Source organism: Eucalyptus grandis, chromosome 5, assembly GCF_016545825.1.
Source record: "Eucalyptus grandis isolate ANBG69807.140 chromosome 5, ASM1654582v1, whole genome shotgun sequence".
Taxonomy (NCBI): Eukaryota; Viridiplantae; Streptophyta; class Magnoliopsida; order Myrtales; family Myrtaceae; genus Eucalyptus; species Eucalyptus grandis.
Window position 1 is genome coordinate 16626259 of NC_052616.1, and position 70944 is coordinate 16697202.

The 70944-nt window shown below is 39.4% G+C and overlaps 6 protein-coding genes and 1 pseudogene across 11 annotated transcripts; 3 read left to right on the forward strand and 4 right to left on the reverse strand.

Annotated features, from left to right (window-relative positions):
* Positions 1-828: 828 nt before the first annotated feature.
* On the forward strand, positions 829-4406 carry LOC104444401 (annotated as a pseudogene).
* A 4317-nt stretch (positions 4407-8723) lies between these two features.
* On the forward strand, positions 8724-44369 carry LOC104444399 (serine/threonine-protein kinase RIO1). 5 transcript variants are annotated; one of them, XM_039314058.1, is made up of 13 exons: positions 8724-8928; positions 36597-36929; positions 37784-37912; positions 38460-38552; positions 38727-38806; positions 40219-40332; positions 40640-40713; positions 41367-41443; positions 41801-41884; positions 41990-42082; positions 42177-42284; positions 42388-42462; positions 43572-44369. In XM_039314058.1, the coding sequence occupies exons 2-13, from the start codon at positions 36603-36605 to the stop codon at positions 43974-43976; spliced, it is 1659 nt and encodes a 552-aa protein (XP_039169992.1). In that variant the 5' UTR covers positions 8724-8928; positions 36597-36602; the 3' UTR covers positions 43977-44369. The 5 variants fall into 5 exon arrangements, with proteins under 5 accessions (XP_039169992.1, XP_010056355.2, XP_010056357.2 ...); XM_010058053.3 differs by lacking the exon at positions 8724-8928 and adding an exon at positions 16177-16464; XM_010058055.3 differs by lacking the exon at positions 8724-8928 and adding an exon at positions 16462-16569.
* LOC104444400 (CRM-domain containing factor CFM3, chloroplastic/mitochondrial-like) lies at positions 18305-20255 on the forward strand. Of its 2 annotated transcripts, XR_005551595.1 has the most exons (3): positions 18305-19375; positions 19640-20093; positions 20217-20255. XR_005551595.1 is itself a non-coding variant. In XM_010058056.3 (2 exons), the coding sequence occupies exons 1-2, from the start codon at positions 19118-19120 to the stop codon at positions 19922-19924; spliced, it is 543 nt and encodes a 180-aa protein (XP_010056358.1). In that variant the 5' UTR covers positions 18305-19117; the 3' UTR covers positions 19925-20094. The 2 variants fall into 2 exon arrangements, 1 of the variants encoding a protein (XP_010056358.1); XM_010058056.3 differs by lacking the exon at positions 20217-20255 and having other exon boundaries at positions 19640-20094.
* A 3360-nt stretch (positions 44370-47729) lies between the features above and the next one.
* LOC104444402 (21 kDa protein) lies at positions 47730-48686 on the reverse strand. Its single transcript, XM_010058058.3, is given in 2 exon segments — positions 47730-48151; positions 48154-48686. Coding segments are annotated over 2 exon segments (624 nt in total). The 5' UTR covers positions 48482-48686; the 3' UTR covers positions 47730-47855.
* Positions 48687-54378: 5692 nt separating this feature from the next.
* Positions 54379-55251, reverse strand: LOC104444403 (21 kDa protein). Its single transcript, XM_010058059.3, has one exon. The coding sequence runs from the start codon at positions 55188-55190 to the stop codon at positions 54594-54596; it is 597 nt and encodes a 198-aa protein (XP_010056361.2). The 5' UTR covers positions 55191-55251; the 3' UTR covers positions 54379-54593.
* Positions 55252-56275: 1024 nt separating this feature from the next.
* On the reverse strand, positions 56276-58597 carry LOC104444404 (pentatricopeptide repeat-containing protein At4g25270, chloroplastic). The gene is given in 3 exon segments (XM_010058060.3): positions 56276-58087; positions 58090-58167; positions 58170-58597. Coding segments are annotated over 3 exon segments (1614 nt in total). The 5' UTR covers positions 58528-58597; the 3' UTR covers positions 56276-56909.
* Positions 58598-68342: 9745 nt separating this feature from the next.
* LOC104444405 lies at positions 68343-70656 on the reverse strand. The gene is made up of 5 exons (XM_010058061.3): positions 70391-70656; positions 70085-70273; positions 69932-70006; positions 69416-69556; positions 68343-69057 (listed from the first exon to the last, which is right to left on the reverse strand). Exons 1-5 carry the CDS (start codon positions 70391-70393, stop codon positions 68722-68724), a joined length of 744 nt encoding a protein of 247 aa, XP_010056363.1. The 5' UTR covers positions 70394-70656; the 3' UTR covers positions 68343-68721.
* Positions 70657-70944: the final 288 nt, after the last annotated feature.

A 70944-nucleotide genomic window follows, 5' to 3' on the forward strand; every position in this document is an offset into this window, starting at 1 on the left:
CGAATGAAGTGTCACGACAAAAGCAACTTGAACAAGGTGAATATAAGATGGAATCTCTTGTTAAGTCAAAACTTTTCACGTTGCTTTCATACCGTAGTTGCTTCATTAATCATCACTATATTAAATGAAGAAGAAAATATAGATTCAGAAGAGAAAAGAAACTAAGTGCTTTATCCCGTTCTTAACAAGAGCATAACATACCTTCGTGGAGTCACTGTTTGATTCGGCATGGCTATGGAGAAGGGGAGCAAGTGTAGGAGACGAAGGAGGATTCGAAGAGCAGGAAAAGACTTTGCCGGTGCCCAGTCCCTCGCTTGAACAATTTCTGATCTCTCGAGTGTTTGCTCTACGTGATGTTCATGGAGTAAAGGGATGGGTCGTCGCCTATTTATAGCAATTTCTTGGTTCCTGCAAAAGCCCCTAATGTACAAAAAGCTCCTAACCATGTCCAACTCAACCACCTAATGTACAAAAAGCCCCTAACAATGTCCAACTCGGAGATCGTTAGAGGCTTACAATGTACAAAAATCTCCTAACCATGTCCAACTCGGACATCGTTAGGGGCTTTTGCAGGAACCAAGAAATTGCCGCCCCTCGTTTACCAGAGAAAATATTGGGTGGTGGGGGGAGCGTCCCCACCAATCATGGAGCGCCACGTGGACTGACAAGGCACTGTGAGGTCGGCTCGCCGAAATAGTAAATAATCTTCTCTCCCCTTTAGCGCCTGCACGCTAGCCCTGCGCCTCTGCAGAGTCTGCACATATTCTCTTTCCTCTTCCCTCCTTCTTTCCTCTTGAGAAGAAGAAAAGTCATTCCAATCAAGCGAAGCTTTCAATTTTGAATATCTGGTTTCGCTCTGGTTTGCTACTCCGCGCTCGTTGTTGCTGCTCCGGCATTGCGTTTGTCAAGCGGCCATTCCCCGCCATCGCCCGCCCGGCGCACCCTCGCTCGCTCGCTCGCTGGTCCTGTCGCTTCCTCCGTCTCTGCTCCGGCGCTCGCTCTTTGCTCCGTTGCTCGCTCCATCTCTGCTCCGGCGCCGCTTTCCTTCGCGCATTAATCTGCTTGGGCGGCCGAGATTTGGGGATCCCATTTCTGCAACCACCTGCAGAGCAGCGTCGACGCCCTCCAGACTCTAGGATATGCTCGTTCCGATGATCTCAGACTCTAAGATCTTCATGCTAAAGCCGTATATCTGTGGTTACTCATGTTCGCCGCAATGTTCTCCTGTATGTTTCCCTACCTATGACGGTTAGATGAATATACGCCATCATCAACATGAGAACGCAAAAGTAATGGATGATGGGAATGCTTCTGTGCACTGAAGGAGCTTCTTGCCTTGATCAATCGCAAGTTGTTCTGCTTGTTTTGTGGTCCTGTTTGAATTGCAAGTCCCCATCGCCTGTTGCAAATATGGCCGATGGATTGCAACATCCGTCAGCGATTCAGAAAATTACGGGCAGTCTCACTTTATATCTCTTTTTTCGCGTGCCATCTGCGCGAGAAATTACGGACCGCACGATTCCGCGAGCATTGTAGGCTTGTAGCCATCATGGAGTGTTGCAGGGTTATCTATCTCCAGCATTCCAGGGCAGTGTCTGGCTCTTCTGTCCTCTCTCCCATTTGGGTTCAAGCTCCTGAGAAAAAAGTGTCCACGTTCTTAGAGGAGTTCCTTATGGAAGCGGTTTCTGCAGCTGTTTCCAAGTCGAGAAAGCATGTGGACTTGGCGGAGAGAGTAATTCCGCAACATGAGCTCAGGAGGCTTAGGAAAATTGCTCTCAGGATGGTGGAGAGGATGAAAGTTGGGGATGCAGGGATTATGCAGGCTTTGGTGGATTCTATACATGAGAAGTGGAGAGAGGATGAAGTGGTGAAGTTGAAAGTTGAAGGTCCCCAGTCACTTAACATGAAAAGAACCCATGAAACTTTGGAGGTTAGTGCTGGTATCTTCTTTGCTTATGGATAAGTAAGTAAATGAAGGTTGAATCTTGATGAGCCTGGAACTTTCATGAGTTTGCTGATTGCTTGCGTGCATTTAAGTGCCGTTTTTGACATCTGGAATGGATATAAAATCATGACTTCAAAGATGTAATCACTTGAATAAATCTCGGTTGGCGTTGGAGACTTGAGAGTCTTTATTTTAATCATGAATCATTGATGCACTGAGATAATGAGCCTCTAATACATTTGCCTTGTCAGAGTAGGACTGGAGGCTTTGTTATATGGAGATCTGGAAGTTCAGTGGTGTTGTACCGAGGGATGGTCTATACGCTTCCTTGAGTCCAATCATACAATGAAAAAATACAGACCAGTGTAAATTCTCTGAAAAATGAGGACACAGCCAGCGATGTTTTTCATAGCAAAGGAGGCCGGATTTTATGTGGTTCTGCAGAATATATGAAGGATCCGTCTAAGGAAAAACGCATGGATATGAATGATCCTAACAGTTTATTAGATGAGTTGGGTCCACGGTTCAAGGATTGATCAGGCTGTGAGCCAGTTCCAGTTGATGCTGACTTGCTCCCCTCAGAGGTTCCTGGATAGAAACCTTCATTTAGGCTTCTTCCTTATGGGGTTAGACATTGTCTGAGAAACAAAGAGATGACCAGGTTTCGTAGACTTGCAAGAACGATGCCTCCACATTTTGCCCTGGGTATGTGTGCATCAATGGCAATAAAGTTTGTGCTTTTCTGCCATTGCTGGTTAATGGCTGACAAACTGGTTTGATTATACTATGTCTCAAAATTGTTCTAAACTAATCCTACTTTTTTGTAGGAAGAAACAGAAAGCTGCAAGGTCTTGCTGAGGCCATGGTAAAGTTGTGGGAGAGCAGTGCTAATGCAAAAATAGCAATTAAACACGGCGTGCTAAATACTTGCAATGATAGAATGGCTGAGGAACTGAAGGTTGGACAATCTACATATGTTGACTTTTTAGCATATATGTATGACCTAATTATTGTTGAAAATGGGTGTTCTGTTGCTTTCATCGAGCACAGAACCTTTCGGAGTCTGTACTTTATTTGATTTGCCAGACAGAAAGAATTACCAACTATTTGCCATAGAGTGGTGGTTTGACTAAATCATTATCCTTCAAGCCCACAGTACAATGCTGAATTTTCTATTTCATCTCTGACCATGGAATTTATAATTGTTATCATAATGGTAAAACTCAGCCAAGGTTAGTGTGTTGCCATTCTGGGACATACTTTTGTAGTGTTGTGAAGGATTGGTTATGCAAGTTCTTATCTCTCCGAGCATTTTGTTCCAATCTTAATGTTCTGGCATTATGATAATATCAACTTCTGTTTAGTGTTGCATATTCCGTCCTTTTTCTTTTAGGTAAGGAAAATTTGGTGCTCTGTTGTTATTGATTTGTGTCATTTTGAAAGCGGAATTTAACTGGGGGAACACTACTTTCTAGGAACAAAGATTATATTGTGTTTTACAGGGGCAATGACTTCTTGCCTCCTGTTGTTGTAGAAGCACTGAAAGAGAGAGAAAAACTAAAAGATGTGCAGGCAAATGAGGAAGACCAAGCACGTCAGAGGGCCTCAGCTGCAATTGAATCAAAATTAAAAGCTTCTAAAAGCCCACTTGTTGCTGGCACTCTTACTGAAACTCTGGCTGCCACCTCTCGGTGGGGGAATGAAATAAGTAGCAAAGATGTTGAGCAAATGCGTAGAGATGAATCACTCAATAAGCATGCTGCACTCTTGAAATATCTTGAGAAGAAACTTGCTCTTGTAAGTTACGAGATCGAACAAACTTATGCTATAAAATTCTGCTCCATTTCCTTAATTATTTATCACATTTTCCATTTATTTTTTCCTCTTCTTTCCAGGCTAAAGGGAAGGTCAAAAGGGCTGAGAAAGCTCTAGCAAAAGTGCAGGAGAATCTTAGACCAGCAGACCTTCCAGTTGATCTGGAAACCATAAGTGATGAGGAGAGATCTTTACTACGTAAGATTGGTCTGAGTATGAAGCCCTTCCTGCTTATCGGTAAGAATAGCTGTGCCTCTTGATTGAACAATGTAAAAAAGTCAGCTTTCATGACTAACTTTTCATCTTCTGTTTGGTTTAATCCAGGAAGGCGTAGCATTTTTTATGGTACCATAGAGAACATGCACTTGCTTTGGAAGTATCGCGAGTTGGTGAAACTAATAGTGAGGGGAAAAAGTTTTGCACAAGTGAAGCATCTTGTAGTTTCTTTAGAGGCTGAAAGTGGTTTGAATTGAATGTGATGAGCAGAGAGGTTAAAACATCACTTCATGCTTGAATAATTTCTAGGAGAGCAATGTGGCAACACTGTTAAGGCAAGATTAAACATAGGGTTAGCATCCTAAATATGCTTATATATAAAAATGAACACGGAGGAGTTTTTAGAAACATGCAAGGATTGGTTTCTCTTGATATTGGCTGTTCTTTGGAAAGGGCTGATTAATCTAGTGATTACTTTTGTACTGATATAGTGTGGCTAGAGCAATATGCTTCTTAGAATGGTTGCTTTCCTATATTGCAGTGTTGATGAATTGTCCCGGAAGCTAAAGCTTCTTATTGAAGTTCTTATATCCTGCCTTAAGCATGAGAAAGATTTTCTATAGGCTTCACTAGCATTTTCTAGAATCTATGTATTGAGTACTGATGCTTATTGAGTGGCACCACCTGAAATGTATACCTTGTCTGCACCCAGTCTCCTTGTGGTAACAATCGGATAAATGACACTACTGAATCTCCCTTCAACTGTGTCCCCTTTTCAGCTGTCTACTTTTTTGAGTTTCACCAACCTGATAGAACTTCGTAAGAACTTTAAATTGTCAAACTTTTCCTTTTTTCACCAAAAATAGGAATTTTGAATTCATTCTGTCATCAATTTGGTTGGCACATGAATATAACTCTAGATTTCGATAGTTTCTTTTTGGGGTCAGAACTTTCGACTTGAATAAGCATTTGTTGATATATTGCGTACTGGTACTATATCTACCACTTCCTTCTGCATCTAAACATGTTTTGGTGGACACTGATATGCTCTCTAGCTTCTTAATGTGTTGCTGAGTATTTGACTTGCTGAAAGAATGAATTGTATGAACGAAAACTGCGGGAGTGGGAGGGAAGGTTGAATGTTGGCATGTCCTGCACAATGAGAACTTCAATTCGAGAAAGTGTGCAGGACATGGTTATAGGCAGAATTAAAAGTAATGAGAAAGCTGACCATGCAACTGTCGAGCAGGTAAAGTACATTTTTGTCAAAAGATTAATAAGTTGTGTGCTAGGTGTTTCGGTAAAAAGTTTCCATTTAAATTCTCCATGCTGCAGTTGTAACAGCAGCCACGACGAGGTCTCCTTATACCAATTGTTAACTGCTGCTTGGATGATCTCAAGACGACAATATGTCCCCCGTAAATGTGTCCATTTTTAATGATCTATTAGAATTTTTGCCAATTTCTTCATTGGCCTCCCTCCTCTTGTTTTGCACCTCTATCCCAGGTTCAAATCTTCTGTACTCGGCATGAAGCATGAGTGGACTTAATTTTCAGAATTTGTTGTACTTCATGGATATAGGTAAATGAACTATAATTATTATTAGTCAATCATCAAAAGTTTTGAAGCTGAAATGAACCCTCTTGTAAGCTTAATCTGTCCCTTTGCTAAATCATTATTTCATTTTGACTTAATAATAGCTGAGTAAACTCTTTGATGGGTGCATGGCATTGGTCCATTTCCCCTCTCACAATAATTGTGCAGAAGTAAGACCACTTCTGAATGTTATCGTGGTTACAGTGCCACACTCCTACTTCTATTTCAACTGAATCTATGGAAAAATCTCTGACATGTTCTCGTGGAATTGGTTATGTGGTTGGCGCAGGCCATTGATCAGAGGACTGGGATGGTTCTCTTCAAGATGCTAAACCATCAAGTACTTAATCATATAAATGGTTACATTTCCATTGGTAAAGAAGTACGCTGTCATGTACAGTCAGCAGTACTCACTAATTTGTTTTTTCTGCCAATTGATTGCAGGTAGAACTTCTCCACATCATCGTTATAATATCACAATTTTACTTGTGATTCATCGTCTCGATAGATTGCGAATTAAAATGCGTGATAGCAAGCAATTTAAACAAGGTAAATACAATATAAAACCTCTTTGTTGAGCCAAAAAGTTCTTGCGGTTACTCGTCATCCCTATGATAAATCGGGAAGGTATTAATCGGAAGAAAAGATGGATTCAAAAGAGAAAATAAACCGGCTGCTCTTTAGATTTCTCTGCCCTTTCACGTGAATGAATCACGTACCTTTCCAAAGTCGGTGTTTGATTCGGCATGGCTGTGGAGAAGGGGAGCACGTACAGGGAATAGAGAGGATTCGAAGAGCAGGAAGAGACTTTGCAAGTGGCCCAGGAGCTCCTCCACTCCGCTTGAACGTTTTCTGATTTCTCGAGCTTTCTAATCTGTGTATGAGAGTGAAGCGAAGCGATGGGCTGGCTCGTGCATTACATAGGCAATCCCCAGCATGAGCTCTGAGAGAGGAGGCGGGGGAGGGGGGCGGCTCTAACCGTGTTAGCCATTTCTTATCTTTTGCAAATTATCTAATTAGTTCAGAATTTCTGTAGATTAATGAATTACTCAACCACTCCAAATCAACGGGTGAGAGGACATGATCGGTTTCAGAGACCGAATGCAAACAAATCTCTACCGTACAGCTCCAGGATGCACAACCGCAACCCCCATTATTAAATGGAGGATGCACTACCAATCATGTTCAACCGTTGATTTCATCAACGCTTGAGGACATGCATGGCTGCCCGGGAACGCGTATCCTCAGCCCGTCGATGTTTTCTGATTTGTGCATGGGGCACCTGCTTCCTTTTTTTTTTCTCTCTTTTTCCTTGACTAATTTCTGCCCCCTTTTTTGTGTTTAGTCATGCTTTGTACTCACTAATTAGCTATTTTACACCTCGGCTAAGTTGACTCTCAAAGCCATTTTTTTTACTTGTTATACAAGTGATCTATAACTGAGTATTTAGAAAAATCTGAGGCTCCTATAATGGAAACAAATATTGATGAAGGCTTGTCAAATCTTCTGTGATGCCTTTCAAATAACCCAATTTTTTAAAAGCTTTTGCTTTTTTTTTTCCTTTTCTTTTTTACGCCTAAAATGTATTTTTTTTTTATCATCTAATGGAAGATCTCAAGGCATAAAGAAGTATTGACTAAAGACCAAAGTACATATATATTGCATGCCCCCCAATTTTCTTCTCAAATCCTATTCTACTAGAACACACCACATACATTCTCAAATGATAAATTATCACCTCTAGATTTGAAAAGAGAGAGAGGTTTAAGTTGTCATGTTAGAGTATGAATTTCGATAAAAGTCCTAGTAAAGCGGCATAATTCACGTATGTAAAAGGGATTGAGGGAAGGTTTTTGGAAAAACAATATTTTACTACCGTCTATTTCAAAAAAATTCACGTTTTGGAAAATATTTTTAAAATTTGATGACTTTTATCGACTATAAAAATATCTAAATGAAAATATCTTCATTGTCCACAAAAAATTATAAATATAAATTATTATCAATGATGAAAAAATATTTTTGTTAGTTAATTATTCCAAGCGATATATCCAATTACTTTTAGGAAAATATTTTTCAAATTGTTCATTTCACTTGAAATTTGTTTTCCGACTTTCTAGTGATTAGATAGCATAAAACTAATCGATTTACAAAAAAATTCTCGTGAACCGAAAACAACAAACTTAAATCAAGGAAAAATGACTCCCCTTTTATCAACAAGAAAATCACTTTTCCTAAATTATCAAACTAATGAAAATTAACCATTTTTCAGCTGTGTTTAGATTCCGGCAATTTTAATTTCTCTGACGTGCCCTTGAGTTTCTTCTAGTCCACCTTCATTTCCAATTAATTCAAGCATCACAATTAAATTTCTTTTAATTTTCCAATCCCATTTTTTATTTCTTTTTTTGTCTTATATATATATATATATTTCATTTAGTTACCAGTTCTGCACTCTAATTCCCTTTAATAAATTCCAATAATCGCACTTATCTTGAATGGAGCACCCTATTTTCCTTTGCTCTCTGAAATTGGCACGCCTTGCATGCGCACATCACACTCGGGACCATCTTTTGAAAAACTTATTTTCTGTAAGTTTCAATGGAAACCATTTTTTTTTTTCTGAAATTTTTCGGATTTTTTAATTATTCATTAATATGGAAAAGGCACCGGGCCGGGTCAGGAGACTAGGCCCGATTACTGGTCTGACCCGGTCTATTCTCCTAATCCACGGCATTCAGCCCATTATTCTTTTCTTTAGTCTTGGCCCACTCTTTTCTCACACGCCCGACCCGGCCCCGACCACGCGGCCTACCATTATAAACTTTTTTTAAATCTCTCCTTTTCTTTTAAAAAAGTTTTCTATTTTCATTTTCTAATTTCTGTTTTTTTATTCCTTTTTCTTTTTCTTTTCTCTTTTTCTCCACCCCTTCTTCTTTCCGGAGCCGCCGCCCTGCGGCTCCTCCTCCCCGAACCAGCAACCTCAACCGAGCCAACGCCGTTTCGGGCGAGCTTCCACCAGAGTTCCGGTCGCCCAGCCGCCGCCGCCGCCGCTCTCCTCCGTTCAACCCATCTCCGCCCCGTCGGGTCGCGCAGCCGCCGAAGCTCCGTCGTGCTCAGCCGCTTCAGTCGACCTGTCGCCTCCACGGGAGATGATGATGATGATGTGACACGAGCGCCTTCTGCCTCTCGCTTTTCGTCGATTTGGAAAGAGAGTCGGGACGGTTAGCTTTGAGTCAACCCATCTTTCATCTCCTTCGCCGTGCCCCCTCTTTCGTAATAAACTCGAGCCCAACTGCGGAAATTCGCACCCTTTCTGTCTTCCTCGGTATTTCTGCTCGGCCTATCAAAGAAAGGTGCGATCTTGGTGCTGATTGATCGCTTTCGCTTCCGTTCTTCTCGCATTTTCGGCTTTGGGGTCGTGGAGCTTTTCTGTAGCTTGCTTGTTAGTTGTTACGTGGAATTTGCTTCTCAGTTACTTTGAATTAGTCCGCCTGTTCTGGGCCATCACTTATTCAAGTTTTGGAGCTAAAAGCTTAATACGGGGAAGTTCTGGTAACATTTTGATACGTTAACATAAATATAATCGGAGTCAATTCCATTTAGATCAAGTTTTAGTTGGTTTTGGTTTCTTATAACTCATTTTAATCAATTCATAGAATTAAAATAAATAATTTTAAATTCAACCCAACAAATATGAATTGAAACATGGGCTAGTGCACTCATTTTGTTACCTTTAGAAAAAAAAATAATAAGCCAAGAAAAAGATCAAATGATATTAAAGTAACCGTGTACATGACATAGCAATAATGTAAGGTTCACCATACTCAAACACGCAAATCGGAATCCTCTATTTTCCAATACAAATAATACTTATTACAAATGGCATATAACAAAATTCATAACAAATACAAGATAATCAAACTAAACTTAGGATTAGACCAAAAAAAAAAGCTAAACTTGGGAAGACAGCACATCCTCAAACAACGGAATAATCTCATGAATGTAATCAAAATTTTGTCCAAGCAGACCAAACCATGCCAAGGCAAATACTAGCAAACACATATTGATGATCAGCCACACAACTAGAGATAAGCTTATCCAAAGAAATAACTCGGAGCTGAGAGTTCCAAAAACAATGTACAAGAACATGTACATTAAGTTTGGGTGAATTGGTCCAGTCACTTTGATCAGCGCTATGAGATAAATAACTTCACAAATAATATAAAATTGTAAAATCGTTGGGTTCAACGCTTCGATATGCTGTGAATTGAAATATCCGATGACAAGCAGCTTGAACAAGGTGAATATAATGTGAAATCTCTTGGTTAAGTCAAAACTTTCCGGTTGTTGCTCATGCTGTGGTTGCTCGTCGTCACTATATTAAAAGAAGAAGAAAAGATAGATTTAGGAGAAAAACGAAACCAACTGCTTTATCCTATGAAGAGCATAACATACCTTAGTGGAGTCGCTGTTTGATTCGACGTGGCCGTGGAGAAGGGGAGTGACTGCAAGAGACGGAGGATTCGAAGAGCAAGAAAAGACATTGCCGGTGCCCAGCCCCTCGCTTGAACGATTTGTGATCTCTGGAGCGTTTGCTCTGCGTGTTGGGTGTGAAGCAAAAGGGGTGGGGTTAAACTATTTATAGTTGCTTCAAAAGATTCTCGGCTTGGAACGGCCAGAACATTCTTGCAGATGCCAAGAAATTGCTGCCCCGTCCCCGATAGATGGATTCCAAGGATCCCGCGTGAGCAAGGATCCCGCGTGAGCAGGGATCAATTACATTTTGGAGGGAGGCATTGTGGACCCCATCATCACAACCGTTCACAACCGTGGATCTGATCAACGGTTGTGATGACGGGTGTCATTTGATAAATGTCGCCCATCGTCTCAGCCGCTTTCGCGGCCCGTGTTCAGTTGAGCTCGTTGATTACGAAGCAATGCTCCGTCCCTCGAGGAGGAGGAGCAGTGGACAGAGCCTCCCCTCCCAATTCGAGACGTCCGAACGCTCATGGGAGGGCTTCACACGCGCGCCCGGTCGTCCACTCTTCAACCCCCGTCCGATCAGAGCCAGAAACTCTCCACTCATGTCCGGGCTTCCCCTTTGAAGGTCCTAACACTCCTTTCTCTTGTTGCTGGTCTATCCTTTTTATCTATTTCATGTAACTAATTGGCAATGCCTGTATGTAGTCTATAGTTCAGTGGCATGCTCGATTCTCATATGTTGCTGAGTCCATCGGAGCAATCTATAGGTTGCTTGAGAAGTGAAATTTGATGTCTTTTTTCTCCTGTTGGGGATTATAGATTTTCTTCAATGATTACAACATGTTTGGCTTGCTTGAAATGCCTATAGTCACTTTCTCTTTCTTTTCCAGTTTCAATTGAATGTGATGAGCATGGAGGTTAGAACATCACTTCATGCTTGAATAAATTGGAGGAGAGCAATGTGGCAACACTGTTATGGCAAGATTAAACTTTGGAGCATAGGGTTAGCATCCCAAATATGCTTATATATAAAAATGAACAAGGAGGAGTTTTTAGAAATATACAAGGATTGATTTCACTTTATATTGGCTGTTCTTTGGAAAGGGCTGGACAATCTAATGATTAATTTTGTACTGATATAGTGTGGCTAGAGCAATATGCTACTTAGAATGATTGCTTTCCTATATTGCAGTGTTGATGAATTGCCCCAGAAGCTAAGGCTTCTTATTGAAGTTCTTATATCCTGCCTTTAGCACGAGAAAGATTTTCTATAGGCTTCACTAGCATTTTCTAGAATCTATGTAATGAGTACCAATGCTTATCGTGTGGCACTGCCTGAAACGTATACCTTGTTTGCACCCAGTCTACTTGTGGTGACAATCGGATAAACGACACTACTAAATCTCCCTTTCACCGTGTCCCCTTTTCAGTTGTCTACTTTCTTTTTTTTTGGTAAGAAAATTGTCTACTTTTTTGAGTTTCACCAACTTGATAGAACTTCGTAAGAACTTTAAATTGTCAAAACTTTTCCACTTTTCACCGAAAATAAGAATTTTGAATTCATTCCGTCATCAATTTGGTTGGCACATGAATATAACTCTAGATTTCAATAGTTTCTTTTTTGGGGTCAAAACTTTTGACTTGAATAAGCATTTGTTGATATGTTGCGTACTGGTACTATATCTATCACTTCCTTTTGCGTCTAAACATGTTCTGGAGTTGATTGTCAAATTTGACAAACTAGGAGTTGATTAATCATTGTTTGGGGTCTCCGATAATAATCGCATTTGTTCGTTTTTGGCGTTACCCAACCCCGACGAATGTATAGGCAGGATCATTGGCTGCGAGTTCTGATTATAACCATCTAACGATTGGAACCTTCAAGGGACCGTCTAAAGACTTTTTGACTAAAATGTAATCATGGATCTATATAAATAGATCATCAAAATCACAAGATTTATTACAAACCACATGCAACAAAATCAATGCCCAAATACAACATATTGCCGGAATTTCAAATATCAATTGGCACATCATTGATCGCTTGAACAATCTCATGAACACTATCAGAGTCTCGTATGAGTAGACATGTCAAAGCAAGCACTAGCAAGCATATATTGATGACTAACCACATGACCAGAGACAAGCTTGTCCAATGAAGTAACTCGGAAGCGAGAGTCCCAAATATAATGTACAAGTATTGAAATATCATGTTCGAGCTGGAGGGTCCAGTCACTTTGATTAATGCTACGATATAGATGAATTCACAAATGATATAAAATAGTAGTACTGAGTGGCTCAATACCTCGGTACGTTGCAAATTGAAATGTGTGATGATAAGCAGTTTGAACGAGGTGAATATGATGTAAAATCTCTTGGTTAAGTTAAAACTTTCTTGTCGTTAATACTGTTGTGATTGTCCGTTCTCCCTGTACCAAATTAGGAGAAAGTTAATTGGAAGAACAGATTCAAAAGAAAAAGAGAATTGGCTACTAGGCCACACTCTAAGCAAAGGTTTTAGAACATATTCAAATGGATTCATAAGGTGGTACCTTTATGGTGTTATTGTATGATCGGCCATGCTTTTGAGATGGGGGATCCGAATGTAACTCTGGGATGGTTTTTGAGCTTTGTGAATAATTAAGCGGAAGAGGCCTTGACTTGTTGCAAAAGTGCATCCGAGCTGTCTGCCATAAGTTTCCAGGGTCAGGACAGGACCGTCAGATCCCCTCGAGGGTTACATCAACGGCTGGAAAAAAATAACGAAACGCTAAATTCCTCTCTTGCCCATCGTCGGCCAACAATAATTACGGTCCGTTTGCCATCCTCAAATTCCTCTTTTGCCCATCGTCGGCCAATGATAATTGCGATAACGATAATGACGATCCCTTTGCCATCCCCAAATTCCTCTTTTGCCCATCGTCGGCCAATGACAATTCCGATCATTTTGCCATCCCCAGATTTCTTTTGGCCGACATTATTCTTTGCCCATAGTCGGGCAATGATATTACGGTCGGCCTGCCATCCCCAATTTCCTTTTTAACCCATGGCAAGGCATCAATATTTTGGTTAGTCAATTGGCAGGGTAGCTTTCCTCTCCCTCACATCTTTCGCACAACCATTTTCTCTTTCATCCATGAAGGACCCCCCCCCCCCCCCTCTTTTCTTTTCTTGTTTGACGGATTTGGCTCTCTTTTTTATTTTCTTCATTTTTCTCCCATTTTGCGGAGCTTTTCTTTTCTGATTTAATCTAGATATAGAAGTGTCTCTCTTGTTTCGAGAGGTTTCTATCCCAATCTATTCTCGATTTGGGTTTTCTACGTTTATGATTTCGGGGTTTCGTTTTTCTCGAGTCTCGTTGGTGTATAAATCCAATTTCAAAGGAAATCGAAGGAGCTTCATAAAGGTTTTGCTCTTACAGATATTGGATCTATACTCATTCAATCTTGTTACTCTGAATAGTGATAGCATTAGGGACGCCGAATCTAAACACATCGGTGAATAGCAAATCGTAACAACAGTTAAAGATCTTAGTGTTTGCTCATTACTGAATATGAATTCGATGATGAGCTATTAATTTTGATTTCTTTGAGCATGTGATCCCTAACCTGATTCATCTTATTATATGGAGCTTATTTTATTTTGAAATTATTTGGTATTTGTCTTAGTTTGTAATAAAATTGTTTTGTTTATCTCTTGTATTTCTGTGGCAACGAATGAAGCTATTTTGGAAAAAAAAAAAAGAGACCGGGCCAATGGCCAAATACCAATTTCTTTTTTGCCCATGGAGGGCAACAAATTTCCGCTACCATTATGTTCGTTTTAGAGACTGGCCCCGTAAATAGGCTAAGACTCCACGATCCACATGTTCTGTGTAACATCTAGTGAAGTGTACTGTAGTACATGTTGTATACCAAATGCCAACTTCATAAGACTATTTATTTTCCATGAGCTCATAAAGTGCACAATGCATACATGTGTAGTGGGATGAGAAATGCAGCTCCATTTTTCATTGTGTATGCGCAACTACCGTGTAGAAGAATTATTGCAAATTCGGAATTACAGAACATTGCGCTTGAGAGTGTTTTTTTCTTCTTGTTGTAGAGAGAGGCTAATTCTCTTTTTGATTCTATGAGCACATAAAGAGTAATCAGCATGCGACTATTCCTTAACTGTGCGAGCATACAAAAGCTCAGCCTGACGGATTAAAGGAATGCATGTGCTTTTCAGCGACAACGACCGCTTTTGCTTGTTCTTGGAAGGGACTAAACTGGAACCGTGGAGAAGATGATGTTGTGTAACATGCTTGTGGTTATCTATCTCAGTTGGCTCGCTTGGGATTGTTGTGAATATTTAAGCCGTGTTTATATAGGCTTCTACTTTTTGCTTAATAAAATTTTCATGACGGACGCATACTGACTTTTTTTCCTCAACCCATAACATCTAAAACTTTCACAATAAATGACATGTAAACTAATATATAATTTTTTGCATGAATTTTTGAAATTTGGATAATGTTTAAATTCAAGCGAGAAATTTTTTGCTTTGTGTCGAAGCATACCCAAACGTGCCCTTAGTCTAGTGTAAAGGATAGCTTGATTGTACTTGTCCTTTCATCAAGAAATGGTTGGCATCCTACCGTGAGACGTCGAATTTTACCGTTGTAATGCTGGATTTGATTGGTAAGCTATGCAACAAAGCTGTTTCAAGATCAGAAATGATCTTGGTACTGTCATCCAGGGTAATCACAAGGCTTACTCGTGTAGACAAAAGTTAAGTGATTAGCATGATGTTTTTATGATGCAGATGCATGGATCAAATCAGTTGTTTGTGACTAAATCAAGACCTGGATTTGAATTCTAACAAAGTTTCAGTAAGTGTCATCTTTCTATTTGGCGTAGCATGTGATGTTTCTTAGTCTCATTAGAATTATTAGTCTTAGATTGTTCTTCTTTATGCCTTTTGGTTGAGGACTTAGCCAACCCGGAGTGGGTTACCATTATGCTTTAGTACGAGAGGATGGGGTGATGATGTGATGAAAAGCATATGTCCAACTTACAAAACTGTTTTAAAACGACCATAACAACATTGATCATGTGATATTTGGAACATAGTAGAGCAAAGCACTTTGAATAACTTGGATTAGTAGTACCTTAACCATGCAATTTATGTTAGGGAGGGAGGAAGGGAGAGGGGCGGTGGGGAGATGGAGTTAACGGAAATCTTATAGGCATGGTTTCGATAAATTACAACAACAACAAAAATAATTTTTTTTTAAAAATCTTTTAGGCATGGTTTCAACAAATTCCAACAACAAAAAAATGAAAATTTTCCTTTGGATGAATAGAAAAAACTGAGATGATCCTATGAAAGATAAAAATTGAGGGGATATATGTGGGAAAAGGAAAATGCCTTATCGAAGGAATAATGATTATGTCAGCCGTTGAAATCCGAATTTTATCAACCTTTCAAGTGTTCATCTACTTTGCAAAATAAAAATATATATTATAATGATAAAAAGATAAAAACAACAAAGAATACAGTAATAAAAAAATGAATGAAAATGAAAATGATTCCCCTTCTGTTAAGAAGGAAATCATTTTTCCTAAACTATTAATCGTGTTCGGATTCCAGCAGTTTTAATTTCAGTAACGTACACTTGAGTTTCTTTTGGTCCACCTTCATTTCCAATTAATTCGAGCATCACAATTAAATTTATTTTAATTTTTCTCATATTTTTTTTGTCTAATATATATATGTGTATATATTCATTTAGTCACCAATCCTGCACTATAATTTCCTTTAATAAATTTCCAATTAATCGCACTTAATTGGCCCACTCTTTTCTCACGCGCCCGACCCGGCCCCGACCACGCGGCCTACCATTGTAAACCTTTCTTTAATCTCTCTTTTTTTTTTTTTTTCTAATTTCTGTTTTTTATTCCTTTTCCTTTTTCTTTTCTTTTTTTCTCCACCCTTCTTCTTCCCGAAGCCGCCGCGCTGCGGCTCCTCCTCCGCGAACCAGCAACCTCAACCGAGCCAGCGCCGTTTCAGCCGAGCTTCCACCAGAGTTCCGGCCGCCCAGCCGCCGCCGCCGCCGCTCTCCTCCGTTCAACCCATCTCCGCCCCGTCGGCTCGCGTAGCCGCCGAAGCTCCGTCGAGCTCAGCCGCTTCACTCCACCTCGTCGCCTCCGTGGGAGATGACGATGATGATGATGTGATACAAGCGCCTTCCGCCTCTCGCGTTTCGTCGATTTCGAAAGAGAGTTGGGACGGTTAGCTTTGAGCTAACCCATCTTTCATCTCCTTCGCCGTGCCCCCTCTCTCGTAATAAACTCGAGCCCAACTGCGGGAATTCGCACCCTTTCGATCTTCCTCGGTATTTCCGCTCGGCCTATCGAAGAAAGGTGCAATCTTGGTGCTGATTGATCGCTTTCGCTTCCGTTTTTCTCGCATTTTCGGCTTTGGGGTTGTGGAGCTTTTCGGGGTCTGTTCTGTTCCTCTTTGTTCGAGGAAAATTGATTTTTCTCAGTGTCGTTCGAGATTATTTGCATCCTCACTTACTTTGAATTAGTCTGTTCTGGAGCCATCACTGATTCAAGTTTTGGAGCTAAAAGCTTAATATGGGGAAAGTTCTGGTAACATTTTGATATGTTACCATAAATATAATCTGAGTCAATTCTAAGTTTAAGTTGGTTTTGGTTTCTTACAACTTATTTTAATCAATTCATAAAATTAAAGTGACTAATTTTAAATTCAACCCAACAAATATGAATTGAAATAGTGCACTCATTTTGTTGACTTTAGAAAAAAAAAATAGGCCAAGTAAAAGATCAATGACATTAAAGTAACTGTGTACATGACATGGCAATACTCAGAACATGCAAATCATAATCTTCTCTTTTTCAATACAAATAATACTTATGACAAATGGCATACAACAAAATTCATTTTAAATACAATATAATCAAGCTAAACTTGGGAAGACAGCACATTCTCGAACAACGGAATAATCTCTCGAAAGTAGTCAAAACTTTGTCCAAGCAACCCAGACCATGCCGAAGCAAATACTAGCAAGCACATATTGATGATCAGCCACACAATTAGAGATAAGCTTGTCCAGAGAAGCAATTCGGAGCTGAGAGTTCCAAAAACAATGTACAAGCATATGTACATCAAGTTTGGGCGAACTGGTTCAATCACTTTGATCAGTGCTATGAGATAAGTAACTTCACAAATAATATAAAGCTACAAAATCATTGGGCTCAACGCTTCGATATGCTGCGAATTGAAGTATCCGATGACAAGCAGCTTGAACAAGGTAAATATAATGTGGAATCTCTTAGTCAAGTCAAAACTTTTTTGTTGTTGCTTATGCTGTAGTTGCCCGTCATCACTATATTAAATGAAGAAAAAAGATAGATTCATAAGAGAAAAGAAACTGACTACTTTCTCCTGTTCTTAACAAAGATCTGAAGAGCATAACATACCTTTGTGGAGTCGCTGTTTGATTCGGCATGGCTGTGGAGAAGGGGAGTGAGTGCAGGAGACGAAGGAGGATTCGAAGAGCAGGAAAGGACTTTGCTGGTGCCCAGCCCCTCGCTTGAACAATTTCTGATCTCTCGACCGTTTGCTCTGCGTGATGGTCGTGGAGTAAAGGGTTGGGTCATCGCCTATTTATAGCCCTACGTGGAGAGGGGCAGCAATTTCTTTTGTTTTTTTGGTAAATGAGGGGCGGCAATTTCTTGGTTCCTGCAAAGCCTCTCTAACGACTTGGAGAACCATATTGACCTATTGACCTGGAGAACGAACGAGCGAACTCGTTCGTTCTCCAGGTCAATAGGTCAATATGGTTCTCCAAGTCGTTAGAGGCTTTTGCTCAATATCGATGGTATCGTTCTCTAGGTCAATAGGTCAATATCGTTCTCCAAGTCAGTATAGAGGCTTTTGCTCAATATCGTTCTCCAAGTCGGTAGAGGCTTTTGTAGGAACCAAGAAATTGCTGCCCCTCATTTACCAGAGAAAATATTGGGTGGTGGGGAGCGCCATGTCAGCATGGTCCCGACCAATCATGGAGCACCACGTGGACTGACGAGGCACTGTGAGGTGGGCTCGCCGAGATGGTAAATAATCTTCTTTCTCTCTCCTCTAGCGCCTGCACGCTAGCGCCTCTGCAGAGTCTGCACATATTCTCTTTCCTCTAGAAGAAAATGCGAGCGAAGCTTTCAAATTTTGAATATCTTTCGCTCTCGTTTGCTACTCCGCGCTCGTTGTTGCTGCTCCGGCATTGCGTTTGTCAAGCGGCCATTCCCCGCCATCGCCCTCCGGCGCTCGCTCGCTCGCTGGTCCTGTCGCTTCCTCCGTCTCTGCTCCGGCGCTCGCTCTTTGCTCCGTTGCTCGCTCCATCTCTGCTCCGGCGCCGCTTTCCTTCGCGCATTAATCTGCTTGGGCGGCCGAGATTTGGGGATCCCATTTCTGCAATCACCTACAGAGCAGCGTCGACGCCCTCCAGACTCTAGGATCTGATATGCTCGTTCCGATTATCTCAGACTCTAAGATCTTCATGCTAAAGCCGTATATCTGTGGTTACTCATGTTCCCCGCGATGTTCTCCTGTATGTTTCCCTACCTATAACAGTTAGATGAATATACGCCATGATCAACATGAGAACGCAAAAGTAATGGATGATGGGAATGCTTCTGTGCACTGAAGGACCCTCTTGCCTTGATCAATCGCAAGTTGTTCTGCTTGTTTTGTGGTCCTGTTTGAATATTGCATACTAGGAGCTCCAATTGCAGGTCCCCATCGCCTATTGCAAACATGGCTGATGGAATGCAGCATCCGTCAGTGATTCAGAAAATTCACGGGTAGTCTCACTTTATATCTCTTCTTTCGCATGCCATCTGCGCGAGAAATTACGGACTGCACGATTTCGCGAGCGCATGGAGCGCTGCGGAGTTCTCTATCTCCAGCATTTCGGGGGCAGTGGTCTGGCTCTTCTGTCCTCTGGTTCAAGTTCCGGCTGAGAAAAAAGTGTCCACGTTCTTAGAGGATTTTCTTATGGAAGCGGTTTCTGCAGCTGTTTCCAAGTCGAGGAAGCATGTGGACTTGGCGGAGAGAGTAATTCCGCAACATGAGCTCAGGAGGCTTAAGAAAATTGCTCTCAGGATGGTGGAGAGGATGAAAGTTGGGGATGCAGGGATTACCCAGGCTTTGGTGGATTCTATACATGAGAAGTGGAGAGAGGATGAAGTGGTGAAGTTGAAATTTGAAGGTCCCCAGTCACTTAACATGAAAAGAACCCATGAAACTTTGGAGGTTAGTGCTGGTATCTTCTTTGCTTATGGATAAGTAAGTAAATGAAGGTTGAATCTTGATGAGCCTGGAACTTTCATGAGTTTGCTGATTGCTTGCGTGCATTTAAGTGCCTTTTTTGACATCTGGAATGGATATAAAATCATGACTTCAAAGATGTAATCACTTGAATAAATCTCGGTTGGCGTTGGAGACTTGAGTCTTTATTTTAATCATGAATCATTGATGCACTGAGATAATGAGCCTCTAATACACTTGCCTTGTCAGAGTAGGACTGGAGGCTTTGTTATATGGAGATCTGGAAGTTCAGTGGTCTTGTACCGAGGGATGGTCTATACGCTTCCTTGTGTCCAATCATACAACGAAAAAATACAGACCAGTGTAAATTCTCTGAAAAATGAGGACATAGCCAGCGATGTTTTTCATAGCGATGGAGGCTGGATTTTATGTGGTTCTGCAGAATATATGAAGGATCCGTCTAAGGAAAAACGCATGGATATGAATGATCCTAACAGTTTATTAGATGAGTTGGGTCCACGGTTCAAGGATTGATCAGGCTGTGAGCCAGTTCCAGTTGATGCTGACTTGCTCCCCTCAGAGGTTCCTGGATAGAAACCTTCATTTAGGCTTCTTCCTTATGGGGTTAGACATTGTCTGAGAAACAAAGAGATGACCAGGTTTCGTAGACTTGCAAGAACGATGCCTCCACATTTTGCCCTGGGTATGTGTGCATCAATGGCAATAAAGTTTATGCTGTTCTGCCATTGCTGGTTAATGGCTGACAAACTGGTTTGATTATACTATGTCTCAAAATCGTTCTAAACTAATCCTACTTTTTTTGTAGGAAGAAACAGAAAGCTGCAAGGTCTTGCTGAGGCCATGGTAAAGTTGTGGGAGAGCAGTGCTAATGCAAAAATAGCAATTAAACACGGCGTGCTAAATACTTGCAATGATAGAATGGCTGAGGAACTGAAGGTTGGACAATCTACATATGTTGACTTTTTAGCATATATGTATGAGCTAATTATTGTTGAAAATGGGTGTTCTGTTGCTTTCATCGAGCACAGAACCTTTCGGAGTCACTATTGTCTCGACTGATTAGCACCACACATTTAATCCTTTTGATACTCCATCTGAACTGGTTTTCACCATGAACTATAACTCTTAGCTTTCTAAGGTCTATATAGATAGCAATAGGTGTCTGATGCTATTCACGCAAACTTCATACATATGGAACCATCATACTCATCTGATCCTGGACCAGCATTAACATCAAGAGTAGTCCATGGTGAGACTGATAATTGTAAGGACAAAACATCATTAAACAGTGCTTATGAACAAATTTTCTGTCTCCTTAGTCTATTCGTATGCCTTTAACCCTAGTTTTCGCATTGAAAAAATAGTCAGTTTAGCAAGCTCCTTGCTTCTGTCTACGTTACTCCATGAATTTTAGGTAGTAAATGATTATCAGTATAGCATATTGTAAAGCTTTTGATGCAGGATCTATCTGTGCCGAGTTTATAAATTTTCAACAGGCTATGTAGTGAGCTTTGAACTGTAATGTTTTCTTGTCATGCAAAATATTATATAACCCTGGGACCAAATTTGAACTGTAATGTTTTCTTGTATGATGCCAAGAAATTTTTTTCCACGTTTGTCGTTTGTTTTACGGAGAGATTTTATAATGCGGTCTACAGGGAGTAGCAATCTAAATTTACATTCTTGCTTTACTGAGGTGAGGGTTAAAGACTGGCTATGCGATCAATTGGCAGATTGTCAAATTTGCCAAACCCGGAGTGGATGAACCCTTGCTTCGGGTCTCCGATATCAGTCGCATTTGTTCGTTTTTGGTGTTACCCAACCCGAACGACTTTGTAGGCAGGGTCTGGTTTTGAGTTTTGATAATAACCTTCTAACAGTTGGAGTCTTTAAGGGACAGGAGTGACTTTTTGACTAAAAAATAATCATGGATCTACAAAGTTTATGAAAATCACAAGATTTATTACAAACAAAACAACATGCGACAAAATTGGTACCTAAATATAAAATATTGCGGGAATTTCAAATATCAATGGGTACATCATTGATCAATTGAACAATCTCTTAAAAACGAATAGGTTCTAAATGTGCCAAAGCTAGAACATGTTAATGACCAGCCACATGGTCAAAAACAAGTTTTCTACATGCCAAAGCAAGCACATGTTAACGACCAGTCACATGGTCAAAGACAAGTTTGCCTAGAGAAGCAACTTGGAAACGGGAGTCTTGAATCTAGTGTACCAGTATCGAAATACTAGGTTGGGGCTTGAGGCCGGTTGCTTTTATTAGTGCTATGATGTAGATGAATTCACAAATGATGTAAAATAGTAGAACCGAGTAGCTCAATGTCTAGGAATGATGCAAATTGAAGTGCATGATGATGAGCAGCTTAAACAAAGTGACTATAATGTGGAATCTTTTGGTTGAGTCAAAATTTTCTTATTATTGATATTATTGTGGTTACGTATTCTCTCGACACCAAATTAAGAAGAAATTAATTGGAAGAATGATAGATTCAAAAGAAGAAATTAATTAAATGACAATACGTAGAGATGTCTTCGGATTAAATTAACGGCGGCAATTGTCGTCGGATGGTAATTTAACATTAAATTAATGGTGCCCGCCATTAATTGTCTTCGGATTAAATTAATGGCGGCCATGACGACATTGATTAAATTAATGGATAAAAGTCTCAGGGTATATTTTAGACACCACAATACAAACCTTCGTCAATTGATTTTTTTTTTCATCATAAGATTCTTAGATTTTTCTAAATACTTGTTGGACATCAGCTATATAACAAAAAGTAAAAATTGGCTTTAATTAAGGAAAAAAAATTAAAATTTCGTTAGAACTCCTTAACAAATCAGTTCTTCAATCACCTAAGAATTGTACAGTTTATTGTCGTTAAATCATGTTTGTGCATACCTATATTTATAAATAAATTGCTATATGAAAAAATAGATGTAACCCTATATGACTCTTGTTTAATTAATTGGTGATTTAGTTATAGGACTGCATATCAAGGTACAGTGAAGCTTTGCAAATTAATGTTGAATATTGTTCTAGCAATATTAACGTTTCATTAAGTTGGATAGTTAACCTTTTTACTTTTTAGTCCAAATAATGTAAGAATTACTCTGCAAATTAATGTTAATAGAGTTTTTTTTAATGATATGACTCGAACAGAAAACTCTATTGTCCTCATTTTTCTTAAAAACCAACGTCACCAACGAATGTAAATAAATAACAAAAAAGGGAGTTGCCGCCATTCTTTTACCCGGTATGATTGGCCACCAAAGCTTTGTTTAGAGTGCACGGGTTTGGGAATTGATCTCGAAAGAGAAGGTGTTGGCACCCCAGTTGCGCTTGTTCTAAGGATGTTACTTTGATTGTTTCTTTTGTAAAATATTATTATTTATGCCTAAAATAAATGTATATATAATAGAAAAGCTATTAGACCAAACAGTCAAAAAATTTAAGCACATGACACTAATGAAACTATAATAGAAGGAAAAAAAAGAAAGGATGAAAAGCCAAATAAATAATTCCAATCAACAAACCATATTTTATTCCCAAGTTCACGTTACATGACAAAAGAAGCTCCAAAAGACATAAAATCTACAAACTGTGTACTATGTTCAGTATAGAACATGTATATGATAACATTCTCTCGTCCCCAAATTAGAAGAATTTATAACACAATTGACATGCTACAAAATTGATACACAAACATAAAATGATTGTTGGAGCTTTAAAAATCAAGAACTTGCGTGAATAGACCAAATGATGCCAAAACAAACATTAATAAGCACATATTGACAATTAGCCAAAGATAGGCTAATCTAGAGAAGCAACTTGACCTCGAGAGTCCTGAAAATGATGTACAAGTACTTATATATTAAGTTTGGGCTTGTAGGTCCGGTCACTTGGATTGATGCTATTAGTTAGATAATTTCGCAAATGATGTAAAATTGCAAAATCATGTGATTCATCATCTCGATAGACTGCGAATTGAAATGCACGATAGCAAGTAATTTAAATAAGGTAAATACAATATGAAACCTCTTGATTGAGCCTATTATTGTTGCTTGACGTCCCTACAATAAATCAGGAAGGTATTAATCGAAAGAAAAGATGGATTCGAAAGAGAAAATAAACCGGCTGCTCTTTAACGTGCTCTTAGCAGAGAAATCTGAAGAGCATATTCAGGTGAATGAATGACCTACCTTTCCAAAGTCAGTGTTTGATTCGGCATGGCTGTGGAGATGGGGAGCAGGTACAGGGAATAGAGAGTACTCGAAGAGCAGGAAGAGACTTTGCAAGTGGCCCGGGAACTCCTCCACTTCTTTTGAACGTTTTCTGATCTCTCGAGCTTTCTGATCTGTGTATGAGAGCGAAGCGATGGGCTGTCTCGCGCATTATATAGACAATCCCCAGCATGAGCTCTGAGAGAGAGGAGGGGGGCGGCTCTAACCGCGTTAGCCATTTCTTATCTTTTGCAAATTATGTAATTAGTTCAGAATTTCTGTAGATTAACGAATTACTCAACCACTCCAAATCAACGGGTGAGAGGACATGATCGTTTTCAGAGACCGAATGCAACCGAATCTCTACTGTACAGCACCAGGATGCACAACCGCAACCGCCATTATTAAATGGAGGATACACTACCCGAGGATCCTTCGCGTATTGGCCGAGGATTCTACCGAGACTTGCAAATCCCCTTCATTTAGTAATGGGGCTTGCGGTTCAGCGTCCTTCGTTCAGCCGATGAGTGCAACCAATCAATTTATATTATAATTGGTCTCTGAAACCAATCATGTTCAACCGTATCCTCAGCCCGTTGATGTTTTCTGATTTGTGCATGGGGCAGCTGCTTCCTTTTTCTTTTTCTTTTTTCTTGACTGATTTCTGCCCCCTTTTTTGTGTTTAGTCATGCTTTGTACTCACTAATCAGTTATTTTACACCTCGGCTAAGTTGATTCTCAAAGCCATTTTTTGTACTTGTTATACAAGTGATGTATAACTGAGTATTTAGAAAATCTGAGGCTCCTCTAATGGAAACGAATATTGATGAAGGCTTGTCAAATCTTCTGTGATGCTTTTAAAATAACCCAACTTTTTAAAAGCTTTTGCTTTTTTTTTTTCCTTTTCTTTTTTATGCCTAAAATGTAGGTTTTTATTTTTATTTTATTGTCTCATGGAAGATCTCAAAGCATAAATAAGTATTGACTAAAGACAAAGTACATATATTGCATGCCCCCAATTTTCTTCTCAAATCCTATTCTACTAGAACACACCACATACATTCTCAAATGATGAATTATCACCTCTAGATTTGAAAAGAGAGGGAGGTTTAAGTTGTCATGTTAGAGTATGAATTTCGATAAAAGTCCTAGTAAAGCGGCGTAATTCACGTATGTAAAAGGGATTGAGGGAAGGTTTTTGAAAAGCAATATTTTACTAGCGTTTGTTTCAAAAATTCATGTTTTGGAAAAAAAAAATTTGAAAATGATGATTTCCATCGACTATAAAAATATCTAAATGAAAATATCTTCATCGTCCACGAAAAACTATAAATATAAATTATTACCAATGATGAAAATATTTTTGGTTAGTTAGTTATTCCAAGCGATATATCCAATTATTTTTAGAAAAATATTTTTCAAATTGTTCATTTTACTTGAAATTTGTTTTCCGAATTTCTAGTAATTAGATAGCAGAAAAACTAACCGATTTACAAAAAACATTTCTCATGAACTGAAAACAACAAACTTAAATCGGGGAAAAATGACTCCCCTTTTATCAACAAGGAAATCACTTTTCCTAAACTATGAAACTAATGAAAACTAACCATTTTTCAGCTGTGTTTAGATTCTGGCAATTTTAATTTCTTTGACGTGCACTTGAGTTTCTTCTAGTCCACCTTCATTTCCAATTAATTCAAGCATTGCGATTAAATTTCTTTCGATTTTCCTATCTCATTTTTTATTTTCTTTTGTCTTATAAATATTTCATTTAGTTACCAGTCCTGCACTCTAATTTCCTTTAATAAATTTCCAATTAATCGCACTTAACTTGAATGGAGCACCCTATTTCCCTTTGCTCTCTGGAAATTGGCACGCCTTGCATGCACACATCACACTCAGGACCATCTTTTCAAAAACTTATTTTCTGTAGATTTCGATCGAAACCATTTTTTTCTGAATTTTTTTGGATTTTTTAATTATTTATTAATATGGAAAAGGCACCGGGCCGGGTCAGGAGACCAGGCCCGATTACTAGTCAAAGAGTAAAAGGGAAGTGAGTAAAAACGAAGTCCTCAAGGCTGTGAAAAAAAGAAGGGAGAACTTAGCCAAAGCCCATAAGACTAGGTAGTCGTTTATGGCTGCGGTATTAATATACATGTTGTTCGGCATTTCTCGATAGAGAGAGTGAGTCACGTATTGTATATGTTTAATTTACCGGATGTGGAGATGGCTTTGCACTTTTCAGTGGTAGCCCAATTTTAGCCTAGAGTAAAGCGAGAGGGATAAGATAAGTTTATTTTGGTCTTGTATTATGTCAGGGTATTATTATTTTGGTCTTGTATTATGTCAGGGTATTATTATTAGATGGCGTTGGTACATTGTTCCAAGGTAAATTGTACAGCAGCTTCTTCTTTTCTGTTTTTACCCCCTTCTTTTGCTAGTTATCATAGGGAAGGAGGCCTTGATAGGAGTTGGCTATGACCTACTCGAATTGCGAGTTAGATACCTTAAGTGATTTTAGTTTGATCTTTTCACATACTTTCTAGGGTGAGAAAATGGATAGTTTTGATCTGTGGGATTGAGAATGCTCGGCTGGCTTGGTTTGGAATTGCTGTCTTGAGATTTAAGGCTTAAGACACAAGCTATGCAATCACTGGGCAGATTGTCAAATTTGACAAACCAGGAGTTGATTAAGCATTGTTTGGGGTCTCCGATAATAATCGCATTTGTCCGTTTTTGGCATTACCCAACCCTGGCGACTGTATAGGCAGGATCATTGGCTGTGAGTTCTGATCATAACCATCTAATAGTTGGAACCTTCAAGGGACCGTGGGAAGACTTTTTGACTAAAGTGTAATCATGGATCTATATAAATAGATTATCAAAATCACAGGATTTATTGCAAATCACATGCAACAAAATCAATACCCAAATTCAACATATTGCCAGAATTTCAAATATCAATTGGCACATCATTGATCACTTGAACAATCTCATGAAGACCATTAGAGTCTCGCATGAGTAGACATGTCAAAACAAGCACTAGCAAACATATATTGATTACTAACCACATGGCCAGAGACAGGCTCGTCCAAAGCAGTAACTCGGAAGCGAGAGCCCCAAATATGATGTACAAGTACCAAAATATCATGTTCGAGCTCGAGGATCCAGTCACTTTGATTAATGCTACATATAGATGAATTCACAAATGATGTAAAATAGTAGTATCGACTGGCTCAATGTCTCGGTACGTTGCAAATTGAAATAGGTAATGATGAGCAGCTTGAATGAGGTAAATATGATATGAAATCTCTTGGTTGAATCAAAACGTTCTTGCCGTTCATACTTTTGTGATTGCCCGTTCTCTCTGTATCAAATTAGGAAGAAGTTAATAAGAAGAACAGATTCAAATGAAAAAGAGAACTGGCTAAGCAGAGGTTTTAGAAGATATTCAAATGGATTCATAAGGTGGTACCTTTCCGGTGTTACCGTATGATCGGCCATGCTTTGGAGATGGGGGATCCGAATGTAACTCTGGGATGGTTTTTGAGCTTTGTGAATAATTAAGTGGAAGAGGCAATTGGGGGCGGGGAGTATTTATAGAGCCGGGGGTGCAATTTTTTCTTGTTCTTAATATTCCGATCTGCATTGTTTTGTTTACTTCACGTGTTTAACTGACAGAGACCTTGACTTTTTGCAGAAGTGCATCCGAGTTGTCTGCTATCTTTTTCTAGGGTTAGGACAGGACCGCCAGATCCCCGCGAGAGTTAAATCAACGGTTGGATGAAAAAATGAAACTTTTGTCCATATCTCCAAATTCCTTTTCTGCCCACAGTCGGTCAACGATAATTACGGTCCTTTTGCCATCCCCAAAGTCGTTCAACGTAATCACGTTCTTGCCATCCTCAATGTAATCACGTTCCTCCCATCCCCAAATTCCTATTTTACCCCAAATTCGTTCAATGTAATCACGTTCCTGCCATACCCAAATTCCTCTTTTGCCCCAAAGTCGGTCAACGTAATCACGTTCCTGCCATCCCCAAATTCCTCTTTTGCCCATATGTCGGCCAACGTAATTACGATCCTTTTGCGATCCCCAGATTCCTTTTGGCCGACATTATTCTTTGCCCCCTACTCGGGCAATGATATTACGGTCGGCTTGCATCCCCAAATTCCATTTTTTTCCCATGGTAGGGCAACAGTATTACGATCAGTCTGCCAATTTCCCAAATTCCTCTTTTCTTGTTTGACTGATATAGAAGTGTCTCTCTCGTTTCGAGAGGTTTCTATCCCAATCTATTCTAAATTTGGGTTTTTTGCATTTATGATTTCGGGGTTTCGTTTTTCTCGAGTCTCGTTGGTGTATAAGTCTAATTTCGAAGGAGATCGAAGGAGCTTCATAAAGGTTTTACTCTTATAGATATTGGATCTATACTCATTCAATCTTGTTACTCTGAAAAGTGATAGCATTAGGGACGCCGAATCTAAACACACACTGGCGAATAGCAAATCGTAACAACAGTTAAAGATCTTAGTGTTTACTCATTACTGAATATGAATTCGATGATTGGCTATTGATTTTGATTTGAAAAAGTCACAAATCTTGTCTTTGAGCACGTGATCCCTAATTTGATTTATCTTATTATCTGGAGCTTATTTTATTTTGAAATTGTTTGGCATTTATCTTAGTTTGTAGTAAAATTGTTTTGTTTCTCTCCTGTGTTTCTGTGCCAATGAATGAAGTTGTTTTGAAAAAAAAAATGACCAGGCCGGTGGGCAAATACCAATTTCTTTTTTGCCCATGGAGGGCAACAAATTTCCGCTACCATTTGTTCGTTTTAGAGACTGGCCCCGGAAATAGGCTAAGGCTCCACGATCCACATGTTCTGTGCAACATCTAGTGAAGTGTACTGTTGTACATGTTGTATACTATATGCCAACTTCGTAAGACTATTTATTTTCCATGAGCTCATAAAGTGCACAATGCATAAATGTGTAGTGGGATGAGAAATGCAGCTCCATTTTTCATTGTGTATGCGTGGCTACCGTGTAGAAGAATTATTGCAAATTCGGAATTACGGAACATCGCGCTTGAGAGTGTTTTTTTTCTTCTTGTTCCAGAGAGAGGCTAATTCTCTTTCCAATTCCATGAGCACATAAATAGTAATCAGCATGCGATTATTCCTTAACTGCGTGAGCATACATAAGTTCAGCTTGACGGATTAAAGGAATAAACGTACTCTCTAGTGACAGCGACCGCTTTTGCTTGTTCTTGGAAGGGACTAAACTGGAACCATGGAGAAGATGATGTTGTGTGGCATGCTTGTGGTTATCTATCTTAGTTGGCTCACTTGGGATTGTTGTGAATATTTAAGCTGTGTTTATATAGGCTTCTACTTTAATAAAATTTTCACAATAGACACATACTGACTTTTTTTCCTCAACCCATTACATCTAAACTTTCACAATATATGACATGTAAACTAATATATAATTTTTTGCATGAATTTTTGAAATTCGGATAATGTCTTAATTTCAAGTGAGAAATTTTTTGCTTTGTGTCGACGCATAACCAAACATGTCCTTAATCTAGTGTTAAGGATGGCTTGATTGCACTTGTCCTTTCATCAAGAAATGGTTGGCATTCCACTGTGAGATGTCGAATTTTACCATTGTAATTTTGGATTTGATTGGTAAGCTATGCAACAAAGCTGTTCAAGATCAGAAATGATCTTGGTACTGTCATCCACGGTAACCATGAGGCATACTCGTGTAGACAAAAGTTAAGTGATTAGCATGATGTTTTTATGATGTAGACGAATGGATCAAATTAGTTGTTTGTGACTAAATCAAGATCAGGATTTGAATTCTAACAAAGTTTCAGTAAGTATCATCTTTCTATTTGGCGTAGCATGTGATGTTTCTTAGTCTCATTAGAATTATTAGTCTTAGATTGTTCTTCTTTATGATTTTCGGTTGAGGACTTTGACCAACCTGGAGTGTGTTACCATTATGCTTTAGTACGAGAGGGTGGGGTGATGATGTGATGAAAAGCATATGTCCAACTTACAAAACTGTTTACCGACCCAAAAAAAAAAAAAAAAAAAAAACTTACAAAACTGTTTTAAAAAACGACCATAACAACATTGATCGTGTGATATTTGGAACACAGTAGAGAAAAGCACTTTGAATAAGTTGGAATAGTAGTACCTTAACCATGCAATTTATGTTTGGGAGGGAGGGAGGGAGGGAGGGAGGCGGTGGGGAGATGGAGTTAACAGAAATCTTATAGGCATGGTTTCGATAAATTACAACAACCAAAAAAATTAGAAATTTTTTAGGCACGGTTTAGACCAATTCCAACAAAAAAAAAAAAAATCCTTTGGATGAATGGAAAAGACTGAGATGATCCTGTGAAAGATTAAAAATTGAGGGGATATATGTGGGAAAAGGGAAATGCCTTATTGAAGCAATAATGATTATGTTAGTGGTGGAAATCCGAATTTTATCTACCTTTCAAGTGTTCATCCACTTTGCAATATATATTACAATGATAAAAAGATAAAAACAACAAAAAATACAGTAATAAAAAAATGAATTAAAATGAAAAAGAAAATACATCAAAATCCTAAACTATGTTCACCGTGATGCATTTACTCCAAACTTCAAACCCCCAAACTTGTATAGTGTAATAAATGTGTCACACTAAGATAAGTTTAGGGTTTTTGATGTCACAAAAAAAAATGAAGTAAATGTGTTACGGTTGACAAAATTTGAGATTTTGTATGGCTTTTTCCCAATGAAATATGATTATGAAAAAAAAAATACATGACAAAAATTGAGCGGGGCGGTTTCATCTACACGACATTCTTTTAGTCATAATATTCAGCCTACTAAGCCCATCCCTCTATTGGCCTAACTCCTAATCAATTTTCCATATTTCTTTGAGCCCATGACCTGAGCCGAAGTGAGTTGACAAGAGAGAAACTTGGCCCCCTTTGTCTTCTCTCTCTCACGCACGCTCACCCCCCGGCGAGGTCGCACTGTGTCCTCCTCGGTTGTACGTTGTTTTTTTCCGGGCGAAGAAAGCTCGAGGAACGTAGATCTCGCTCGGAACTTGTTCGCTGCTGTTAATCAATGGCCAACGCCGCCTTTATCGATTTCGGTCGCTATAACTTCTCCGTGATTGAAGGTAACGTCATCTATTTCCTCAAACCAGATATGAACTCCATTTGATGTTTACGATATCAACGTATATTGATACTGTTGTGATGATGTGAAGGTAATGATTAAGAACCAATCGTTCGTCCTAGAACTGCATATAGGCATCGCGGATGAAACGTGTATAACCAGTTTGATTAAATGCCTCAGAGACATGAATTAGTGATTTTGTTTAAATCCCATAATATGTTGATTTGGGTTGATTAGTATCGATTGATTTGCTAGCCTCTAGATTCGTTACCAGTCACGTTTCATCCTTACTAAGACCAAATCCGAGCGTTTCTTTTTGCGTTCATTTTTCCTCTACATCTTTATGTGCTCCTATGGTGGTCACCGGTGGCGTTATTCCGGTGATTAACGGTGGCGGTCCGGTGATAAGGGATGGTGGAGAGCTGAGTATCAAGTATGAGTCGATTACTTGCCGAAACATGTACATCTCTATTGGTGCATTTTGGAGTGTTGGGTGTTGGTTGAAAAATTTATGTGGTCTCGACAGTGGTGGAGTCTTCCGGAAGAAGACGGCACCGTAGAAAAGAGAAAAAGAAATTAAAAAAAAAAAGGAATAAAAGAGTTTTCGGTTATAATAAAAGAGGTTCGGTGGCTAGATCAGTGAGACCCGCGTCTGACCCTTACCCAGGACGGGTCCAAGAATCCAACCCGGAGTCCCTTTTAGAATTGAAAATATTGAAAAATATGACAAAATAATAAATTTTAAATAATTAAGAATTCATAAAATTCATAAAAATTCAGAAATTTTGAAAAATTCAAAAATATTATGAATCCTTGGAAAAAACTTGCAAAAATTAGCTTTCCGAATAGTTTCTCTTAAAAAGTGGAAAGTCTTTCAAAAACTAAAGCTCAATTAAATAAGCTTTTAAGGCTTTAGAATAGGGATTTTTGGATGCCATTTTTGTTTTTGTTTTTTAAGGGACAATATTAGGTTATTTGTGTGTCTTTACTTCAATTACATTTAGTTACGCATATTAATATTTTGAGTGTTATTTTCATTTTTAGAATGGTTAAGATGAACCTTAAAAGTATTTGCTAGGCTGAGGTACTAAAAGGGTATTAGTTCTAGAATTAGTGTAATTAAGTCCCCTTGTTCTCATGATCTCTTATTATGTGGAAAGTGAGATATTCTTTCATATTTCACTTAGTTTTTAGCTGACTTCAATAGGTTAGCGACAACTCCAATTGAATGAAAATCGCACATCTAATGTCACGCGAGATATAGGTTTGAGAAAACTCATGCCAATTGAAAAAAATGGGCGTCGTCTGATCAAGTTGAGTTTCTTCCGGTCTCTTTGTGTCCACTTTCTCCTTCGCGTCCCCATTGAAAAAGCTCTCTCTCTCTCTCTCTCTCCACACGTTCCCCTATTTTGTTGACTTTTAAACCCCTCCTTTTTTCTTTCACTTTTCCGGTCCCGCAAATTTTACGACATAGACACGAATCAGCGATTTTGTTCAAATCCGAGAATATGTTGATGTGGGTTGATTAGTATCGATTGATTTGCTAGCCTGTAGATTCAATACCGGTCACATTTCATCCTCACTAAGCCAAATCCGAACGTTTCTTTTTGTGTTCCTTTTTCCTCTGCATCTTTATGTGCTCCTATGATGGTCAGCTATGGCGTTATTCCAGTGATTAACAGCAGTGGTCCGGTGATAAGGGACGGTGAAGAGCTGAGTGTCGAGTATGCGTCGATTACTTGCTGAAACATGTACATCTTTACTTGTGCATTTTGAAGTGTTGGGTGTTGGTTGAAATATTTATGTGATCTCGACAGTGGTGGATTCTTCGGAAAGAAGACGGCACTGTAAAAAAGAGGAAAAAAAATTTAAAGAAAAAAAAAGAAAACAGGAAAAGAATTAAAAATGAAAGAAAAGGGATAAAAGAGTTTTTGGTTACAATAAAAGAGGTTTGGTGGGCAGATCAGTGAGACCCGCGTCTGACCCTTACCCAGGACGGGTCCAAGAATCCGACCCGGAATCATTTTTAGAATTGAAAATATTAAAAATACGAGAAAACAATAAATTTAAAAAAAGTTATAGACAATTAACAAATCAGAAAATTCATAAAATTCAGAAATTTTGAAAAATTCAGAAAAATTATGAATCCTTGGAAAAAACTTACAAAAATTAGCTTTTCGAGTAGTTTTCTCTTAAAAAGTGGAAAATCTTTCAAAAACTAAAGCTCAATTGAATAAGCTTTTAAGGCTTTACGATATGGATTTTTGGATGCCATTTTTTTTAAGAGACAATATTAGGTTATCTGTGTGTCTTTACTTCGATTACATTTAGTTATGAGTGTTATTTTCATTTTTATAATGGTTAAGATGAACCTTAAAAGTATTTGATAGGCTGCCCTAGCAATTGGTTACCACATCAAGTTTAGGTACTGAAAGGGTATTAGTTCTAGAATTAGTGTAATTAAGTCCCCTTGTTCTCATAATCTCTAATTACGCAGAAAGTAAGATATTCTTTCATATTTCACTTAGTTTTTAGCTAACTTTAATAGGCTAGTGGCAACTCCAATTGAACGAAAATCGCACATCTAATGTCACACGAGGTATGGATTTGGCAACATTCATACCAATTGAAGGCCATTGGCCCAAATTTGACAATGCATCTAAATCTATATTTTCCTCCCCAAGAGATGGGTTGCGACATTGTTTAGGTTCGACTTCACAGTACGCCCCTGAGGTACGACTAAAGGTAGAAGAACCAAAGATATGAAGTGTCCCATGAATTCTTTCCATCTATATTTTTTTACTTGTTTAACTTTAATAGTTATTTATTAAAAAGTGGTTTAGGGATGATTTAAGTTGAAATTAATCTTTAAAGGTGGTCCATTCATATTTCATGCTAGATGACCATGTGCTGCCATAAATCTTTTTCGTGATATTTTCCCACGATTTTCTAAATTTTGAGTTTTATTCCAAATTTCAATAAATAAAAATCAAAGCTTCATAATTATACATATAATTTATGACAAGTGGCCCGAACAAAATCATGGTTCTACCAATATAAATTATTAAAATCACTCTCTTCCTTGCTTTTTAGATGTTCCTCAAAAGGAGAAAAATAAAGAAAAGGAAAGCGTGACATATAGAATAGTGTTATATTTAGACCTTAACTCAAATATAATCTGAGTCAAATTCATTTAGACCAATTTTTAGTTGGTCTTTGTTTCTTACACTCAGTTTAATTCATTCATTAAACTAAAATTACTCATTTTTAAATTCAAAACCATGAATATGACTTGAGAAATAGGTTAGCGGACCCATTTTGTTACCTTTAGAAAAAAGTAATTTGGTGAAGAAAAAGTTAAATAAAGTTAATGTGATCGTGTACATATAACATGACAATAAGGCAAAGTTTACCAAATTAGAACATGTGCATGGTAACCTTCTCTTTTCCCTAAACGAAAGTATTTATTACAAATGACATGCAACCGAATTCACAGCATACACATCATGATTGTAGGAGCTTTGAAAATCAAACTAAACTCAGGCAAATAACGCGTCGCTGGACAACTGAACAACCCTTTGAAAGTGGTCAAAACCTTGTGCGAGCAGGCCGGCCAATACCAAAGTAAACACTAGCAAGCACATATTGATGACTAGTTACATAATCAGAGACAAACTTGTCCAAATAAGCAACTCAAAGTCAAGAGTTCCAAAAATGGTGTACCAAGTTTGAGCATTTGGGTCTGGTCACTTTAATAAGTGCTATGAAATAGACACCTTTGCAAATTATGTAAGTTTGCAAAACCACAAAACTCAATGCATCAACATGCTGCAAATTGAAATATGTTATGGCGAGGAGCTTGAATGAGATGAATACAACATGAAATCTCTTGGTCGAGTCAAAACTTTTCTGATATTGTTGCTATTGTGGTTCCTCGTTATCCTTATATTAAATCAGAATGAAAGCAAATATAGATTCGAAAGAGAAAAGAAACCAACTGCTCTTTATGGCGCTCTTGGCAAGGAAATCTTAAGAGCATATTCATGTGAATGAATTACATACCTTGCCAAAGTCCCCGTTTGAATGGGCATGGCCGTGAGAAGGGGAGCACGTGCAGAGACGGAGGAGGATTCGAAGAGCAGAAAGGGACTTTGCAGGTGGCCCAGGAGCTCCTCCGGTCGCTTCAACGATTTTTAATCTCTCGAGCTTTTTGTTCTGTGTATGTGAGCGAAGTTAAAGCTATGGGCTTGCTCATGCATTTTTATTTAGTCCCACGCAAGTGCTAAGAGACACAGAGAGAAAGAGAGAGAGGCGGCCATTTCTTGACCTTTGCTGAGTATCAACGGTTGAGAAGCTTGTCACGGAGTTTTCTCAACCATCGATCAGATCAACAGTCGAGAAGTTTGTCACGGATGTTGACACCCGAATTTTTGTCGACGTTTTAAATATTCATTTATTTTGCAAATATCTAAAAATTTATAAAAAGATAAAAATAAAATAAAATAAAAAATATGTGAATCATGAAAAGATAAAAATAATAATAACAACAAATTCGGATAGGAAGGCCTGATTTTTGGGTCAGATGAGCCCCGTCAGAGCCTAAACAAGGCCCAGCCCGCAAACCATGTTCAGTCCCTCATACACACCGCCTAACGCGTAAGGAGGAAAGAGCAGCGAGTCGGATCGGGTAAATCTGGTCTGAACCCGTTCCCCGAATATATAACAGGAATAAATAAATTAAATAAATTAAAAATTCAGAAAATGATACAAAATCTTAGGAAATTAAAAAAAAATCGAAATTTCGAAAATCAATGAAAAATTAGAAATTTGAGCATCACAATTAAATTTCTTTTAATTTTTCTCATATTTTTATTTTCTTCTTTTTTTTGTCTCATATATATGTGTGTATATTCATTTAGTCACCAATCCTACACTCTAATTTCCTTTGATAAATTTCCAGTTAATCGCACTAAACTTGAATGGAGCACCCCATTTTCCTTTGCTCTCTGAAATTGGCACGCCTTGCATGCGCACATCACACTCAGGACCATCTTTTCAAAAACTTATTTTCTCTAGATTTCGATCGAAACCATTTTTTTCTGAATTTTTTTGGATTTTTTAATTATTTATTAATATGGAAAAGGACACCAGGCCGGGTCAGGAGACCAGGCCCCTGACCCGGTCTATTCTCACGCGTCCGGCCCGGCCCCGAGCACGCGGCCTACTATTGTAAACCCCTTTTTTTTTTTTTTTTCTAATTTATTTTTTTATTCCTTTTTCTCTTTCTTTTCTTTTTTCTCCACGCCTTCTTCTTCCCGAAGCCGCCGCCCTGCGGCTCCTACCAGCAACATCAACCGAGCCAACGCCGTTTCAGCCGAGCTTCCACCGCCGCCGCCGCCGCCGCCGCTCTCCTCTGTTCAACCCATCTCCGCCCCGCCGGGTCGCGCAGCCGCCGAAGCTCCGTCGTGCTCAGCCGCTTCAGTCGACCTCGTCGCCTCCGCGGGAGATGATGATGATGATGTGATACGAGCGCCTTCTGCCTCTCGCGTTTCGTCGATGTGGAAAGAGAGTCCGGACGGTTAGCTTTGAGTCAACCCGTCTTTCATCTCCTTCGCCGTGCCCCCTCTCTCGTAATATACTCGAGCCCAACTGCGGAAATTCGCACCCTTTCTGTTACATGTGTGAACTACTGCGCAGCCTCAGAGTTTCTCTTATTGGAAATTGTTGTTTGGCTGTAACAGGCGTCCATGCAGGAAGAAGGATCAGTGGAAGTAGGATTAGAAACAATGAATGAAGTAATTAAAGAAGGGGAAGAAAGAAGAGTAATGGAAGTAGGAGAAGAGGAGGAAGAGGAGGAGGAGGAGGCATGGTCGTCGGATTCTGAAATCGAGAGCGCGTTGGAGTGGTTGGACTTGAAAGATGGCGGAGAAGCAGTAGACAGAGCTTTTGCTCCAAATTCACGACGTCCGAATGCTCATGGAGGGCTACACACGCGTGCCCGGTTGTCGACGCTTCAACCCCTGTCCAATCGGAGCCAGAAACTCTCCACTCATATGCGTGCTTCGCCCTTGGAGGTCCCAAAATTTATTTAACTATTTCTACAATGCCTGATTCTTTGATGTTGCAAAGTTTTTGGACCAATGCATAGCTTGCCTGAGAAGTGAAATTTGATGTCTTCTTTCTGCTGTTGGGGATTAAAGATTTTCTTTGATGATTAAAATACGTTCGGCTTGCTTGGTAAGCCTACGGCCACTTTCTCTTTCTTTTCCAGTTTGATTAAATGTAATTCGAAGGGAGGTTAGAACAACACTCTATGCTTGAATAAATTGGAGGAGAAGCAACATTGTTACAATAGGATTAAATTTTGAAGCATAGGGTTAGCATCCTTAATGAACATATAGATAAAGATGAACAAGGAGGAGTTTTTAAATTATAGAAGGATTGGTTTCTCTTTTCAGTGGCCGTTCTTTGGCAAGGGCTGGCTAATCTAGTGATTACTTTTGTATTGGTATAGTGTGGGTAGAGCAATATGCTGCTCAGAATGGTTGCTTTCCTAGATTGCACCATTTTGATCAATTACCTGAGAAGCTAAGACTTCTTATTGAAGTTCTTAAGTCCTGCCTTTGGTGCAACGAGATAAATGGCAATATTGAGTGGCAATGCTTGAAACATACACCTTGTCAGCACCAGGTCTACTGCCGTAACAGTCAGATACATGACAATAGCAAATCTCCTTTTCACCATCTCCCTGTCGTAATTTCTGATACTTCAGTAAGCATGCATTGATTTGTAATGTACTGTCACTATATCTACGGCTTCCTTCAGCCTCTAAACATCTATTGGGGGACACTGATATGTTCTCGAGCTTCTTTGAGTTGCTGAGTATTTAACTTGTTGTAAGAATGAATTGTACAAATGAATACTGCAGGAGTGGGAAGGAAGGGTGAATGTTGGCATGTCCAGCACAGTGACGGCTTCAATTCGAGAAAGTGTACGAGATATGGCTGTCGGCAAAATTAAAAGTCATGAGAAAGCTGACCGTGCAACTGTCGAGCAGGTAAAGTGCATTTTGTCAAAAGACTTAAATTTTCATACAATGTGTCTGGTAAATATTTCCATTAAAATTCTCCATGCTGTGCTATGTGTAATCTGCTGCTTGGATCATCTCAGGACATTATGGCCTCTGTTAAAATGTGTTCGTTTTAAGATTGATTTATATATTCATCAATATCTTCATCGGCCTCCTTCCTCTTGCTTTGCACCTCTATCCCAGGGTCAAATCTTCTGTGGTCAGGATAAAGCATGGCTGCAATTAATTTCCAGAATTTTTTTAATCATAACAAATTTGAAGTTGGAACGAAGCCTATTGCAAGCTTAATCTGTCTCTTTGCTAAATCAATATTTGAGTTTGACTTAACCATAGCTGAGTAACTCTTTGATGGGGGTATTCATTGGTTCATTTCCCCTTTTGTAATGATTATTTAGAAGTAAGACCGCTTCAATTAGTTAATGTGGTTACAGTGCCCCACCGACTCAGAAAAGTTATTAAAGCTGTGGTTACATCTCCAAGAAATTCTCATGGAATTGTTTATATGGTTGTGCAGGCCATTGATCAGAGGACTCGGATGGTTCTCTTCAAGATGCTCAACCGTCAAGTATTTAATGACATAAATGGTTGCATTTCCACTGGCAAAGAAGTATGTTATCATCTACAGTCATTATATTCTCTACTTTCTTTTTTCTACCAATTGATTTTAGGTGGAACTTCTCCACATCATTGTTATGGTTTCTTGATTTTACTTGTGATTTGTTAATATTTTTGCTACTACTGCAGAGTCTAATGACCCCTTTGTCACCCTTGACTTTTATAGGCAAATGTCTATCATGCAACTAAATCTGATGGGCAAGAATTGGCAATCAAAGTCTACAAGACTTCAGTGCTTGTGTTCAAGTAAGTGTCGTAGTTTTTATTTGTTTGCAAGGCCCCTACATGGGTGTTCACAAGTGCAAGACTGCATTTGCTACAAGTTTGTGATTTATTCTTTCTAGAATTGTCAATGGATATGCAAGTTCTGTTTGTTGTGATGGCGGTCACTGCTAGATTGTAAAGAATGTTGGCTTATCACTTAAGCTAGCTACTTTTTCGGCTTTTTCTTTTCTTAGGAGCTACTGTAAGTTTTTTTTTTCCATTAATTGGCTGAAAGGAGCTATTCTTAGTTTGTGATGTGATTTTTCTTCAATATTACAATGTTGATTTTGCAGTGGTGTTTCGTGCATTTAGTTTATGGTAGGTCTTACTCTTTTCCTTCTATTTGTTGTCGAATGATTTTCTTCCATCGTGGCATGAGGCCATGGACACAGCCTCATCAATGTAAATGAGTTATAAATCTAAGATCTCAGGCTTGCTCTGTGATGAGAAAAATTCTCAACTGTATCTGCCCGTCCAATTTCATTTTTTCTCTTTCATCTTGCTCTCCTCCAATGTAATGTGCTCCCTTGATGCTTGTTACCACAGCAGTGAGAACCTTATTTCTTATGGATCCAAGCCTATGTCTCAAGTTATTGAGGTTGAGTTGTTCTTCTGTTACCAAACGGTCTTACTATTGGATGACTCCTCTGAAGTTGATATCATGATAAACCACAGATGTTGAAGATAAGTAACTGGAGTAGGTGGGTGTGGTTCTTATTGGCTTTGGTGGTCTGGCTTGTATTCCTTGGAGCATTCCAGCCATATAGCTACCTATATATGAATGCCAAACTGTACTGTGATTTACACCCACAAATAGAAACCATCGCAGGAGAGCTGTTATAATTGTCTTGCACTGAGTTCTGCATCTCACCTCCTGGAAGTTCTTGAGTGACCAGTTATCCACAGTTGTTCCCTTGACTTACCTTGTGCCATGCAACTCACTATGGTCTCGACTGATTAGCACTATGCATTTACTCCTTTTGTTACAAATCATTCATCTTAGCATGTTAAATCTTGAGTTTACTCCTTCAGTTCTATAGCCTCTTCCATAGTGAGTAGTCAGAAATAAATAAACTAAAAGGAAATGGTAAAGACAAGCAAGGATAAAAATAGCTAGGGAGTCAGCCTGCTGATAGGTATGGAGGAAACATTGTGCCAGGCATTATAAGAACTGATGAGAGTCGGGATGTAGTTGTTTATCTAGCTAGTCAATAATTGACATACATTTAAGCTAATCTGTATGAACATGGCCTTCTCCGAAGCTAGGATGGCTTTCTAACTTCTGTGGGCATTCGTCAATTAGATTATGTTTGACAAATTTAATTCGCATGTGAGTTTTGATCTGCTGCTGCTAATTTTTAGTGACGATTTACTTCATTTCTCTATTGTGACAGGGACCGAGATCGGTATGTTCAAGGGGATTTTCGTTTCAGACATGCATATGGCAAGCATAATCCCAGGAAAATGGTAAAAACATGGGCTGAAAAGGAAATGAGGAATCTTATGAGGCGAGTGATGTTCTTTTATGGTTTAACAATTTAATCTTATGAGGCGAGTGCTGTTCTCTTACAGTTTAACAATTTAATCTTCTGTTATTTTTCAACAAAAATTGATGATCAAGTTGGTGTCTTTCTTGGGCATAATCCAGTACTTGTAATTCTTGTGCCTGCATATCTTCTCCTTGTTTTACAAATCAGTTCTCAGACGTGGGTAAAAATTTAATTTAGGAAGGCTGTTTAGGAATTGTTTTTCTTACAAGAGTTGATTGGAGCATCAGTCATGTTTAATATACAATGACTTTGCTGACGCATGCAGGCTGAAGGCAGCTGGAATTAGATGTCCAACTCCTCATCTTCTGAAACTTCATGTTCTTGTCATGGATTTCATTGGTATTCTTTCTGGATCTCCATGATTGTACATTTTCTTTTTCACTTCAAAAGTTGCAATTGGATTTTATGTATACTGCAGGACTCATCATCCCCTTGTTTTAAATTTTTGCTCGAAGTAATTGCTCACCAATTCAGTCTGAGCATTTACAGATGGCTAGTTGTTCCTAAAAGTTATAGGCATAACCTAAGATTATACTAATGTCATCACTAAAATATTACGGAAACTAATGTTCACTGTACACTAATATGTGTCCTCAGGTCGAGAAGCATTTTGGGCTAGTATTCCTAGCAGTAATCATCATCACCTTCTATCAGAATCTGCTAAAAGATATCCAGCTTTTTTTTTTAACCAATGTAGCAGAGAATAGACTTACGCCAAAAATTAAATAAAAAAATAAATAAAAAATTGGATTTACCTCTTTAATAATTTCATGTATTTCATACCTAATTTATTTGTGCTTATAAGAATTCTACTAACTACTACTGAAGTGTCTGGGAAAGTTATTAGCATAATATGGATACCTTTGCTCTAGCCAATGGATCTTCAGTCTTTTCTAGTTACATTGCAATTTCCTCTTTTCATTTTGGCTTTCAGCTTTATTAAAGTTACAGGAGTTAGTTACGATATATTTTGTTTAATTTCCTTATTGTAGGCAAGGCTGGTTGGGCTGCACCTCGTCTTAAGGATGCCGCTTTGTCTTTGGACAAGTTGCGTGAATGCTATCGGGAGGTTTGTCAGCTTTAGTGTTGCGCTTTGTAGAGATTTGGTTACTATGGGTCATGTCACCGTGAACTGTGATGGTTGATGTCAAGTAGATGCACTGTGAGCAATTGAGAGACATCATTTGATGTTCTGCAAGAGAGATTGCGAGGTTCCCTATTCTTATATTCTCTCTTTTTCTGTTCTTTTGGGAAGAGAGGAAGGGGGTGGGTGGATGTGGAAAAGGGTAGTTTCTTTCTTTTGGCTTATCGGAATCTATGACTAATGACCTATCACTTGCAAAAGACTAGGTCTTTATTTCTACTTTTACATTATATTTTGCTGGAGGCCTGTTATCTATAACTGACATAAGTTTACTTTTCTCAGCTGATTATTGCTATGAGAACGTTGTATCAGAATTGCAAACTTGTGCATGGAGATCTGAGTGAATATAACATCCTATACTTTGAGGTGAGCATACATTTCTCTTCTTTGCTTACTGTTTTGATGTGGTCATGAAACTTCAGAATGCGGAAGGTGCCAGAAAACTGACTGTATTTCCCACCTGTTTGGCAGGAGCACCTTTATATCATTGATGTCTCTCAGTCTGTTGATCTTGATCATCCTCATGCTCTTGATTTCCTGCGAGAAGACTGCCTTCATGTTTCTGTAAGATTTATCCTACTGAATGAATAGTTTTCTTGTTTGTAAGGGCATTTTATTTCCTCCATAAGTAAACATGCTTAATGAGCCACTAATACAGGACTTCTTCAAGAAACATGGCGTTGGTGTGATGACAATCCGGGAGCTCTTTGATTTTATTGTTGATTCATCCATAACTGATGATTCAGTTGATAGTTATTTGGAAGAGGTTATTCCTTTACGATCTAAATTTCATGATCTTTTTTCTCAAGTCAGCGTTATCCGTAGAACTCTTGTCTGGTCTCTCATTTAACACTTTGATTCCATTGCAGATTCAGCAAAGAATTTCAGCAAGAGGAAACGTATTGTCGCCAGAAGATGAAATTGCAGACTCCGTTTTTATACAGGTTATTGGGACATCAGCATTTTCTCAACTCTTGCATTATGCTTTTGTTCCTCATTAGAGATTATGTAAGGTGCTAGTTATCAATATAGCCATGTGGGCTCATCAATTCTCATAATGGTGGGCTGGTCAGAAAGCATGTAAAATTCATCTTCTGGGCTATTTATCTGTGATTTTGTTCAGTAGATATGGTCTTTTAAGGGATGAAAAAAGTAGAAGGAAATTCCTACGTCCACATGCCTGGTAAAAAGTAGGAAGAAACTGACTACTGATGTGCACGTGCATTGCCACTAGCAACATGGTAGTTTAACTGGTAGAATTGTGAGTAGAGTTGATATTTGATGCTTACTGGTTTTTAGAATGATCTATGACTCAGCTTTGTATCTAGATAGTATAGCAGTAGGTGTCCGGTGCTATTTTCCTGCAAACTTCATATATATGAACGTCCATACTTATCTGAGCCTGGAACACAATTAACATGGAGAAGTCTCACTGGAATTGAGAAATAATTTTGAGGACAGAACATCGATAATAGCAGTACTTTTTGACAAATTTTTTGTGTCTTAGTTAATCCATATGCCTGGAACCTTTGTTTTGGATTGAAATACAGTCGGTATAACAAGCTTGCTTCTGTCAATGTTACTCCATGAATTTAGGTAGTAAATGCCTATTAGTATAGCATCTTGCAAACTTCTGATGCAGGATCTAACTGCCCTGAGTTTATAAATTATCAACAGGGTATGTAGTGAACTTTGAACTGTGATGTTTTTTTTGTCAAACAAAATATTATATAGCCCTGGGACCAAATTTGCAATGCACTGAGGAATTTCCAGATCAATTGGAAGCGACATGTGCCCAAGTTCATAGCGATGCCTGCTTCTTGGTGCACCAGTTTTTACTCATGAGACTTTTTCAAATGGAAACCCGATGCATGTATTTATGATGCCAAGAAAATACTTTACACATTTGTGGTTTGTTTTATGGAGAGATGTTATAATGCGCTTTGTGGGGAGTAGTAATCTAAATTTGCATTCTTCATTACATGAGGTGACATATCAGGTTATTTATACTGTTGCCTCGGTTAATAACTGTTTGTTTTATGCTCTCTTTTAGTCATATATACCAAAGACACTAGATTCGGTGAAAAATGTGGAGGAGGACGTGATTCGGATAACAAGTGGGAAGGACACTGGGGACATGTACTACAAGACTATTACAGGGTTACATAAGACTCTCACGAAGGACGACGCTAATGCTAAAGAAAAGCCGAGCGATCCTGGTGATGATACTAAAGCTTGCAGTGGCGACTCCGAGTCTGATATAGATGTAGATGAAGATTCGGAAGGAAGTGAGTCAGCTTCCGAAACTGAGGTGCAGGCTCCTGTTGACAAGAAGGCTGCTAGGAAGGAGAACAAAAAGAAGGTGAAAGAGGAAAAAAGGGAAGCGAGGAAAAACAAAGTCCCCAAGGCTGTGAAGAAAAGAAGGGAGAAGTTGGCCAAAGCTCAAAAGACTAGGTAGTTGTTTCTAGCATGTATTGCTATGCGTGCTTTTTTGCATTTGTCGAGTTGAGTCATTTATTGGATAAGATTAATTTACCAGATGTGGAGGCGACTTCACAATTTTTAGCTTGAGAGTAAAGCAAGAGGGATAAGTTTTTGCAGTCTTGTATTGTGTCAGGCTATCTTTATTAGAAGATGCCGGTATAGGCTTCCCCAAGGTAAATTGTATAGCAGTTTTGTTTTGCTAGTTATTATGAGGAAGGAGGTCTTGGTAGGAGTTGGCTATGACTTAATCGAATCCCTGTTTCGATCCACTATCTGATAGTTAGATACCTGCTGTAATTTTGTTCATTTATGTTAATTTACTTTCGGGGGTGAGAGAATTAATAGATTTTACCCGTTTGATTGAGAATGCTTGGTTTTGCTTGGTTTGTCATGGCCATCGTGAGATTGAAAGCCTATTGCTTGATTGAGGTGAGTGATGGTCGAACACTTGCTGTGCAATCACGAGGCTTGCTAAAACCAAGAGTTCGTTAAGCATTATTTCAGGACTCCGACGTGGAGAACTGCTTGCAAATGATATATGACACACTTAATCAGTATTGACAAAGCACCTGAGCGTCTAATCTCTTTGCTTTCAGCGATTAGGCATCATGTGATGGTGCGTAATCTCTCTCTCTCTCTCAGTAGTCGTTATTACACAAGCCACCGGAGAAAGTACATTGTCCCTAGAAGAACTGCTCTCGCGGCGACAAAGTTGAAAAACACGTGACTAGAGAACAGCTCCTAAGAGGGTGTACAAGCCCCTCAGGTGATAATTGCAATTCATAATAGCCATAAATCCAAGCAATGCTATAATGATAGAAAATCTCGACACTCAATATCTGATAATCAGTACTTTAAATATATATTCAGAGTGTGTAATCTGTTCAATTCCCCTGTTATATTTGTGTGAATGTTTTTATGATTAATTTAAAATTCGTGAGCAAGCAAATTTTGATATCGAGCTCGACTTGTTAACTACAAAAGAGCAATCAAATTCAAAGCGCTAGAACATGGATGAGTTTTAATGATAGCTATTGACTTCAATGGAATTTGAAGATCACTGAAATTTTAATTCCAATAACCAAACACACTGAATTTTTCTTTATTCTAGTGGATGCAGTTTGACTAGAATCAAACCAACTTTCAGTGATTTGCCAGTGTGACGGGCTCGTGGATATTTGCAAAGGACACCACATCATTGCCATGTGGCCACCACGTCTGCACGTTCAATCAAAATTCATGCGTTATAGAGAATGAGAGATCTAGGCATTGCATTATTGAAAGCCAATTCAGTGACCTCATTGGAAGAATTGTTGTAGTGCAATGACAAGCAAATGTATCCTTCATAATGGTACTAACTCACCCAGTCTCCACCGGTGGGCTAGACTACAATCTCTATATATGTGAACAAACTCTGTCTCTTGACAAAGCATAATAAAGCCAGGCCAACTATCCGACTTCATTAATTCGTTTGCCTTACCATCTACCATTTGCCATGGTTGAGACATTCAAACTTGCGCTTTGTGGGTGCATGGCGCATAGGGTTTCTCCCTTTCAAACTTTGGTTTTTGTCTTTTTTTTGGTATAACAATTCGATGATATAATTAGACCTGTTAAATAGGTGGGACAGGCTAGGTTTAGGTTTGATGGAAAATGATTCAACCCCAACATGGACTCCTTTAATCTATTTTGACCCTTTGATATATATTAGAAAAAAAATATATATATATATTTTGACACACCTCCATGTAATGCAAATCTTGTCAATCATACCAAACCCAATCCATTTTGCTAAAACATTTTCATATTTAACCCATTTATGAAAACTCATATCCAAACTGAAGGTAAGAGCATAGAATGAGGGAGCATGGGATCAAGAAAGAGTCATAGTAGGTAAGGTTTAAATAAGTGGTGAATCCATTTAATACTCACATTATCTTAAGCCTTACCATTCTAAATCCATTTATAATCCACTTACTGAACAAAGATAACACATCTAACAACTCATCTCAATCACATATGGATTAAGAAATAGATCTATAATCCATTTTGACAAGTTTAAATATAATGGACCAAATTTCATGCATCAAACTACGTCAATCTCTTTGCTCTCGATGAAAAGTGGCTCATCCATATCGGCATTATGGAATTCATGGAAATAACTTACTTCAAGAAGTTGCACTTAACAGGGGCTAAAAACTTAACCCATTTCGTGATCCGAGAAAGCTCGAATTGTCTAAAGACATCCTCATGGTGGCAAGGCAAAGCATTTTAGCCAATGGGTATTAGTCAATCTCAATTACACTACTTTATTGACATTGACTACGATGAATTAGCGGCACAAACTGGGAGGCATTTCTCAATTTACTTCTTAGGCCACCCGCCATTTGAATATAGAGAAAAACCAACTCAATGGGAAGATTTCACGTGAACTTTAAGTAAAACCCTTAACACAAGTCATGAACAATCAATCCATTAACATGAGCCTATAGTACCAATTATAACGACAAAGCTATTAGGATGCACCTGGGAAAATTGCCCAAAAAGTCCCACACATATTGCACTTTTTTTTTTTTAATTCAATCATAAACCTTTCAATTTTACCAATTAAATCTTAAACATTTTCAATTTTTATCAGTTGAGTCCATTTGTCTAATTTTGGCCATAAATTACTGACGTTGATGCCAATCATATCATATAGGATAGCCGATACTAACATGAATAATTTTAATATTTTTTTTCAACTTTTAATTTAGTTTTATTATTTTTTCCACTAAAAAAGGCATATCAAATCATATATTTTGAATTTGAAATCTTTTTTTTTTTCTTTTCCTTCTTTTCTTTTTTTCTTTTCCTTTTTTCTTCTTTTCTTTTTTTTTTTTTTTTTTTTTTTCCTACATCGACAACCGCTGGACCTTGTCGATGGCCAGTGAGGATCACTAACCTCAGGTGGCCCTCCATGGCAAGGGTCACCCTTGCTAGCTCAAGTGAGAGCGACCCTCGCCTCGGCATAGACAAGGGTCACTCGCCTAGGCCTCACTAGCCCAAGCCTAGGCACCCCTTGCCCAAGATCGGTGAGGGTAGCCCTTGCTTGAGGCCAGCGACCTCCACCAGCCAAGGTCTAGCGGTGATTGATGGAGGGAAAAGGAAAATAAGAGAAAAGGAAAATAAAAAATTCAAAAAAATTCAAAAAATAAATATTATTAAGTCAACGCCGGGCATCCTACAAAGGACAGTCAGCGTCCATGTCAATAATTTATGGCTAAAATTGGTTGAATGGACTTAATTGGCAAAAATTAAAAAAAAATTAGGACCCAACTAGCAATATTGAAAGGTTTATGACTTTTTGGACAATTTTCCCTATATATGTATGAGTTGTGCTAGAGAACTCTCACATCAGAGAATTTTAGTGGTGTTAACCGTTAATGTATTTTAGTTTGCCAATAACTTATTGACTTAAGCTTTTGAGTAAAGGTGAACATAACTAAATATGTTAAAAAGCTCGGACTTCGCGAAAGGTCTTACATTTTGTTGTTCATTCCTAACAAAGCAGACCCAAGTTGGGTTGGCTATACAAATGTTGTTACACCTTTGTGCTCGATTATATGTTAAAGTTCCCTCCTCATGAGGACAAATTCATGATTGACTCGAATGCATACATACATTTTGTGATTTAAGTTCCCATCCAAAGTAAGTTATCTTGTTGATTACATAGCCATATGTGGTTTCACGGCAAAATTTCGACAGAAGCGAAGTTATTTACTTTCATACCAGATCATGTGTACAGGCATCAAGATCCAAATCGCTATGAAAATACATCCCAAGATGTTCGGACGGAACATGGTAAACAGCTTCACGGTGCGTTGCTTGATCCCGCCTTTGAGGCGTATTGGTTGACCAAAGCGAGCGCGTTGCTAGTGACCTGTTCCACGTTAAGCACGCGGGACCTGATCGAAGTCTTCAACCGACCATCCAGGGCCGCGCTCGCGTACCCATCCAGGCAAGTTGTCGCGTCCGTCGACGCGGCGCTGACCCATGTCTGGACATTGCTCACGTGCCACTGGAAATCCTGGCCCTTGGATGCGCCCGCCCTCTTCAGCTCCTTCCCCGAGTTCGCGAGCAGGTCCACGCTGTCGTCCATCTCTTCCAGCAATCTTTTATAGCTGCGTACTCCCTCGCCTTGAGTCCCCTGAACTTGGCCGCTCTCGCCACAAAGTCCTTAGTGGACTGAGCCCGGGCTAAGCTCACCGCCAAGGCGGCCCGGGCCAACTGCTGCGGGCTCTGCTTGATCTTCGAGGCATGGACCGCGAGCAACTGCACGCAAAGCTTGGGGTACTCCACGGTGCCGCAGGACGACTTGACAAAGTTCTTGTAACTAGAAGTACCTGTGGGAGCAGCAATAGCAGTAGCAGTTGCGGCAGCTATGAAGTGAAAATAGATAGAGAGGGACGATATCAGGAAAAAGACAAGTCTTGCCATTGATTCAGGCTACTGAAACTTCACAAGGTTTTAAGAGAAGGTAGAGAAGAGATTGAGGATGAAGATGACGGAATCTAGAGGTTCATTGGTGCTTATATAGCAAAAACTTTTCCGCACGCAATTTGCGGAATTATTAAAGTAAAGAGGGTTCTTCTTCTTCTTCTCTAATTTGGCATGGTTACACTACTGCTCCAACGTGGGCTGATTTTCTTTGTACTTGCGTGTAAACTTGTGCATTGTGACTAGAGAACGGCCCCCAATAGGGTGTACAAGCCCTCAGGTGACTATGTAAAACTATTATGAGTTATTGCAGTCGTAGTCATCATAGCCATAAATCCAAGCAATGTTGTACATGATAGATAACCAATACACTAAATATGTGATAATCATTATATATATCGAATGACAATTGCTGGACGAGAAACCTGCAAGCATTGAAGGGGCCATAAAAACTTTATGGTAGGCTATATGGATTTGAAGAATGGAAGTTATTGAAGACTTATGTTACTTTATTGTGTGTTTTGATTGTGTTTATGATTACATGTAGCAAATTTTGATATCAAGCTCGACATGTTAACTCCAGAAGACCAATCAAATTCAAAGCGCTAGAACATGGATGAGTTTTAATGATAGGTATTGACTTCAATGGAATTTGTAGATCGATCACTGAACTTTTGATTCCACTAATCAAACGCACTTAAGTTTCTTTCATTCTAGTGGATGCAGTCTGACTAGAATCCAATCAACTTTTTAGTGTTTTGCTAGTGTGGCGGACTCGTGGATATTTACAAAGGATGCCACGTCATTGCCACGTGACCGCCACGTCTGCATGTTCAATCAGAATCCATGCATTACAGAGAATGAGAGATCTAGGCATTGCATTATTAAAAGCCAGTTCAGTGACCTCATTGAAAGATTTATCAGAGTTCAGTGACAAGTAAATGTACCCTTCAAATGGTACTAACTCACCCAGTCTCCGCCAGTGGGCTTGTCTACAATCTCTATATATGTGAAGAAACTCTCGTCTCTTGACAAAGCATAACCAAGTGCGACGAACCATCCGAGTTCATCTCAATTCGTTTGCCTCACCATCTAGCATTTGCCATGCTTGAGACATTCAAACTCATGCTTTGCGGGGTACATCTCACGTAGAGTTTGCCCCTTTTTACTTTTTTTTTGGGATACAATGATCTGATGATACAATAAGATCCATCAAACGGGTGGGACGGGTTAGGATTAAGTTAGCTCTATAACCATTTTGACAAGTTCAGATAATATAGACCAAATTTCATGTATCAAACTAAGTCAGTCTCTTCGATCCTGGCGGAAAGCAGCCCATCGACATCGACATTATGGAATTCATGGAAATAACTTACTTCAAGAAGTTTCACTTAATAGGGGCTATAACTTAACCCATTTCATGGTCCTAGAAAGCTCCAATTTGTTCAAAGGCATCCTCAAAGTGACAAGGCAAAGCATTTTAGTGAATGAGTTTTTAATCAAACCCATTTTACACTGCTTTATCAACGTTGATTGCGATGAACTAAAGGCATAAATTGGAAGGTGTTTCTTATACTTCTTAGGCGACCCGCCATTTGAATTTAGAGAAAAACTAGCTCACATGAGAAGATTTCACATAAACTTTAAGTAAAACCCCTAACACAAGTCCTAAACAATTAGTCCATCAGCATCGGTATATAGTACCAATTATAACAAAGCTGTTAGGTTGAACGTGTGAGCTGTATTAGAGAAATGTCATATCGGAAAATTGATATATACATGAGTTGACCCATAACTCATTGTCTTAAGTTTTCAGTGAATGTGGGTCTAATTGGATATGTTAATGACCTGGACTTAAACTTCCTTTTCGCAATCTCCTTGGGCAAAAGGTGTCGGACTTCTATTGTTCATTCCTAACAAATTGGTATCAAAGCCGATGGTTCGTTTCGCTATTTGGTGGATGAAGTTAAGAGTAATTTTCAGGTGATGGGCATTATTGAGTGACGATGCAGAGGAACTCACACATAAGGAGGAAATTGTTAGGATGTTGAAGAAATCCCACATTGGAGAATTGGTGTGGTGTTAAATAGTTAATATATCTTAATTGGCTCATAACTTATTGATTTAAACTTTTGAGTAAATGTAAGTCTAATTAAATATATTGACAGGCTCGAACTTAAGCGCCCTTTTTCATGATCTCCTCGTTCAAAGGTATTGGGCTTCCGTTATTCGCTCCTAAAAAATTGGTATCAAAGCCGATGGTTTGTTTTAGTGTTTGGTAGATAAATTTGGGCATAATTTTTAGGTGGTGGGCATTGTGGTATAACAATGCGGACTCAATGAAAGATTTCATATCATGATGCAAAAGTTACCTAAATTAAGGGAGAACTCACATGTGAGCCGATGGTCTATTGCAGTGTTTGGTGAATGAAGTTGGGCTTAATTTTCAATCGGTGGGTGTTGTGGTGTAACAATGCAAACCCAATGGCAGACTTCATATCTTGATGCAAAAGGAAACCTAAATTAAAGGAGAGTTCAAACATGAGAGTTGGAAATTGTTAAAATGCACGTATGAATTATGTTTAAAAAAATCCACATCGAAGAGTTGATGTGGTGTTGAACAATTAATATATCATAATTCCGCCATAATGTATTGGCTTAAGCTTTTAAATGAAGGTATTCGACTAAATATGTTAACCAGCTTAGACTTAAGCTCTTTTTTCGCAATTTTCCCGATTTTCCAGAGCAAAAAGTATCAGGGCTTCTATTGTTCGATCCTAACAAAGGCAAACCCAAGTAGGGTCGGCTATATGAATATCGTTACATCGTTGCGCTCGATTATATGTTAAACTTTCCTCTACTCATGAGGACAAATTCATGATGGACTCGAACGCGTGCATTTGGTAAAATAAGTTCTCGTCCAAAGTACGTTATCGTGTTGATTACATGGAGTCATGAACTTTAGGCAGTAAGTGCCTATAAATATAGCGTCTTGCAAACTTTTGATGCAGGATCTTACTGCCTTGAATTTATGAATTTTCAGCAAGCTATGTAGTGAACTATGAACTGTGATGTTTTCTTGTCAAACAAAATAATATATAGCCCTAGGACCAAATTTGCAAGGCATCTAGGAATTTCTAAATCAGGTGGAAGCCACATGTGCCCAAGTTCTTATCGTGTTTATATCCCTTCTATATCCGACCTTATCATATCCTAGACAGCTACCAAACACAGGATAGGATAAAACATATCCTATCTTGGTTTTTATCCGATCGACCAAACGCAGCCTTAGACTTTTTCGAATGGAAACCTGACTCATGTATTTGTGATGCCGAGAAAGTGCTTTACACATTCGTGGTTTGTTTTACAGAGAGATGTCATAATGCGCTTTGCGGGGAGTAGAATCTAACTTTTCATTCTTCATTACATGAGGTGACATTGCAGGTTATTTATACCGTTGCCTCAGTTAATAACTGTTTGTTTTATGCTTTCTCTAAGTCATATATACCCAAGACACTAGATTCGGTGAAAAATGTGAAAGGGGACGTGATTCGGATAACAAGTAGGAAGGACACTGGGGACATGTACTACAAGACTATTATGGGATTACATAAGGCTCTCACAGAGGATGATGGTGATGCTTTAGAAAAGCCGAGCGATCCTGACGATAATACTAAAGCTTGCGGCGGTGAGTCCGAGTCTGATGCAGATGCAGATAAAGATCCAGAAGGAAATGAGTCGGGTTCCGAAACTGAGGTGCAGGCTCCTGTCGACAAGGAGGCTGCTAGGAAGGAGAACAAAAAGAAGGTCAAAGAGGAAAAAAGGGAAGCGAGGAAAAACGAAGTCCCCCATGGCTGTGAAGAAAAGAAGGGACAAGTTGGCCAAAGCACGCAAGACTAGGTAGCCTTTGCTGGCCGTCAGGTATAAGTTTGATTTACCAGGTACAAAGATGACCGTGCACGTTTCGGCAGTAGCCCAGTTTTGGCGGAGAGTAAAGCGAGAGTTATAAGTTCATGCCGTCCTGTTGTGTCAGGGAATCGGTGTTAGATGATATCGGTATAGGTTTCCAAGGGAAATTGTGTAGCAGCTTCTTCTTTTTTAATTTTTTTGGCTAGTTATATTGAGGAAGGAGGTCTTTGAACGAGATGGCTATACCTAAATGAATCCTGGTTCAGATCCGCCATTGACAGTTAGATACCTCCCGTAATTTTATTTTAGGTTCTTCACCTACTTTTGGAGGTGAGAAAATGATTAGTTTTTACCTGTTTGATTGAGAATGCTTGGCTGGCTTATTTCGGAATTTGCTATGCTATCATGAGATTCAAGGTTGAAATTTGCCAAATCAGGAGTTGATGAAGCATTATTTCGGGACTCTGATATCAATCGCGCATTTGTTTGTTCTTCATGACAACCAACCCTGATTAATGCAATGCCAATGAGAGAGAGAGAGTCCATAGCTCCTCAAAGGAACTATTCTCGCAGCAACAAATCTCGCGTATTTGTGAGAATTTTTGGAGTGTTTGGTCGCGACGCACTACAATTTAAGAATGGCCTTGAGAGGATGTAGCGAGTCCTCAGGGGACTATGTATAACTATTTCAACCATGGTTGTCATTGGAACTACAGTCAATATCAAGTAAATAGAAATTGACCATCCATCCATTCAATTCCCACATCATATTGGTACGACCATATCTACGCTTAGTTTGAAGTCATAGGCAAGCTGATTTGGAAGTGGAGCTTGACGTGTTAAACTTGAGAAGACCAGTCAAATTCAAAGTTCTGGAACATTGATGAATTTCATCGATAGTCATTCAACTTCGTTGGAATTTGCAGCTTCGCCGCTGGACTTTGATTTCAACAAACCATCCAATACGTCCAAGTTTCGTATGCCGTTTGACCAGAATCTATCCAGTTTTCCGGTGATTTATTGCCTGCGCCGCGGACTCGTGGACATTTGACGATAGACACCAAGTCAGCGCGTCGTAAGAAGATTGGATGCACTTCTATCAAGGTTCATCCGAGAGAACCGAGAGAACTAGGCATTACATTAGTGAAAATCAAATTTTGTGACCTGATTGGAAATTTCATTAGTTTATTGACGAGCAAATGTACCGTTTAGAACGGTTCTAATTCACCCAGTCTCCACTGGTGGGCCTGTCCGCTATCTCCACATTTGTGAAGAAACTCGTTTCTTGACAAGCTTTAATAAAGGAAGACAACTATCCGAGTTCATCTCAATTCATTTGTCTTGCCATTTATCATTTACTGTGCTTAATACATTCAAACTCGTGCTTCGCAGGTGTATCGATCATATATTCTCTTCTTCTTTTCGGGCATAACAAATTAGAAGATATGATGGACCAAAATCCATGCAACGGACTAAGTCAATCCCTTTGATCTCGGCAAGATGCATCCCATCCACATCCACATCGACATTGTGGAATTCTTGGAAATAACTTCCTCTCATGACCTAACTTCAAGAAGTCGCACTTAATAGGGGCCAAAAACTTAGCCGATTTCATGGTCTGAGAAAGCCAAAAGACATCCTCAAAGTGACCACGCAAAGCATTTTAGTCAATGAGTTTCAGTCAAACTCATTTTACGTTGATTGCGATGAAATCAAGGCACGAATTAGGGGGCGTTCCTCAGTTTACTTCTTAGGCAACACGCCATTTGAATCTGGAGAACAAGCAGTTCCCACACGGGAAGATTTCACGTGAACTCTAAGTAAAACCCTCAATACGAGCCATGGACAGCCGGTCAATCAGCATCAGCATATGCACCAAATATAATGACAAAGCAAAACCTGCGTCGGGTCCGCTATACGAATGTTGTTATGTCGTTGCGCTCGATTATACGTCAAACTTCCCTCTACTCATGAGGACAGATTCATGATTGACTCGAACGCGTGCGTTTGGTGACTTGAGTTGTCATCCAAAGTAAGTTAACGTGTCGATTACATAGCCATATGTGGTTTGACGAATAAGGCAGCAAAGTTTCGACAGAAGCGAAGTCTCATGTCTACTTGCGTAAAGATCTAAATCGCCATGAAAGTAAATTGCAAGATTTTCGGACGGAATGTTGTAACGGCTTCATGGCGCGTTGCTTGATCATGGCTTTGAGGCGTATCGGTTGACCAAAGCAAGTGCGTTGCTAGTGACCTGTGCCACGTTAAGCACACGGGACCTGATCGAAGTCTTCAGCCGGCCATTCAGGGCTGTGCTTGCATACCCATCGAGGCAAGTGGTCGTGTCCGTTGACGCGGCGCTGACCCATGTCTGGACGTTGCTCACGTGCCACTGGAAATCCTGGCCCTTGGATGCGCCTGCCCTCTTAAGCTCCTTCCCCGAATTCGCGAGCCGGTCCACGCTGTCGTCCATCTCTTCCAAGCAATCTTTTATAGCTGCATACTCCCTCGCCTTGAGGCCCCTGAACTTGGCCGCTCTCGCCACAAAGTCCTTGGTGGACTGAGCCCGGGCTAAGCTCACCGCCAAGGCGGCCTGGGCCAATTGCTGCGGGCTCTGCTTGATGGTCGAGGCGTGGACCACGAGCGACTGCACGCAGAGCGCAGGGTACTGCACGGTGCTGCACGAAGACTTGATGAAGTTTGTGTAAGTGGAAGTACTCGTGGTAGCAGCAGTAGCAGCCGATATGAAGTGAAAATAGATGGAGAGGGAAAATATCAAGACAAAGGCAAGTCTTGCCATTGATGCAGGCTATTGAAACTTCACAAAGTATCGAGAGAAACTAGAGAAGAGATGAGGATGAAGATGACCGAGTTCATTGGTCCTTTTATAACATAAACTTTTCCACACGCAATTCACGGAATTACTGTTAAAGTAAAGGGGGTGGTCGTTCTTCTCTATTTTGGCATGTTTACACTACTGCTCCAACGTGGGAAGATTTTCTTCGTAGCTGTGTGTGAACTAATTTTAGGCCAATCGGCAATAGCCACCAAAGTAGAATCTATGGAATAAAATAAGACTTGCATGAAGTGAAGGTCCGACGTGGCCCTGGAAATGCCAAAAGATTAGGCAAATTATCTTCTTCTTCTTTCCCATTATTTATTCCCTGGAGAATGTGATGTCGTCGCTAAAGACAGGTAATGTGCGACAACATCATGCGGACGCGAGTGCGTTGGACCGACCTTGGGAGAAGCAGTCAGCACCCATTTGATTATTCTAGGTACTAGCAAACAGTAGCAGTGTCAAAAATAACCTCAAAAAAGATTGCTTCGGGTCCCGCCACGAAGCAGGAACAAAGGGAATTTGCATCATCTATCTTTCTTTGGTCCTTCTGATCTCCTTGATAAGACTAGTCTGTTTTGATGATGGGTTCACACGCAGAGAGCCAAGCCGTTTGATTTGTTCTCTATTTCTGAGAAAGCTCGGATCCGATGTTAAGGAAGAAGCCCTAGGGAAGAAAGCCAAGCGAAATTGCTGTCTATGAAGTCTTCTTAAAGTCTTGTTCCGTCCAAGTTACGCCAAAAAAGGAATGAGCACGAGAAAGGAGACTCCAAAGAAAGATAAAAAAAACGAGACAGAATGAACACCACGGTTTCATGAAGCACGCAAAACATGTTTACCCCATCATTTAATATGGGCGATCTGAAGGATCTTCTTGTACCAACATGCTTCTCACGAAAACTATCTAAACAAATTCTTTTTTGTATTGATAGCGTACTGATGGGACACATACCAAAATAATCGCCATCTGATCAAATTTAGTTTATGCGCATGGGATGCATTGCTTTTAAACAATGTTTTGTCCGTGATGTCGTGACTCGTGTGTGCCGGTTTCAGTATATGCAGAAGGAGGGTGAATGTGTGCAACGGAAATCTACTTTCATCACATAGGAATAAAATGAGATGCAAAAGCTTGGTGATGGGACCGGCGTCGTGGGATCTGAAAGCCCACGTTCATCAATCCTACCCATTTGGCTTCAGCATCAATCCAATAGCTATATGTCATTCAATGATATTCATTAATGTATCAAAACAAGCACTACGCATAACCTGTGACTGTGGAGAGAGGTTCACTCAGAAGGTATGTACTGTACTAACCCCACTGATTTAGCCTGAAAATTAGCTAGATAATGAGCCCGACCTGCCTCTCCCATTGAATCCGTTGTCATTGCTCCATCCCAAGCAAAGCCCACTTCCCCGTTTCTTTTGCTAACCTGAGGTAGTCCCAGCCACGTTTGGTCCAATCAAACCAATCTCTCTCATAACCATCTCAAACAATCAGCTTTGGTAAGTGAAATTCAAGGTAATTATCTCTTGACTGTTCTCGCAATCCATCCAAAGACGAAGATCATACAAGGCTCAAGATCAAGAATTTCATGCTCTTCTCGATATGTACACATAAAATTCCAGGATTTTACAAAGGAAATATCACGGGTTCTACCCCTTCCCTTTTTGTGCAGCCTAGCAAGTTTCCAATTCTAGCCCTCGCTCTGCCAACATCATTCTCATCTTCTCCACATCATCCAATCTGCCCGTATTCTCATAAATCTTAATTAGAAGTGCGTAATTGTGTTCATTATCTGGCTCGAGTTCAAAGAGCTTTTCTGCAGCAACTTCTCCTATTTCAACATTGCCATGAACATAGCAAGCATGCAGCAGAGCTCCCCAGACAGTTGGACCAGCCTCAAACTCCATTCTTTCTGCAATCATCGCATGAGCCTCATCAACCATCCCTCTCCTTCCATACAGATTAACCATACAAGCATAGTGCTCCATGCTGGGTTCAATTCCATATTTGTCTCTCATTCTTGAGAACAACTCTTCACCATCTTTAACGAGACCTATGTGAGCAAGGGTGGATAGCAATGACACAAATGTAATGCGATCTGGCATAACATCAGCCTTTTCCATTTGCTCGAAATATGACAGAGCATGAGGGAGTTTGGAGTGGGCAGATACAATAGCATTCCACGACACAACATCCCGTTCGGCCATGTTGTCAAAAATCCAACGCGCTTTATCTAACATTCCATGATTAGAATAGACAACAATCAAAGAATTAGCAATGGACAAAGTCCACTCCAATCCTAGCCGAACAACCCAACCGTGCACCTGGAGCCCAAGCTTCAATGATGAAATACCAGTTAGAATGGCAGATATTGCCACTGAATCCGGCTGAAATTCATCCTGGATCATCCTACAAAATAAATCCACGGCCTCCACCAGAAGCCCATGATGTATATAACCCGTCAACATTGTATTCCAAGAAACCAGATCCCTACTCGGCATTTTGTCGAACACCTTGCGAGCCTGAACAATGTCGCCGCACTTCGCATACATGTCGACGAGCGAGTTGAGCACAAAGCAATCGGAAACGAAACCGGTACGAACCGCGTGCCTATGCACTGCCTCGCCAATCCGAATGGACCCAATTCCAGCACAAGCCTTCAGAACACGGGGGAAAGTATACCGGTCGGGCTCGACGCCCTCTTCATCCATTTGAAAGTAGAGCGCGAGGGCGTCCTCGTGCTGACCCAGCTCGGCATACCCCGAGATGAGCGAGTTCCAAGCGAAGGCCGACGCGTCCCGCTTAGGCATTTGGTCGAACACCTCGTGGGCATCGCCGACGCGGCCGCTGGAGCGTACAACCGCAGGAGCTTCGACGACAGCCCCACATTCCGCCTCAGCAGGTTGGTGGGTATCAACCGGTGAACCGGGCGCCCTGGTGGAAGGCCCCTAACTGGTAGCAAGCTTCGAGGACGGAGGCGAAGATGCCGACGTCGATGGCGACGCCGTCGGCTGCCGAGGCCTCGAGGTCGCCGACCACCCGGTCGAGAGCCTCGAGCTTGGTGCGAGGGCGGGGCCTGTGGTTGGACGAGAGAGGGGTCGGGGCTGGTTTTCGGAAGGGGAGGACGGAGGCGGCGGGTCTGGTCTTGCGGGCTCGCTTGGCTGGCTCGTGCCGGCTGGTGGTCTTGCGAGTTGCGGGAGACGAGAGGAAAACAGGGGAGGAGGGAGTCGAGGGGGGACGAGGCGGGATGCGAAGCGGGATGCATTTTGGTTCGAAGGAGTGGACCGGCATGGCGGGAGAGCTTTGGATATGAGATATCCCCGCGCATGGGGGTGGGGGCGATGAAGGAATTACACCTTTGAGGCCATATACTCTGTTGTAAGGAGATGGTCAAGGTGTCATGTTCTTATTGGGATAAACTTACTGAAAATCCTAAAAGCTTATAAAGAAAGTGTAATTGAGTTTATAAGTTTACAAAAAGTGCAATGAAATCCTCAAATTTATTAAATTGGCGCAATAAAGCAATTCCGTTAATTTTGTTCAATTTGACTAATATGACTAATAAGAAATATTGAGGTTAATTTTTTTATTATCTTCTCTTTCTTAAGTGGTGCCACCGTGATTAAAACATGATGGATAAAGTTAAAACAACATTGATTGAGTTTGCATATGACTCTTTTACATCTAAATTTTTTTAAATTAGACTAAAAACCATAAACTAAAATAAGGGAAAGAAGGCAAAATGAGCTAAGCACTCACAGCCAACAATGATGGGGATCGCTGGCCTATGGTCAGTGAGGGTCGCCAATGATGGCCACTAGCAGCCCTCTCCCAATTTGGGGCCAATGACTCTCACCGACTATAGGCTAGCCATCTCCCACCATCACGAGTCGGCAATGGTTGGGAAGGCAAAGGCTTTAGAAACTTAGCTGTAGATTTCTTTTTGTCAATTTGGGGGCAAAGTGAAATCTATCTAGTAGTAACTTAGCTGTACATTTCTCAGAAATTTCCTCAGGGCAAAAGCTATTTTTTAGCCCAATATAAGTTTGCATTAAGTTAAAAACTTTAAAATCGTGTAAAGCTTTAGGAAATTCCAAGGCACCTAAAATTTCATTTTCAAGAAAAAGGCGACCAATAATCCATGGACAGAACATAAATACCCAACATTAACTCTAAAAAAAAAATTACAATGCGGAGGACTCAATAAATATATAAAATAACCAAAGCCAAAGGCCCACAACTTAGAACATCCATTAAAGCATAAGCAAGTTCCAAGACACCCAACTTTTCAATTTTCCAAGACGAAAGACCAATAGTCCATAAACAAAACTGATTGGTCTCTGGCATTTTGATCATAATTTTTTTTTTTTTTTTAGATTACTTCAAATTGCATGGAACTTGATGCATTAGAAACCAGACATGTAGAGCTTTCCAACTAAATATTACAAAACCATGTTGAAACCAGATAAGCCTTTTAGAACATGAGAAAACAATTTAGTATTACAATTGCGTAACTCAGCCTTTAGTAATCTAGCATTAGTTGTTGAATAAGGCCTAATACTTATCAATTGTCAAAGGAAGGATAATCGTGGCAACAAACACAAAACATGATTTATTAATTCCTCGTTTAGTGACTTCATTGACTTATTTTATTGGAAAGAAGATATAAGATACTAACAAAGAAAATAAAATAAATAAAATAAAAACTCTAACAAAGATAAACATAAAAGATTGATCAAAATGTTTATTTTCAGGCAATCCATGCATTCGCATTGAAAAGCAGAACAGAGATTTCTTTGTCAATGTGGCATTGAACATGGTATTTACAAACTATTTGGCTTCAAGAGGTGATTTAGGACTGGAAAATTTTACTATTCATATCCAGAAATGGGTCATACAAGGATTTCGAGGAGGGTAGACAAGATAAGCTGTACTATTGTACTACTCAAGGACGAAAGAGACGGTGAATAAAAAAAGCACCTGTTACCGAGAATGAAAGAAGACAAGCAAATCCCAGATTAAAAAAAAAAAAAAATCCCTGAGGCAGCGGTTGGCAACTAATTGGTGTCCTATCTCGAGTAGATTATATCGAAAGTTGAGATACAAATAGGACAAAATTGTCTCACCTGTGGCACGAGATTATTTTTATCCTATGTAGCGAGGATATGGAAATTTAGAAAATGCAAAACTAAAATGGGATTAAAAAGGAGAAAAGCTAAGCATAGAAGGAGTGGAGACAAAGCAATGACTGTCTCGTGAGATCTAATATCTACGGCTAATTTATGAAAAATTATATAAAATAATCATAAATTCATTATACGATGGTCATGATATTAATTTTTTTGATCTAACCAATTTAATTATAAATATTTTAATAATTTATCAATGTAGTTCTTTCGCCTAATTTTGACCAAATTCTTATCGTGAGTTCCCACCATCCCGTTTCATATGGCTAGCGTTAATGTTGACGATTTTTATGATTTTTTTTTTTTTTTTTATTCTTCCCCTTTTTCTTTTCTTTTTTTTTTCTATTTTCCTCCACAAGTTTGGGGCCCTAACAATGGCCCGCGACCTCCGCCAGCCCTTGCAAATCTAACGAGGGCACCATGATTGGGCGAGGGCCACAACGCCCACGCCAATGGCCAACACCCTAGACCCAGGATCGGCGAGGGAAATATGAAAATAATAAAAATAAAAACACAAAAAAGGGAAAAAAAATCCAAAAAAAATAGAAAAAATCACAAATATCATCTATGTCAATGGCAGTCGCATCTTGTCAAACAACCAGCATCCACAGCGATGATATTCAACTAGAATTGGGCGTTGTATCATAGATTGAGAACTTTTTAACAATCATCCCCATGGTTGTCATTACACCCGATCAATGAGCAAGCATCTTGTGGGCCCACCTAGGCCTGCCCATTGGATATTTTAGGCCAGTTGGGTGAGTCTGTGAAAAATTCCAGCCCATTCTTAGATCTAGTAGAAGAGATTATAAAATATTCTTTAGTAATTGTTTTTTTGGTGAAAATTCTTTAATAATTGTTTTATTCTGATTATTAACATCAATAAACACTAATAAAATAAAATAATCCAAAATTGCTAATATAGTGGAGGAAATATTATAAAATTCACGGGTAAAGAAGTAAATTGAGGTCAAACAAAATCCTATTTTTTTTTTTCTTTTTTTCTTTTTATATTTATATTTTTGGCTGAAAATTTAAAATAAAAAAAATGTGGCTAGATGGGTGGGTCTAGGCAAGATTTTGGAGGTTGGGACCCAAGCATGTCCGGCCCTAATCCGCCCAAACCCACCCAACAAGCAAGTTTATGGCACAAATGATGAGCATTATGTATTTTGACACAATTTCTCACCAAAAATAGATTTTTTAATTTATGTTTCTAGACAAGTTTCTAAATAAAAATACACGTTTGATAATGACACAAAATTTCTCATCCCGAGTGGCCAGTGAACGGTGGTAGCTAGAGCCTGGCGAATGATGGGCAGCAAGGGTTGGGCGTTAGCTAGTTCAAGAGCCATCATTCGCTAGTAATGAAAGAGTTTTTATTTCTCATTTTTATTCCAAAAATAGAAAAATAGAAAATTTTTGCTTCTCATTTCTATTCTAAAATAATTTCTACACTAAAAATTTGTTCTGAAAAATAGAAAAATAAAATTACATTACTATATAGATTTTTATTTCAAATCTAATCCTAAGAACAAAAAATAGATTTTATTAAAAATGAAATGATTATCATGCACGCCTTTAATTAATATGCTTAGGATCCAAGATCGGAACCACGTCGCAGTAGTCACGACGTTAGGCAACAAGAGCACAAGATAGTTGAAACCTGACGTAAAGGCAACTACCAACCACAAGTTGGTTCAAGCACATGCATTACATTGTAATTGCCTCCCATAAGAAACACTAGAATGTCCTTATCCTATTTAGCAAGATAGTTTGTATGATCAAATACGCTCTAATTGGTTGCTCCTTTAAACAATACAATTAAGTGGAAATGCATGCCATGCTACATAGCCATCATTGCATACACTCAAATTCGTCTAGACAATTCAACTTAGTGGAATCACCTATATCCACATATGAAAAGTACTAAATTGAATGGTTCGAACGGATACATTCAATATACCTAACAATTTTAGACTTTATGGTAACCATCGAAAAGGCACAAGGGAAGCATAATACCTCATTCAGGGAGATGATCAAGAGGAAGCCTAAATTTGAAATCGTCAAAATATCCAATTAGACTAACATTTACTCGAAAGTTTAAGTCAATAAATTGTGTACCAATGAGGATTATATTAGTTTCCTCGTATCACAATGTGGGTCTTCTTTGGTGTAATATCCTCACATGTGTACCTCAACAAATTTCCGCTTCATATACGAGACTCTTCTAGTAGGCCAATTCTCCCTTTATTCATATATTGTTTTGCGGAAACATTAGCTCAACTCGAATTTTCGACTTGGGCCAACCAAGATTGGCAAATTTTGGCGAGGAACAATATCTACCCTCTAGAGTGTACCTTAATCGCCTTGGCCAGCCAAGCTTGGCGGGAAGCCAGGGGACAGCATCCCGCGTCTCAATTAGCCAACATCTTCTCTTGAGATTCCACTTTAACCACATTGGCCAGCCAAGCTTGGCAGGAAGCCAAAGGACACCATTTGTCATCCTGATTAGAGAGTTATGTTCAAGATTCTTCCTTTAAGATAATCACTAGGCATTAATATATATTGGGAGTGTTGAACCAATCAATCATTACTTTGATACCACTTATTGAGACCCACAGCAAAAACTCAATACCTTTATTAGGAGAAATGATTAAGGAGAATCCAAATCTAAGCTCATCAACATATTTATTTTGAACTCACTTTTACTCAAATATTGAACCCAATGAGTTACAAGGTTAATTATGATATATATATTGTTCCCTAATACACTATATCTTCTATGTTGGATTTCTTTTGTCAAACGCCCTCCTCCATGCATCTCAACCGACACTATCCTTCATGCAATACACTTGTATATAACAGCTCAATATGCACGGGAAAATTGTCCAAAAAGTCCAAAACCTATTGCACTTTTATCAATTCAATCATAAACCTTTTAATTTTGCCAACTTAATTCTAAATCTTTTCACTCCTTACCAATTGAGTCCATCGCTAATTTTGGCTGAAAAATGATGACGTGGACGTCAGCGGTGCCACGTAGGACCACAACATTAATGTAAACAATTTTTAATAATATTTTTATTTTTTTTTATTTTTTTCCTTTCCTTTTTTTTCTTGGGGGTTCTTCTTTGCCTTTTCTAGTGGTCGGCCAGCCACAGGGGATGGCCGACCAACCGGCTCGGCTAGCCTACGCCTTGGCACGAGGGTTGGCCTCGCCGAGGCTCACCCTTGCACTGCTGGCCTCGCCTGTGGCGGGCGAGGCCAACCGGCTGGCCGTGGCTGCTGGCCGGCCATCACCTATGGCCAATCAAACCGTGAAAAAAAGAAAAAGAAAAAAAAAAAAAAAAAAAAAAAGGAAAAAAAAAAAAATTCAAAAATTCAAAAAAAGTTAAAATATTATTAAAAAGTATCCATATCAATGCTTGTGATCCCACATGTCACCGCCAAAGCAACATCAATATTTTCTAGTTAAATTGGCCAAATTAACTCAATTGGTAAAAAAAAAAGGTTTAGGATTAAATTGATAAAAATGTAATATGTTTAGGAATTTTTGAACAATTTTTCCCATTATGTACATGTATTAAACATTCATTTTCATATTAGATATTTCACTTTTAGAATGTTTACCCTACTTTTTTTGGCATCATCTATGGTCATATTAGTTCAAATGAGTGTTGCTCTGGTGCAATACCGATAATTCCAATAAAGCTCCACGGCCTTCCTTCACTGAATTCGTCGTCTACCCCTCTACTTCCGATTCACTTTCTCGTGAAAAACCGAACCCCACGACGCCAAAGCAACAAAATAAAAAATCTCCGAATCCGCTCGACACGTCACAACAAACGTAGGCGAGACACGAGACAAAGATCAAAGCTACCACGCGATTCGAAGCTCATAGCCAATAGGCAAAGGACGGAAAACGACAGCCCCAGGCGTGTCGTTAAATCTGTAAGTTTCCTCGAAGCGAATCCGGAAGGGAGAGCACGATAACATGAGCAGATGGAGAAAAGTTAATGCCTGGAAAACGACACTTCGGGCCACATATTCAATGCGTTCAAAATGCATTTGGACGCGACTCTTTTGACCGACTTGCATCGGCATCGCGACACGAAAACTTTCTTTCTTCTCGGGACCAAAGTGCACGTCAGGAAATGAACAATCCCATGCTGAGGGTTTTTGGTCCGGGGCTTTGGAATGTCAGAGAAAGTATTTATTGACATTCCCCACTATAATCTCGTGAATATCATAATTGTTTTTCAAGTAGTCATGGGAAATTTTCTGTAGCATTTCACCTAACTGGGAATGTCGATATTTCTATTATGTTAATTTCTTTGGGATATTTTGGTGTAGGGTAGAATTAAATGAGATTTCAACTTAGGTTAGACATGAATTTATAAGAAAAAGATATTAAAAATACGGGTCATGTTGGAATTCTCATTAGCATGTATTCAATGAGCATAAATTAATATTTGTTTATGCGTTCTATTTTTAGAGGGTTTAGTGGTTACTCGATGTAAAGACATTAACTTGCTTTCGAAATAGCAAACCTAAGCATTTAGTCAAGTCGATTGTTTCTTAACACGTAGGATTTTTCAAAAGGTTCTTGGTAAGGAATACCATGGAGGCACTCTTTAGACTTTAAACATGTTTATAAAGAGATATATGATTTTCAATGCATTGTTTATGCATATCACGAGAAAATTAAAAACATTAAAAATTATTAGAAATTGCAATACTTCATTATTGGATTAGTTAGCAAACGCCTTGATGGCACTTTTCAAATAATCCTTTTTGAATTAGTGGCTAGGTGCAATTGGTGAGCAAATAATTAAAGAAAATGTATAGATTCAATGCAATGCTAGTGCTCTTGTCCATGCTTCGCATGGGTTCTTATCTTTAAATTTATTTAAATATTTATTAATCACAAAAAAATCATGTCACGCTTTCACACATCCAAATTCTATGAACATGACAATGGTGTCTGTGGCGTTGAATGTAGAAGAATCGATCGTCATCGTGTATATCTAGATCATGATGTATATGGACCTTTTCATAAATTTCTCTCTGCTTCGTAAGTACATAATCAATTATATTGCATGTATAAAAATAATAACACAATTAAATATTTGTATGCACTTTGAGATTTCAAAGTATTTTTCTTTAATTTTCACTTTCCTGGCGAAGCTCTTATAATTTTGTTTGAAAAATAAAAGATTCATTGCATTAAATTTAGTATATATAATATCTAGAAGTCTATTTTCCTATAATGTCTGTAGATTCTTCAGTTTTGTGTAGTTACATTTGAAAACCAAAATGAACCCAATTGAGCACTCTTAATAAGTGCCTCGAGATTACCCGTTAACATTACCCTAATGCCTATGTTGAGGGACAGATTTAGCGAGATGTTTAGAACCTAAATGAACATGCTTACTATCCTTAATCACTTCAATTAGTAAGGGAATTCGTCAAAGTATACTTTAGATCACTCGTTAATTAACCAAATGAAAAATATCATAGTTTTCAATGCACTTATTATTAGGGGTGTGCAACGGAAACCGCCCGAACCGGGACCGGACCGGACCGGACCGGACCGGCCGGTTTTGGGCGGTTCCCACGGTCGGCGGTCCGGTTCCCGGTTCCAAGGTGGGAACTGGACCAACCGGACTCGACCGGACCGGACCAATTTTTTTTATATATAATTTATATACATATAATATATTAACACATATAATATATGAATATTATATATGAAATTTGTTGCAATCGGAATTGCAATTAAGGTAACAACCTCTTACGTGGCCAAGAGACCACCAAAGCTCTTAGAAAACTTATTTATTAGTTTTATTTTCTACTCGATGTGGGATAAGGCTCTAGGAGTTTCTCATGCTCACTCTCTCTCTTGCTCCCCTCACTTGCAAACGACAAGGCACTTCAAGCCTCAAAGAGTCCGACATCAACTAAACATTTAAAGCATAGAAAAGAGATTGTCTATAAAACCTAAGCCAAGCACAGTTATGCTTAAAATTAATAGTGAAACACATAAATTATTATTAATATTCATGCAAGTGAAGTTTGAATATTTTGCACGTGAAAACACGTGTGAGTAGTTTTATTAGATCGTCCTAGAACGGAATGGATTGATCGGTCCGGAGCATGGTTTTTTTAATGAATGGTCGTTATTTAGTGAAAAAAAAAAAAAAAAAGTGTCGATCCTATTGGACCGAACCGGACCGGACCGGAACCGGTTTTCCCGGTCCGGTTCCCGGTTCCACCTTGGAACCGGATCGAACCGGGAACCGATCACCCCTACTTATTATCCTCGTGATATCGTGCAATAAATATTTTGGAATTTGAATATTTTCTCATCGAGCATATCTAATAAGTATCCCAAAAGCACTCCTTGACAAAACACATCAATAAAAAGAAAGAGTTGTCATACTTTACGTAGTTTGAAGACTTGAACATGACGCGTCCATTATTGCAAGAAAAACAAGACTTTGAAAACCGTGAAACTTTCCTTAGTCGTCGTTTAATCAGTACTGAGAGTCACATGTTAACAAGATCTTCCAGGAAATTTCCAATTTTACGTGTAATTTTTCTTTTTTTCCTATTTATCATTGCCTACGACTGGAGTTCTCTACTGTGCTCCTGACCAAGTGGGTCTTGCTCTCTCTCCTCAAATGGAGAGAAATTGGGAAGAGGAGGGACATAACATAACAAATGAACGGACGAAATAAAAGAGAAACCGTTGCTGTCGCCCCTCCCCAAGCTTTAGTTTGTCAACACGCTGTCCTTGGGAACCAGAAAAGGAAAGCGAAGAGGAAACGGAGGGCCTGCTGTGTGCTCGTCTGTGTGGTGGTGTTGGGTCCAGCAAAAATCCCAGGATTTCCATCAAGATTTGTGGGACACAACGTTGTCATCTTCCTCTCACTGTTTTCTCCTCCTCGTAGGGTTCCTGTTCGCTCTCTAGCACCAGTCACCATCCCCCCTCTCCCGATCTCATCAACTTCCCATGAAAAACCCAAGAAAAACGCGGCTGAACTGTTTCTTGCCCTCTCGAATCGTATCGTATCGGTTAGCAATCTTTCGCTTTCGTGTATTAATGAGGACTATATCATACCATCTTCGACAAGACTCGCCGAATTAGGTGAATTGGTAATACACAAGGACATTCCTAAGGTGGGTTGGTTAATGTACGTGTTGGATCGACGGCATCACCCGAGGTTAACCCTAATGAAAGCGGGTTCACTCAATTCGAACTCGGTCTATTGGAAATTTCAGGAAGCGGGGGAAAAAGAGGAGTCACTACATATGGGATTTATTTTTGATGAGAAATACATAACATGCATAATTAGGCACTTACATAAGAGGGGAGAATTTTTCTTTGACCCATATTTTTTTATTTTGTTTCAAAGTTGGAAGAGAATGAATGGAAATGAACTTCTTCCATTCTTTTTTCGATTATTGCCCCTCACTTTTTCTCAAATTTAAGATAAATTAAAGAATCACCAAGTTAATTTACATTTCCATGCACATCTTCTGTACAACTCCTCTCTTCAATACGCATACGCAATCAAACAACACAAAAAGTAACTAAAATTCCAAATTATAAGGCAAAAGAAAGTGGAGATGAAATTTAATTCTCATCTATTCTTACCGACATTCCCACAAATTGGAAGATAAATTCATGTCCTAATTTCTAGTTGACTGATTCTTGTCCTCTCCTCAACATATTCTGTTCGATTCAATTACAATATCCCAAAAAGCTATACAACCCACCATGGCTAGAAGAAATCCTTTGAAGCTGATAATGAGATTAGGACTCCGACAAACATGCCGAAGAAAATCACGAGGCAAGAAAAATCATAAGAAAATTTATGTTTGACAGCATTGCAAATGCATCAGGGGCTCCAGAGGAGAAACGAAATCTCTTAAAAATAGGTCGATAAGCACAGTGAGAGTATTACTAAGTAGTCAAGATATACATACTTTCTAATTAACCCCGGAATGGGACGAAAAAGCAATGACCAAGTTCAGTCACTAAACACTATCACTCGCTGTAACCTCTCTACATGAAATTAAAATAAAAAAGAAAATAAAAAAAAGCCATTGAAGAACTTATATAAGTCAAGGCAGAAATCACCTCCTAAGACTAGAAAGAGAGAGCACTCTCTCAACAAAATCGAGGGATGTTCCGCCACTAATTTCCCTGAAAATTTCTTTCCTTTTCACCAAATAAGCAATTAAAGTCAATCTGCCAAATATACCCTCCCTTTGACCATACCCCAGTTTATCAATATAGAGGAGCCCTATGCGGAGTCTTCTTCCTCCGGTTCATCAGGCTCGCCGACGCCGGTTCGACTGGCCTGCACGGGCTGTTGCAAACCAGCACGCTGGTCCGCTTCTTCCTCACGACGAAGTCGGTGGCAGCGGTGCAGGCGAGGGCCTTGCACCCGACCCCGCCATAGCCTCCGGATCCGCTGGAGTTGGTTCGGTTAGAGCCGGCCGGCTCGAGGACCGAGTCGGGGGTCATGAGGCCATCGTCCAGGCCAGGTTCAGGCAGGGGCAAGAAGTTGCACTCCAGTAGATACTTGGAGAGCCCTCCTTCTGTCCTGATGAGGTAGTCAATCTGCACGCGGGAGGGGGAGAAAAGGTTAACGAGAGAGAGACTGGAGAACAAAAAATAAAGGATAATTAGATTCTTGACAACACCCAGATGATTTTGCTCAACTTAGGTTGCCCAAAATCCCAAGAATTTGGAGAGTTAAAGGGAAACCTGAGAACCCAATTTAGTTCAAGTGCTAATGCAAGCAAGAAAAATGATCGAGTATAAAAGGACAAAGACTAGAAACCCTAAAGAGCAAAGAACCGAGAAGTCGCTATTGAGGTAATTAATGAACAGAGGCAGAGCTTTAATGGAAGTTTCATCCGCTTCATTTTAACTCCACATTAATCACTATCAGCGTCTTCTTCTTCTCTCGAAGTACCTTGCAATAAAGAGAACAGAAGAGAAAAGGGTCTTGGAGACTCCTCTCGCAAGTGCTGCAGGTGTTACCGGAGCCTCTGCACTGCTTCGCCTGTGGCCTCTGGTTCAAGAATACCACTTTTGCACTGTTTGTTATGTATGCCTGCAAAATAAAGAAACCCCAAAAGACAAAAGTAAATAGAAAAGAAACCTTAAAGCCCTCCTTGAAAATGAAACATGGTTTTCTTTTCATAAAAAGAAAACGCGGAGACCCATGTCCTTGTGCTTCCCCTTGTCAGTATAATTTAATCTATCTATCCATTTGAAATAGAAGTGGCCATATCTGATGTCCCAAGAAACAATTTAATCTTATAGAGTAGCAAGAAGAAAGCAAGACAGATGTCTCATTCCAGCAAGCCATGAAACATCACCTGGAAAAAATAGAGGCAAAGCCCATAATTCACAGAAAAAGAGAGAGAGAGAGAGAGATAGTTATAGATCAAAGAATTAGAATTATTCTTGCTCTCTTGGTACTCACTTGGACATAAGCACAGTCGATCAGCTTTGCAGCATCGTCCAGCCGTATGACATCGTGGTACACGTACCTCCTTATCTGAGAATCAATCAAAAACCGTTTCACACCTTCTCAAATCAGACCCAGAAGCGATAGAGAGAGAGAGAGAGGGCCGACCTGCAAGAGGCGGTGGGAGCGATGGAGAGAGAAGCAGTGAGGGCACAAGCTGGCGCTGCAGTCCAAGCAGAAGATGTTCTTCTCGTTCTTGCGGGCCTCCTCGTGAATTATGCAGGCGTTGAAGAACTTCTCCGTCAGCAGCGCGTGTAGCCACCTCGGGAGCTGCTGCTGGTGCGCTTGACCCACAAACTTTTCGAAGGACAAAAAAAAAAACAAAACAAAGAAAGGCATGAGGGACAAAGAAAATCAAGAATTCGAGTCTTGCTCGATGGAGAGAGCACTCAAGAAATTCAACTGGGTGCTCACCATCTTCGGCTTTCCCTCAGAAGGTATCCAGAACAGTGAGAATTACGATCGTCAAAAGCGAGAGTGGAAGAGACAGGGAGGAGGTTAAATGGAAGAGATGATGTTAGAGAGAGAGGGAAAAGGAGAGGGACAGAGAGAGAGAGAGAGGATATTATTCACAGAGAGGAGTGCAAGAAAGGAGAACGGCGCCTGCGACAGATAGTAGTACTACTGTTACCAATGAAATGCAGAGAGAGAGAGAGAGAGAGAGAGAGAGAGGGGGTGATGGTGTCATGTATTGGTAGGATTATCACTATTTTATAGGAGGCGGAGGAGGAGGAGGGGGGCTATTCTGATTTTATAGCAAGTGCCCCAAAGCTCGGTTTTTTTTCCTGGGAAACAGATACCCTCATAATAATAATTAGATTTACACAACATTTAACTCAAACAAACAATAAATCAATGGCCAAGAGGGAGAGAGAGAGAGACAGAAATCAAAAGAAAACTTCTCCTTTTTCCTTTCTGGTTTGCTGTTTACAATGAGAGAGAGAGCAGCTCAGGTCCCGAAAACCCTT

What these genes read in the sequence shown, in the direction of transcription:
- LOC104444400 (XM_010058056.3), top strand. Translation starts at nt 19,118, where the DNA reads ATGGAAGCGGTTTCTGCAGCTGTTTCCAAGTCGAGGAAGCATGTGGAC. An exon ending in GAACCCATGAAACTTTGGAG is followed by an intron (nt 19,376 to 19,639) that starts GTTAGTGCTGGT and finishes TTGCCTTGTCAG; the next exon opens with AGTAGGACTGGAGGCTTTGT.
- LOC104444403 (XM_010058059.3), bottom strand. Translation starts at nt 55,190, where the DNA reads ATGGCAAGACTTGCCTTTGTCTTGATATTTTCCCTCTCCATCTATTTT.
- LOC104444405 (XM_010058061.3), bottom strand. An exon ending in GCTCCCACCGCCTCTTGCAG is followed by an intron (nt 70,007 to 70,084) that starts GTCGGCCCTCTC and finishes ATTGATTCTCAG; the next exon opens with ATAAGGAGGTACGTGTACCA. An exon ending in TCTGTTCTCTTTATTGCAAG is followed by an intron (nt 69,058 to 69,415) that starts GTACTTCGAGAG and finishes TCCCGCGTGCAG; the next exon opens with ATTGACTACCTCATCAGGAC.
- LOC104444399 (XM_039314058.1), top strand. Translation starts at nt 36,603, where the DNA reads ATGCAGGAAGAAGGATCAGTGGAAGTAGGATTAGAAACAATGAATGAA. An exon ending in ACCGTGCAACTGTCGAGCAG is followed by an intron (nt 37,913 to 38,459) that starts GTAAAGTGCATT and finishes ATGGTTGTGCAG; the next exon opens with GCCATTGATCAGAGGACTCG. An exon ending in TCTTGTCATGGATTTCATTG is followed by an intron (nt 40,714 to 41,366) that starts GTATTCTTTCTG and finishes TCCTTATTGTAG; the next exon opens with GCAAGGCTGGTTGGGCTGCA.